The following is a 71,943-nucleotide window of genomic DNA, read 5'->3' on the forward strand; positions in this document are numbered from 1 at the left end:
TTTTTAAAACCTTCTAGATGATTCCACTATGCAACCAGGATTGAAAATCGTAGACAGAGTGAGTACTAGTTAAATTATCTCCTAGGTCCTGTTACCCTAACTACGAATTGACAGCCACCGGTGGCCTCTGGCATCCTCGTTAGAGAGCTTGCCCACCAGACATGGAGCCACCAACTTTCTCTTCTCCGTGCCACACGCACAACATAGGCTCTGCTCTCCACAGAATGGAGGCCAGAGGTTGGTGTTCATTGGGAAAAGTAGTGACTTTTTAAACAGTGAATGTTAGAAATGGTGTCTCTTTGTTGGAATGAGTGATATTTAAAGTATGTAAATGGGGTAACATATTTTAGAAGTATTCACCTTGCTCCCACGAAGAAAGTATAAGAATCTAGTGAAACATCTAGGCCAGGGGTTAGCACTCTTTCTGTAAAGTTCTGGATAATAAATCTTTTAGGTTTTGTGGGGCAACAAGCAAATCGAGTTATAGCTGCACCACAGAGATGTGTAGTGCTCCGAGCAGCAGGGGGAAACCGTGAAAGCACCATGTACCGTCTCAGCCCAACGATTCTGTCCCATGGTTTCTGCGTGATGCTTATTCCCATAATGCAAAACAGCCCTAAGCAATACACAAACAAATGAGCAAAGCTACTTGGGTTTTTATCATTGTCATGTGTCACAAAAGGATATTCGTCTTTTGATTTCTTTTCAACCATTAAAAAATGTAAAAGTTGGGACTTCCCTGGTGGTCCAGCGGATAAGACTCCACGCTCCCAATGCAGGGGACACGGGTTTGATCCCTGGTCAGGGAACTAAGATCCCACATCCCACATGCCACACGGCGCGGGCAAAAAAAAAAAAAAAAAAAAAAAAAGTAAAAGTAAAAGTTAACAACAAAAAAAAGTAAAATCATTCTAAACGTGTGGGTCATACAAAAAGAAGTGCTGGGTCAAACTTGACCGGCAGGCAGTAGTTTGCCAACCCATGTTCTAGACTAAATCCTTAGGGACAACATCCTAGGCTAAATTCCTAACTCCATGTTCTATGTCTAGCTGTGATTGCCTGGTGCCAACTAAAAAGATAACAGAATCCAGCCAATAAAATATAGTCACTGCTGCTTTCAATAAACCTTTCGTGTAGGGTGACAGCCTGTGAATCTAAAACTTTTAGAGGTCAGTTGTTCTCAACTTTTGTGGTACATTGGAATCATCTGAGGAGATAAAAACCTCCCACACCCAAAGCAATTACATCAGAAACTCTGGGGTGGGACCCAGAGATCAGTAGTCTTTAAATCTCCTCAGGTGATTTCAATGGGCAAATAAGGCTGAGAGCACTTTTCTCAAGAGGAACAAAGAACTGGGCTTCATCAAGCTGCAGAACAGGTAATATGGTTATTTCTGTTTGTTAATAAATGTTTGTTTAGTAATACTTTCATGTGTGGGAGAAATTGGTCTGAGCCTTGCTTTCATTGTATTAGGATCACGAGGCTTCTAGAGGAGTAGCTAACATACACGCAAAACTCGTCCACAGCAAAGGAAGCCATCAAAAAATGAAAAGGCGACAACCTACGGAGAAAATATTTGTAAATGATGTGACCGACAAGGGCTTAATCTTCGAAATACACAAACACCTCATACAACTCAACAACAACAAAACAAACAACCCAATCGAAAAATGGGCAGAAGACCTTAATAGACATTTCTCCAAAGACGACATACAGATGGCCAGTAGGCACATGAAAAGATGCTTAACATCACTAATTATTAGAGAAATGCAAATCAAAACTATAATGAGGTACCACCTTACACCAGTCAGAATGGCCATCATTAAAAAGTCTACAAATAACAAATCCTGGAGAGGGTGTGGAGAAAAGCGAACCCTCCTACACTGTTGGTGGGCAAGTAAGTTGGTGCAGCCACTATGGAAAACAGTATGGAAGTTCCTCAGAAAACTAAAAATAGAATTACCATATGATCCAGCAATCCCACTCCTGGGCATATATCCGGACAAAACCATAATTCAAAAAGATACATACACCACTATGTTCATAACAGCACTATTCACAATAGCCAAAACATGGAAACAACCTAAATGTCCAACAACAAATGAATGGATAAAGAAGATGTGGTACATATATGCAATGGAATACTACTCAGCCATAAAAAAGAACAAAATAATGCCGTTTGCAGCAACATGGATGCAACTAGAGATTATCACACTAAGTGAAGTAAGTCAGAAAGAGAAAGACAAACACCATATGATTTCACTTATATGTGGAATCTAAAATATGACACCTACCTACAGAACCTGTCTATAAAACAGAACCTACCTACAAAACAGAAACAGACATAGAGATCAAACTTGTGGTTGCCAAGGGAGAGTGGGGAAGGGAGAGGGATGGACTGGGAATTTGGGGTTGGTAGATGCAAACTATTTACATTTAGAATGGATAAACAACAAGGTCCTACTGTGGAGCACAGGGAACTATATCCAGTCTCTTGGGATAAACCATAATGGAAAAGGATATTTAAAAAAAGAATGTGTATGTGTGTACAACTGAGTCACTTTGCTGTACAGCAGAGATCGGCACAGCATTGTAAACCAACTATACTTCAATTAAAAAAAAATGAAAAGGCAACCTATGGGACGGGAGAAAATATTTGCAAATTATATATCTAATAAGGGGTTAATATCCAAAATTTATACTCATACAACTCAATTAAAGAAAAAAGCAGTGCAATTAAAAAATAAGCAAAAGAGGGCTTCCCTGGTGGCGCAGCGGTTGAGAGTCCGCCTGCCGATGCAGGGGACACGGGTTCATGCCCTGGTCTGGGAAGATCCCACATGCCACGGAGCAGCTAGGCCCGTGAGCCATGGCCGCTGAGCCTGCGCGTCCGGAGGCTGTGCTCCGCAACGGGAGAGACCACAATACTGAGAGGCCCGCATACTACAATAAAGAAAAAAAGCAAAAGAAATAATTAGACATTTTTCCAAGGGAGACATGCCAAGTGTCCAACAGGTACATGAAAAGATGCTCAATATCACTAATCATCAGGGTAAGGCAAATCAAAACCACAATGAGATACCACCTCACACCTGTTAGAATGGCTATTCTCAAAAAGAAAAGAGATAACGTGTTAGTGAGAATGTGGAGATAAGGGAATCCCTGTACACTGCTAATAGGCCTGTAAATTCGTGCAGCTACTATGGAAAAAAGTATGGAGCTTCCTCAAAAAATTTAAAATAGAACTACCACATGATCCAGCAGTTCTACCTCTGGGTATTTATCCAAAGGAACAAAATGACTGTCTTGAAAAGATATCTGCACCCTCATGTTTATTGCAGCATTATTTACAATAGCCAAGACATGGAAACGCAGATGCATGGATAAAGAAAATGTGGTGTATATACACAATGGAATATTATTCAACCATAAAAAGAAAGGAAATTCTGCCATTTGCAACAACATGGATGGACCTCAAGGGCATTATGCTAAGTGAAATGAGTCAGCCAGATAAAGACAAATACTGTATGATCTCACTTATATGTGAATAATTTTTTAAAAACCCAAACTCACAGATAGAGAGAACAGACTGGTGGTTGCCAGAAGTCGGAAGTAGGGGAGGAGGGTGTGAAACAGTTAAAAGTGGTCAAAAGAAACAACCTTCTAGTGATAAGGTCAATAGTCCTGGGAAGACGATGTACAGCATGGTGATTATAGGTAACAATGCTATATTGTGTATTTGAAAGTTGCTGAGAGAGTAGATCTTAAAAGTTCTATAACTATGTGTAGTATGGATGTTAACTAGACTTATTGCAGTGATCATCTCGCATGATGTACAAATATTGAATCATCATGTTTAAATACCTAAAACAAATACCATGTTATATGTCAATTCTATCTCAATTAAAAAAAAATAAGCCTGATACTGCAGATGAGGAAACTGATGCATAGAAAATGTTACACATTTCCAAGAGAGGAGCTGGAAACCTAAGTCTGTCCGATGTGACTACAGGCTCTTACCCACTAGGGTCTGCCACATTCATGTGCTACATCAAGAATGGGGACTCAAGGCTAATATTCCTGCCCACAACACAGCACCTCATTTTCTGAAGTATTGGAAGAGCCCCTAGAAACAAATCTGTTCCAGTATTCTTCATCTACAAGAGCAGAAACACATCCAGAGAAGTAATGTGACTTTCCTAAAACCACCCAGAGAGTCAATGTTCGAAAGGCCATGAAAGGCAATCAAGTGTCTCCAAACAGAACTCAGGAAAGGGCCATTCACGGCCTGGATCTTCCAAGGTACATGAAAAGAAAGAAAAACATAGCAATCAAATTTTTTCCTTGGAACCAAAAATGGGGGCTGGTGGGTAGAGAAGAATTCCTTTTCAAAAATCTATAAATATGATATTCAAGTGTGTCTAAATGCATTAAAGTTACAGTGGTTTTTTATAACCCTCACCATTCTTCCAGGGGTCCCCAACTGATGGCCCACAAGCTGAATCTAGGTGTGCTTTGGTTTCCTCTGCAGAGTTCTGGCAATAAATATCCAGGGCTGAGAAGGAGTGATCCTTTCTTAGTTGACACATGCATGCCCAGTCCACTACAGCCCCGAGCTGTCCCCCGTTTTTGTGTTACTGAACTTTAATTATCTGTGTGTCCTTGGCTAAGTCCCTTCCCCTCCCTGTAAGCCAGAATCTTCACCTGTCGAATTGGGATGGGGGTGTTGATGACATTGTATTTTGTTTATTGCCTGCCCCCTCTCCCTAGAAGGTAAGCTCTAGGAGGGCAGGGATTTTTGTCTGGTTTGTTCAGTGATGTCTCCCATAGCACCCCGAACCCTGCCTGCCATGTAACAGGTGCTAAATAAACATTTAAGGAGAGAATAAATAGTCCTAAACATCCAAAAAAAAAAAAAGAACTCAGGCAAAGGGGATGGAAAACTTTTAAGGCACAGTAACCATTCTATATCATGATGGTGATGGTTACACATTGTATATAATTACCAAAATCAATCAAACTGTTCATTTAGAATTGATACATTTTTATGTATGTAAATGATAACCTAAATAGACAAAGAAGATGAAGCTAATATACATATATAATTAAAATTAATTTCATCCACTTCCTGTTATTTTTTCCTGACCTTAGTAATTGCTGCCATCTGGGGGGTTTCTACATGTCAGGGACGTGCTGAATGCTTTACATTTCTCATCTCATTAATCCTTGGGTATGAGTGTAGTTTGTCTAAACCGCTCAGGTGCATTTCCTTAGTCTTTCTGGGTGACATATTCTGGAACTCCATGTTTATCACTGGCAGTAAAATCTTACTTAGGACTAACTAGGATTTCATTTTTAAGTGGATGAGTAGGCTGTGGTTCCACCTTCTTGCCCACTGCCTATGACTAGAAAGGTTACAGCATGCATTTATTAATTGCACCCAGGAAGCCAGTCATCCTCCCGATGACCTGTGAAATAGGTGTTATTATCATTCCCACTTCCCAGATGCTAAAGTCAGAATAGAGCCCTGATGTGCCACCAGCCAGAGTGACACAGCAGGAAGCAGCAGAGCGAAGATCTGATCCCAAGCAGTGGGAGCCCCTGAGGTTGTTTGCTTAATCCCCACACCGGATGGCCTCCCAACCAGTGACCCCGGGCACGCTGCTGAGCTGGTGTGTGGGGGCCAGGGTGTGACCCTTGCAGAGATGACAAAAGATGATTTTCCGATGCAGCGGGCATCTCCGGACCAGTGTGGCCTCAGACAGTGGTCAGAGCTGTGGTATGTTCCCCGCAACAGGCTGCTGGGGTGAGATGCGACGTGAGAGCCTAGGAATTCGCACCGCCACTGGGCAAAGGCCCATCTGCAGGACCCAAAAGGCCCTGAGCGTTGGGGAAGGGGCTGTTTGGCGTAAGCCTCACATAGCCCTTCTGATATTGAAGAAGTTTTTGAGGTGCGTTCACCTCCTTGGTCCCTGACATTGCTGTAGACTGGAGAGAACCTCCAGGAATTTCACTAGTGCTCCTCTGGCCAACCCAGGCATGTTGTTTCAGTCTCTTTTTCTTTATTTTTCTGTAGAGTTGAAGCCCTGATTGAAATGCAGACCAATCCCTCTGCAAGAGAAGAACGCAAGTTATCACATCTTAACTCCTTATGAAGGTAATTGGGACAAATTAAACATGTATTGACTTTCTCAAGATAACCTGAGATTTCTGCACCCTTTGCAGTTACCAGAAATAATACTACAGTGACTCAGTCTTCTGGTAATTGAAAATGCACAGCTGCAGAAGAAATTGCATGTTAATATGATATTATCAGTGCAGGAGGGCCACCATATACAAGAATGCAGAGACTCAATTAAATACCCATTATTCGGCTTAATAATTCAGAAAGATCAGGAAACATTATCCCTGGTCAAATAGGCTGAATTTAATTGACACCTTCCTGGGTTCACAGAGTATATCAACTCCGGATCAAACTAAAGCAATCTCATTTGACACAATGTAAAAGATTAATACAAGACAAAGAGGACAAATGACTGATCAGTCTGGGAATTACTGTTACTGAACCAGACTTGGGTCTGCTTACCCTACATGCAGTAAAGCCAATCTACTGACACCGGCTTGTGGTGAAGGAAAGTGCAGCATTTATTGCAGAGAACCAAGCAAGGAGTCCAGGCAGCTAGTGCTGCCTGAACCTACCCCCCAACCCACCCCCACCAAGGCTTTCAGAGAAAGGTTTTTAAAGATAGGGTGAGGGAGGGAGGGTTTGAGGTGTGTGATCCGCTCATGGACATTCTTCTGATTGGTTGGTGGTGAGGTAATTGGGAGTCAATGTCATCAACCTTCTGCTTCCAACCAGTCTGGGATCTAGGTGCTTGTGGACAGCATACAGTTAACTTCTTCCTCCTGGTGTTTTTTTCAGTATCTGCAAAACAGCTAAAGGACCTGGCTCAGAATATTATCTATAGCCCTTGAAAAGCAGCTAAATGTCCTTGACTTTGTTTAATGGCTAAAGTATTATTATTTTGTCTTGCTTGACTGTTTTCCTTTCTGCATTTTCTCACTTTTCTGATTAAATTTATTCTTTAACCAAAGTTTTTCTACAGACAAAAGGCAGACGGAGGACATATGGGTGGAGAGGTCTGTTCTGGGAAGGCCCCATAGGGTCCTGCTCTGTTACACTATGACTTATTTTGCTTTGAAGAGAAGATATGTACCTTTTAGTTACCATGTATGCTTTTCTTTTGTGGGATTTGATTAAAACATTCAGTTACTCAATAAATACTTCCTGAGCACTAGCTATGCACCAGGCACTCAGGTACTAGGGGTTCAGCTGCAAAATAAAGAGACAAAAATATGTGTCTTCATAGAGCCTAAACTCTAGTTGGTGGAGACAAGCAATCAATGAGTAAAATATATAGAATGACAGAAAACTTAAAGTGCTGTGAGGAAAAGTAAAGCATGGAAGCAAGATGGGGACTGCCAGGGCAGGGAACAGCAGACTGCAGTTATACATAGGATGGCAAAGAAAGGGTTGGATGAAGGGACAATAAAAATATAGTCATTAGAGCATCATTTGTGATAAAGATAAATGTTGGCAGCAACCTAGATATCTGTCTATAGGAGATTGGTTAAATATTTTATGATGCATCTATATAGTAGAATACTATATAGCAAACAAAAAAAGTCCTACAAGTACAAAATGAACTCCCAAGATATATGAAGTGATAAAAACAAGGTGCAGAATGATGTATAGCAGGGGTCCCCAACCCCCAGGCCACAAACCGGTACTGCTCTGTGGCTTGTTAGGAACCGGGGCGCACAGCAGGAGGTGAGAAGCCGGCGAGTGAGCAAAGCTTCATCTGTATTTACAGCCGGCCCCCTTCGGTCACATTACCACCTGAACTCCGCCTCCTGTCAGCATTATGGTGAGTTGTCTAATTATTTCATTATATATTACAATGTAATAATAAGAGAAATAAAGCACACAATAAATGCAATGTGTTTGAATCATCCCGAAACCATCCCCCCACCTTCCCCCGGTCCGTGGAAAAATTGTCTTCCACAAAACTGATCCCTGGTGCCAAAAAGTTGGGGACCACTGATATATAGAGTATGCTACCATTTACGTCTATCATATACATGATATATATATATATATATATATACACATAATATTTTTATAAATGCATGGAATCAGTGGAAACATACATAAAAAACTGTTAGTAATGGCTGTCTTTGGAGTGGAGAACAGGATGATTCATGGACAGGTGAGGGTGAAATACTTTGTATCCCATCACTATGTATATGTACTACTATATGGTCAGGCCATTCAAGATGGCTGTTCTCTTGCTCTGGGTCCATCGTCTGCTTGACCAAGCACTGCTTCATTCACATGACTACCCAAACCTCTTAATTATAGGGCTTAATTAGTCCCAGGAAACTGATGAGCCCATCTGACATAATTCCCCTATAAATGGTAGCTTTTTTCTCCCCCTGAGTAGCAGAGACTATTGCCGTGACCTGCCTGCTGTCGGCTGTACACAGTGGGGATGTCGCTCCAGGACTTTTTGCTTCAGACACGTAAGATCCCCTGTCCCATAAACTGTTGTTGTCTCTATCACTGTCTCCTGGTTCCTTCTTTGGTCTCAAGGCTGGACAACTACCAGGCTTTCGGGCCTGCAGGGTGCAGCCCAGCAACTGATGAGCCAGCCAGGAGGCCAAGGAAACTCTCGTGAGTGCAGAGATGTCAAGAAATGAGGACAGGGGATGGAAAATTGCAGATGTGATCCTGGGGTGGCCGCCCACTAGCCTGTGAGGCCCTGTGGCAGCTGTCTACCATGACAGATGTCTTTCTCTTCCATTAGAGTGACGATATCCTGTTAACCTCAGAGTCTCCTTGCACTTTAAAAGTAGCAGCCCCGCGCTGGTGGCTCATCTGACTGCACGGGGATGGCTGGTGAATGCAGACAGAACACAAGGACCTGGATTATCTACAAAATGGCAGCGTACCCCCAACCCACCCCCGCTCAACGACTACAGGCACAGGCTTTAGGGATGTTAACTGAGGGACAGGATCGGGAACTGGAGTGGCCAGTTACCCAGAGGGTCTGCTTGGGCCTGTGGCAACGGCGTCATCATAAGAGTGCCCTTGGGCTTCTCGTCCCACCTGAGGAAGGAGGCAGAGCCCTGACAGTGTGAAGGAACAGCAGCGACGTGTGTCTACAATGCCGCACAACAGGCGGAGGACGATACCAAAAGGCCCACCCGAGTCAGGGAGCAACGCGAAACGCCACTCTTCGGGGTCGAGAACAGCTGTGTGTGGGACCTACGGACCCACGGACGTCGATAGTGACCAAGGAACCCACATTACTGGCCGTGAAGTTCAGGAAAGGGCCGATGCAAATGAAACGTGCTGGCGTTTCCACATGCCTTCCAGCCCCACTGCTGCCAGGCTAATGCAGAGTGTGAGTGGGCCGCGTCAGCAGCAGGTGAGACGGGAAAGCCGCTCTCAACGTGTGGACACAGCCCAGGAGCAATGGGCCCAGTGCCCATGCCACGTGAACCCAGAGGCCGCTAGTCCACGTCAGCCGAGTTCAGCTGTTGACCACCGAGGGGTGTTGCCAACTATCGGTCAGGACGATAAGTCGCTTTCGCCCTGGCCACGGTGTCTACCCCCAGGGAACACATTATAAAACCGGCCCTGAGACTGGCAGGTAAGTCCCCGCGGGTTTGGGTTTGCTGCCTCGTGGGGAATAGGATTAGAAAGGGATTTACAGATCTCACCTGTCTCCTGCCCGGCCCCACCTAAGACCACTGAGGTAATGAATCCAGGCCCTGACTGAAGGAAGGCACCATCATATTAACCCCGTGGGCCTCTCCAGGATTCGGCACTGGCTGTAGGGACTGAGGGTGGAGGGGGGGATGGTACTGCCCCCCGGGACAGGAGCCACAGGCAGGGGTGGTACTATCTCAGGCTGCTGTTACTGCTTGTAGTTTGTTTAATGGTCATGATCTTCCCTGCACTGCGCCTGTTATGAACATCTTACATTTTGTCCCTGATCTGAGTGGAGGCAATCTGTTCACGAACTGGGCACAGTGGTGGCCTCACTGCAAAACGAGTCTGAGTGCTGGGTCGACAGCGAGAGGCCATTGTCATTCTCCTCTGGACTTTCATGAAAAACTGACCTTAGGAGCAGCGGGCTCCAAAGTCTGCCCACTTCTCGGACTCTCGATGCTCCGTAGCTGCTATTGCCTGAATCGCATTTGCGGTATTTGGTCGCAGCGCCCTCTCTGTACCTGACCCCAGGGGTATCACGGAAGAGAGGTGGGCCAAGAGTGCAAGGGTGGTGCGGGGTCTGTAGGGGTGGAGGGTATGGTCAGGCCACCCAACATGGCTGTTCTCTTGCTCTCCGTCCATCCCCTGCTCCACCAGGCCCTGCTTCACTCACATGACTCTCCAATCCTCTTAATTACTGGGCTTCATCAGTAACTGCCTGCATGCTTGCCCCCTGCCCCAGCCCCTGGTTTCCCTGGCAACTGATGAGCCCACCTGACATCAAGTCCCCCTCCCCCATAAATGATAGCCTCCTCCGCTGAGTAGCAAAGTCTGCTGTCATGTCCTGCCAGCCGTCTGCTGCACATAGTGGGATGTCACTCCAGGACTTTTTGCTTCAGATATGTAGGATCCCCTGTCCAATAAACCATTGATGTCCCTGTTGCTGTATCCAGCCTCTTTCTTCAGTTTGGAGGCTGGGCAACTACAAGGCTTGCAGACCTGTGGGGTGCAGCCCAATAACTACTTAGTCAGAATAAATAAGACGTAAACTAAGAACATGATGACTGTGCAATTAGAAAATGATGTAAAGACACGTGTTTATAAAACCTGGTGACCTAGATAGCCCTCTAGCCTAGATAGTGAATGAACGGGGTAGTTCATAGAAACATGGATTCACTTCTGATGAGCTGATGACCTTGTTGACAGTGACCCTTTCAAAGCAATTTTATTTTTTTAAATGGAGATCTCGGCCTTTTTTTAAAAAAAATAAATTTATTTATTTATTTTTAGCTGTGTTGGGTCTTGGTTGCTGCATGCGGGGTTTCTCCAGTTGCGGCACGCGGGGGCTGCTCTTGGTTGTGGTGCGTGGGCTTCTCATTGAGGTGGCTTCTCTTGCTGCGGAGCACGGGCTCTAGGCATGCGGGCTCAGTAGTTGTGGCTCGCGGGCTCCAGAACACAGGTTCAGTAGTTGTGGCACGCAGGCTTAGTTGCTCCACAGCATGTGGGATCTTCCTGGATCAGGGATCGAACCCGTGTCCCCTGCATTGGCCAGTGGATTCTTAACCACTGCGCCACCAGGCAGGTCCCCCAAATCTTATTTTGATTAATGGATTGTAGTTATTGTGATTGCAACGCTTAGATTTTTTTCACCTTTCTAATCAAATAGAAGCTGTATTCATTTACTAGGGCTGCCACAATGAAGCAGCACAAATAGAAATGTGTTGTCTTGCAGTTCGGGAGGCTAGAAGTCAAAAACCAAGGAGTCAGCAGGGCCATGCACCCCCTGAAGCCTGTACTTGGACATTCCTTGCCTCTTGCTAACTTCTAGTGGTTTGGGATTCCTAGGCTTGCAGTTGTGTAATCCTCACATGTATTGTTTTCTCCGTTTGTCTTAACTTTCAGTTTCATTTTGATTCTTTTTCCAGTAAGCAAAGCTCAGACTCCACACCCCACCCACTTCTCCTCTCGCGCCAACCATAAGCTGCTGCCTCGTTCACTCTGTGGCAGTCAGACTCTAACAGGACCATGGCCCTGATGCAGGCTCCAGGGGGCCCCAGCCCTGGGCAGACCTGCGCACTGATCCTGATCTTCACCGTGCTCCTGCAGGCCCTCTGTGTGGCCGTGACTTACGTGTACTTCACCAACGAGCTGAAGCAGGTCAGTACGATGCGCACGCTCTCTGAACAGAGGCTCTGGGCAACCCTCCGGTTAACTGCCTTTATTGGCTCCTCTGGGAAGACTTTACAGAGGAAGAGAATCCTCTCTTTCTCTGTCTGGGGACCCCAACTGCTAATGCATATCATTACTGAGGACTTTGCAAAAGCGAATTGAAGGGACTCTGTGCACAAAGTGCAGTTACAGAACTGGCTCCACCAGTTACGAGAAGATGCGGGCAACAAAACTCCTGAGGTAGTTTTGTCTTCAACAGAATGTTATAATATTAACAGCTGCCATTCACTGAGTGCTTTCTGCTTAATGCTTTATAGTTCTTGACTCAAATTCTTGGGAGTGAGAGGAACTGCATCAGGGCAGGACTGTATCTGCTTTTGCTTTCTGTGACACGTCTAGGTGCTAGCACAGAGCTCCCACATAGTAGGTGTTCACTAAACACCTGTTGAATGAATAACCAGCCTTCACCAATGTACTGCCAGGATACAGGGAGTAGGGTAGAGTTGAGGCTTAACCCAAAGCCAGGCTCTAAACCACTTGTAATAATGCTGTTTTGTGTTCCAAATGTGGCTAATTCCAGTGGATTTTGAATGCAAAATGACTGAAAATAAGCCAACCCCAGGTCTTGGCTTTCTGTGTACATATTTTTTTCATTTAATTTTTTTTATTGGCGCATAGTTGATTTACAGTGTTGTGTTCGGTTCCGCTGTATGGCAAAGTGAGTCAGTTACACATAGACATATATCCACTCTTTTTTTCTTTTTTAGGGTTTACAAATCTTTCTTTAATGACTCTTTAAAAATTAGCAAAACTGGTTCTACTCAAATAGAATGATATCCACTCTTAAAATTTTTTTTAATTTTTATTTTCTTTTAAAGATTTTTTTTGATGTGGACCATTTTTAATGTCTTTATTGAACTTGTTACAATATTGCTTCTGTTTTATGTTTTGGTTTTTTGGCCACAAGGCATGTGGGATCTTAGCTCCCTGACCAGGGATTGAACCCTCACCCCCTGCATTGGAAGGCAGAATCTTAACCAGTGGACTGCCAGGGAAGTCCCTATCCACTCTTTTAGATTTCTATTCCCATATAGGTGATTACAGAGTATAGAATAGCATTCCCTGTGCTATTCAGTAGGTTCTTATTAGTTATCTATTTTATATACAGTAGTGTGTATATGTCAATCCCAGTCTCCCAGTTTATCCCTCCCCCCCATTCCCCCCTGGGTTGTTTTCTACATCTGTGACTCAACTTCTGTTTTGTAAGTAGGTTCATTTGTACCATTTCTTTAGACTCTACATATAAGCAATATCATATGATATTTGTCTTTCTCTGTCTGACTTCACTCAGTAAGACAATCTCTAGGTCCATCCATGTCACTGCAAATGGCATTATTTTGTTATTTTTTATGGCTGAGTAATATTCCATTGTATACAGTACCACATCTTCTTTATCTATTCCTCCACCGATGGACATTTAGGTTGCTTGCATGTCCTGACTATTGTAAATAGTGCTGCAATGAACACTGGGATGCATGTATCCTTTCAAATTATTGTTTTCTCCAGATATATGCCCAGGAGTGGGATTGCTGGATCATATGGTAGCTTTATTTTCAATTTTTTAAGGAACATCCGTACTGTTCTCCATAGTGGCTGTATCAATTTTTTCTCACCAACAGTATAGGAGTTTCGGTGTATATTTTGACTAACTGTATATTGTATAGTAGGGAACTTCGAGCTGGAAGGAATTTTGGATACCCCTCATTGTATAAATGAGACTAGAAACTGCCAGAGAAATGACTTATCCGAGCTCAGGCAGAAATTTGGAAGCAGAGCTGGACCCAGCTCAGCTCATAGGGAATGCTTCTCCCATCACAGCAGGGTGTCAGCAGGGTTAACCTATCTCCCCCTTGTGCTGAACAGCACCCTGCTGCATGGTGAAACATCAGATCTGTCAGCTGGGCAGGAAATGCAAGGCTAAGGGTCTTGGACAAATATAAAATAGTGTTTATCTGTTAAGGAAATAAATGCAGTTTGCATATCCTGTGGAGTATAAACTTTGCTCTCAACTGGTTGGGAATTTCCTTTGGAAATGAAGTGAATAAAACAAGAGTCAACAAGTAATTATACAAATGATCACTACCATTAGATGGCCAGTAAAGTCAGCTTTGTTACAGGGCAATTTCAAAGAGCCTGTATTTGTAAGAAAAAAAAAATCAACGTGATTATAATCATGGCTTTTAGTTCTACGTCTGCCCGAGAGACTGGAATGCTGCTGTGTTTCCCAGTTTGGAGCCAGCATGTCCTAAGCTTTGTTAACTTTGCAGTATAAATAGTGAGTCTGTGTCTCCATATACAAGAGGTTCCCTCAATTTGCTAACGTTACAAGTTGGCCTCATTTTAAGACTGAAGCAACTCGTTATTTACTGATCTGAGTTATGCAATTGTCTGTGTACATGATCAAGTTTCTTTGAATTCTATAAAAATGAAAATTTCAAAGTTTAACATCTCCCCACTTGCACCCATTTTTCCTGATTGCATGTTTATATGTGTACACTTCTGTATAGACATGCAGAAGAATTTATTAAGAGTATCAGAAAGAAGAGAATTAAGAGATACTGAGCAAAAACTGTTCCAGAAACTTTCAAAATACTGCCCTATTTAATCCTCATAACAATTCTGTAAAGTAAATACAATTATCCCATTTTATAGATGAACAAACCAAGACTCAGGGAAGTTAGGTAAAATTTTGAACCCAGGCATTAAATAGGGGCTCAGTAAATGGTAACCATTGTAATCAGCATTGAGAAGTCTCTTGGAGTTGTCACCCTCTTCATCAGGAATTTATGCAAGGGAAAATGAATCTGAATCCTTTGGGTGACTGTGTAGAGTTTGGAAAAGCATATTCAACACAAGTATTAATTTTCTAAATCAGATCACAGGTTTCACTCTGGCAAGCAAAAATTTGCAGAAGATAACAGTGGGCAAGGATTATAGGGAGTGTGGGTTGAGCCGGGCTGAGGGATGTTGGATTGGACCCTCACAATTAAGCCTGTAGATCTGCGAGCATGAACAATAAATATGGGCTTAGCCTCTAAAGTCTATGACTCTGAGAAAGTTTTATGACAAGGGGACTACCTATTGCTGTGGCATTATAGACGGGGAAGACAAAGGAGAAGGAGACCCTAATCCACTGATGTCCATAAATGATCCTTTATGCTATTTGTGGTTTGCAGAAACTGATTGTCAGAGGCTAATGTCTGGGCAGCAGAGAGGGTCAGGGCTGCCACCTTGAAGTCTCTGAGCCAGCCAACCAGCAAAGGAGTCCACCCTGCTGACTTCAAGCCCTGCCAAGGACTGGTTGGCCCTGGCCTAGACAGTCCCACTGTTTGTGATGGCAACAGCAGCAGTTGAGTGGAATCCACTTCTCAGAACCAAGGGCAATAGCCATCTCTCTCCTTCTAGAGTTGTCCAGATAAAAACAGCACACTCATCCCCCTGCACCCAACACCCGGATGTGGTTAGCAAGAGAACAGCCCCAGCCTGAGAAGTGCTGTAGGAAATTCAACCTCAAAGTGTGAAAGGATGTGAAAATGAAAGGGGGAGAGAGACATCATATTAATCATCATTAATCATTCTTGGAATAACCATAGCACCACCTTGCCCATGTGTCAGTTACTTGTGTTGGCCTAGGTCTGTAGAAGAAACTGCTAAATATGAAACATGTGGGATGGGATGCAGAGTGGCTGGGGCTTTCTGTTGTTCAGAAGTCAATATGGGTTGGCCAAAAATTTCGTTCAGGGTTTGCTGTGGAAAACCCCGAACGAACTTTTTGGCCAACCCAATAGAAGCATAAAAATATCTAGAAGGAGAAATAAGTTGTGATCTTTAGAGGGTAGAATTATGGGTGCCTCTTTTTAATTTTTCTATATTTTATCAAATTTCTACAGCTAATGTTGTAAAAACATCTATGCTATCCATATGATTTTCATACAGATCTAAAGAGCATGCCATTTTTGTATAGTCTTAAGAGAAAACAACCATATACAAAATTGCCCACACCCAGTCTAATCTCAACCCTGTAAAAAAAGAGATCAGGGCTTCCCTGGTGGCGCAGTGGTTGAAAGTCCGCCTGCAGGGGACACGGGTTCGTGCCCCGGTCTGGGAAGATCCCACATGCCGCGGAGCGGCTGGGCCCGTGAGCCTTGGCCGCTGAGCCTGTGCATACAGAGCCTGTGCTCCGCAACGGGAGAGGCCACAACAGTGAGAGGCCCGCATACCGCAAAAAAAAAAAAAAAAAAAAAGAGAGATCATCCAAAGGTTAACTAGGAGGTGGAATGAGGGTGCATCGGAGGGTTTTATTTGTTGTACTTTTAGAAAAGTATTCTATAATTTTCTATATTTTCCAGGCTGCCTGTGTATCCTCAGCGTCTTTAGGCTTCATTCAATCTGGGTTAACACTGGAGTCTCACTAGCTTGTCAGACTCCCTCCCACGTCTAGTTAGGACCTTAGTTTTCAAGGTTCTCCCTCCCCACCTCCTGAAAGTGTTTCTGGAAAATCTCCAGAGGGTCTCCAGAGGCCAGCAGTTGGTCCTGACCTGGGCTGGCCCCTGCTCTCTTCCACTCTCTCAAACTCCACTTGACTTCACAGGGGCTGGCAGCTACCCTGACCGCCTGATCCCAGCACCTCTCAACTCTGCCCTGTCCTGTCCCCAGCCTCAGCCTCCAGGGCCTCAGCCCTTTCATGCTGAGACAGCTTCCAACTGCTGTGAAGTAAGATGACAAGTTGCTCCCTCCCTTCTGTGTCATGCACATTGTTTGGTCCCAACAGGTTACGAAAATCAGTTAAGCCTGTTTATTCAGTTTCATCAAGTCAACGCCTGGCCAAGGCACACCCAGTCCTGCTGGGCTGGGAAATGGCAAATCCAACTGTTCTTCCTGGAACTACCCTCAGGCCTCGTTGGTGAATCCAGCTCTTCTTCCCTGATCCTCCCCTCAGTTTGCTAGACAGGCTCTTCTATTTCTAAATTGAGTTCCTTCCTTGGAAAGGCTTTTTAAGCTCACATAAATTGCAGATGAAAATTAATGTCTACAGTAGAAGAACATGGAGGTGGGTAGGATCAAAGGAATGGTGTCTAATTTCATCGCCAGTCATAACTCAGGTGGTCCCAGCTGTCACCCCCACTACATCTACTAGGCGAATGTTTTACTCTTGGAATTTTAAAAAGGAAGAAAGAAAAGAAACATTTACCTAAAAGTAAATGAATGCTCTATTCCAGAGTGTGGGGAAGGAATTAATTATCTCAGGTTTGTCACTTTTATGCTTGAGAGACCTGATCAAACGTCCAGGGAGTACATGGCTGACAGTACAGACCTGCATGATTCTGGCTGAAAGCTCTCGTAAATATTTAAGTTATTTTGATTTGGAATGAGATCATCTTTCTATAGGAGGGAGCAGATCATCGTTAAGTTTGATCTTTCCTTCAAGCTTTGAAGTCCCCTAAGTTCAAATAACAGATGAAAATGGCTATTTTCCCATTTATTTCCCCAGAGAAAGGCAATTCAATGGACTTGTAGAGAGAAATAACATCTCCTGAATCCCAGTTGTTAAAAATGAAAACAGGAAAAAAAAAAAATCTGACCTTGCATGAACATCCTGTTTTTCTTCGTAAGATTAATCAGTTGTCATTCTAGAGTGCTCTGGGTGGTTTGGGGTGTGTGTGTGTGGGTGTGGGTGTGTGTGTGGGTGTGTGTGTAACATCAAGCACAGACTTTGTTGGCAAGGATCTAGCCATTGTAAATGTTTACCCTCAATCAGAAGAAGGGAGCAAACCTTCAAATGGTGTTTCGAGTCTCTGCAGGTAAATCCCTAGCTGGTGTGGACATTCAAACGTCTAGTGGTAACGTAGTCTGGCTTCTGCCGTCCAGAGGAGTAGAAATCACAACAATAACTAGAATCTACTAAGACAATCAAAGCTCAGATGAAGAAACAGAACATTACCTGCACCCTAAAGGCTTTGGCTAATTTTTTATTTAGGATCCTGGAATGTAAACAAACTCCACTGCCTACTTTGTACCTGGTGGGTTTCTAGCTGTAGGATGGGAGTCACGCTATGTCAGAGCTGGAAGGAACCTCAAAGATCACCACAGTGAGCCAGCTCAAATGCAGATGAAGAAGAGATGTCGAAGAGTAGAAGCAATTTGTTGAGGGACATACGACTGCTCAAGGGCAGGGGCAGCAAAGGGCATTGTGACCCTGGATGCCTGGCCCACACCTGTTTCCCTTCCACCACATCGAACTGCTTACCTTTATTCAAAGGACAAAGGACTGCATGCTTACTTTTACTTCAGGCAATGAGCTTTTCCAAGGTGCTAAGACTTCTCTGAACCCGTCATCAGCTTCTGTTGTTTTAACTTGTAAATGAACAAAAAGAAAAAGCACTTGTGCATAATATTGTGTTATATTCATCTCAACCCAGATGCAGGACAAGTACTCCAAAAGTGGCATAGCTTGCTTCTTAAAGGACGATGACAGTTCTTGGGATGCCAGTGATGACGAGAGTATGATCAACCCCTGCTGGCATGTGAAGTGGCAACTCCGTCAATTTGTTAGAAAGGTAAGTGAACCACGGGGTCGCTTTACCAGCAGGCATAGAAGGTCAGAGGAGAAGGACTATTTTAGATAAAGTCTAGAGTCCTTATTTTGTAAGGGAGGAAATGGGGGCCCAGAGTGTTTAAGTGATTGTCCCCAAATTCACTGAACTAGGAAAAGATGGGACAGCACCAAACAGTGGGTCCTGATCAACTCGTGGTCTAGAGTTTATTCCTCTCCTCCAGAGACCTCCTTCATCTAGTCTAAACTTTTTATCTCACCTTGTGGAAACTGAGGCACGGACAGAGCAATGTGTTCAAGGTCACACGACGATAAAGGACATGTGTGATTTCTTTTTTTATTCAGAAGACAAAAGAAACCAAACAATGGTGTTTTATATTCTTCCCACATTGTTGTTCTCTGTTATTTTTGTTTTTTCTCTTCTTTTTTTTTTTTTTTTTTTACAAACCCTTGTGTCGCCACATTGTTGTTCTCTGGAATTAAGTCTATTTATTTTTGTGCATATAGAGATGAAGAAAGAGGAAAGGAAGAGGGAAGAAAGAGATACTTTGAGAAATTGAAGGTGATGACATCTCAATTTACAGTTAATAAATGACACATTACGAAATATTATTTTCTGTTTGTGAAAGTTGCTTAAATAGGCTCTCCAGCAGAAACTTTGTTAGCTAACAGTTTATTTCACTAAATATGATTACTTAATTATACTTTCAGTGACAGGACATGTCAAATATAGTTTCTTCTCTCAGGCTGCTTCCTTATTTGTAAGATGGCATTAATAACATTTACCTTCTGCGTATCCGGAAAGGCCAGCTGTGAACACAAACATGAAAACTGTAAACTTCATTGTTTAAAAAAATTACTGGGGACGTTCCCAGGGTAGGAGGAGGATGTGTTTTAAAGAAATGATTGTAAGTCTATTGTCTGGTACTCAGTGTGCCCTTCCATAGAAACAGTGTTGTGTCGGTGGTTAGGTCCTGATTTATAACCCTAAGCAGTCCTCGCAGTAAAGCCCAGCATCACCTGTGATGCTATTCCTATGAGAAATGAAATCAGACTTCCAGCTGGTTGTCCTAGAAACACATCTGCTCCACGGCTGCCCTGGAATCGTGGGCAGGATACCTGCTGCGCACAAGCTGTCCTGGAGCAGCTGGGACTCCACTGCCCCAGGTGAAAAACACCAGGAAAGACCCAGGGTTGGGGAAGTGTCCTGAGGAACCTGAGGAACGGGTCTCCACGGTTCCTAGGACTAGAGGGAGGATGGCGAACCCACTGGTGGCAGAGGAGAGAAACTCAGAACTAGAGTAGAAATCTGGAGACCGAGGAGGGGGCTGGATGCTGGGCCTGGGAGTGGGGAGATGAGAGAAGCCGTGTGGGTGGGTTTTACAGGTCTCTTTCCTGCTCTTCCCCCGTCCCTCCCATTCTCACATCCTGCCACTGACTAGAGAAGAGAGGGCGCACAGCGGTGGATGAGAGTGTAGGAGGGGAAAAGAGTTCCCCATTTTTCCAGGCACTGTGAAGTGAACAGACAATTTCCCATAAACATCCTATGCCCATTAGGTGTATTATCTCCCTTAATCCTCAAACAGCTCTGTGAGGAAGGAATCATTATTATCTTCTTTTTTTAAACAAATAGATGAAGAAATTAAAGTAGTTCATATCAGTTAAGTAACTTGAGTAAAGTTTCCCAGGGCTGCTAATGAACAGGTTTGAATCCAGTCCATCTGATTGTACTACAATCTTTTTTTTTTTTTCTTGGTGGCACTGTGTTAAGGACCACACTGTAGGAATTACCCTTTTCCCTTTCCTCCTCCTCCTATTTCCTTCCTTCCTTCCTTTCTGGCCCAGAGTGAGAGTGAGAGAGCTAACGTGCTGAGGCCACCCCTTGCTTCCCTTCCCACACGCCAGTGTCCGTTGCCCTACAGGCAGCCCCCCATTATCTGGGGTCAGAGCTTTCGACAGAGGAAAAAGAAGAGAGCTTCTGATTTGGAGCAGGAGTGCAGAGGAAGGGAGTTTCTGACGGTTGTATAATTAACAACAGTGACGGGAAAGGTGGGCAATGATGGGCAAAACCCCCAGAGGTGACAGAACTGAGTGGAGAGGTATTTAAAGTCATGGATGAGTCACGTCAGGGTCGGCTCATTTAACAGAAATGCTAGATTTCGTTCTTTATTACTGGTTTTCCCCACTGGTTAGCACAAAGAAAGTGATATGAAGTGTTTAGTAAGATATGGGAATTTGGTAAAATATCTTTATGTTGAGAATGTCTCAGCCACATTCTCAGAAATGAGAGAGTGACATGGTGCTACCAGGTCACCGCTGGACGGGCTGTGCGTGTCTGTGGGCACCATGAGAGAGAGGGAGTGTGCCTTACACCTTGAGTCTTGGGGATATCCGATAATTTAAAGCTCCTGGACTCTGACACAGTGCCTTTATACACGTATGCATGCAGCTACACACACAATGCACTATACACACACATACATGCAGACACACAGACAATGCACTTATACACACGCGTGCATGCAGACACACACACTCAGAAAGTGCGGTGACATGGCTACCGCATCCGTCAGCCAGAAGGAGACCTGGAGAACATTAGGCTGACCTAACTTGGAGAAGGATAACTCCTTGCTCCTGTGCTGCTCCAGGTGTGGCCTTTCAAAGACTTCATCCAGAAACAGAAGTCTCCCAGACAGAGGACCATCCTTCCATCCGCAGTAGGGACAGCTGCCTCCATATTCATCCCAGCTCCCACTCTGCCCCACACACTCTATGCTTAGACAACTTAAAGCTGCCTAGGTTGATATCTTAGGTGGAAATTTTCTGTTAGACATCAGCAAGAAGAGCCACAGACATTCTATAGTCAGTCTAAATGCTTAGGGAAATTAACAAGCTTTATTCAATACTATTTGCAGATCATTTTGAGAACCTATGAGGAAACCATTCCTTCAATTCCAGGTAGTATTCTTTTTGTTGTTATTTTAATTTTCTACTGTCAGCCTTGTGATAGTTGAATAGCTCTCCATCCTCTTTCTCTCTGCTCCCATCCACACATCCCACCTCTGACCACTGCTCAGTGTCTCAAGCTGCTTATTCTATTTCCCTCTTTGCATTGGCAGCTAGAAAGCTCAGAAGCAAATCTGTGACCCACCTATGGTCTGAACTTCATTTCATCTGAATTTTATTCTTCCAATGTGGATTTTCCTTTCACCTCAACTTCTTCGATTATTTATTTTTACCTTCTAGTGTGGGTAGCTTTCTGGAGCATAGCTGGAAAAAAAGGGCTCCAAAGTTACCCATCTTCTCTGCTTCAGACCGCCCCTAGGCTCGAAGCCTTTCTTTATGCAAAAGCCTCTTGCTCCGTCATCTCTTTCCCAGCAATCCTTCTACGCCCCCGAAATCCTCATCCTGTAGTCCTCACACCTTGGCTATCTCCACTGATGGTCACCAGCCTGCTCTTGACCCACAACGCCCTTCATTGTTATTGCCCAGGCCGGCTTCTCTAGTCCTGCCACTGGCTTCTTCCATTCCTGGATTTTCACGTAAACACCTCCTTCTCATCCTCCATCCTCATCACCTACTCATCACCTCTCAGAGAGAAGTTCCCTGACCAACTTTCTAAGTAAGTTCACCCACATCCTATTTTTTCTATCACACTTACCTTGTTCATTTCCTTTGATTGATATATATATAAATCAAAGGAAAATATATAAATATTCTGTTTGTTCTGTCTGATTCCCTACTAGATTAAAGATCCACAAAGACAGAAAACATGCCTCTTTCTCTTACCTCTCTATTCCTAGACTTAACTGTACACCTCAAGCCTAGTAGATTCTCTCTTATCCCCCTGGTCCTTACCTGCACCACCTTTGGTGTGTGTGTTCATGTGCATGTGTGTGTGTGTATTTTGACTGAGATGAAATTCACATAACATACAACTAGCCATTTTGAAGTGCACGATTTGGTGGCCTTTAGTACATTCACATTGTTGTGCCACCATCCCTCTCTACACAGAAAGTTCTTAATACATATTTTTAAAATCAATACATAAGTAAATACAACTGATGAATTAAATTTACTGCTGCTTTGCATTTGGCTCACCATAGCCCCATTTTCCCCTGTTAATAATCATACCAGCCTGCATACGTGTACCAGAGACTTACAGTCCTGGGGTACACCAGCCTGGCAGAGAAGAATCAATTTTTTAATAAATATTTTATTAATGATGTCTTCCTAATTTTCAGCTGTCCTTTTCCATTACAATAAGCTTCCTCATCACTTGACAATACCCACCATCCTTTACTAAATGGGCTTTATTAAATACGATGGCAAGACCTGGTCCCAGGGTCTAAGCATTCTTTCTGGTCATTTCCCTGAAGGCAAAAACAGTATTAGGAATGTTGAACACTACTTCTCTTCTAATGAGGAACACCAGATCCATGGTCTACAGTAGATGCATGTACTATTTTCAGTGTTGGAAGAAAAATACTCTTTTTTATTCATCCCAGTGGGGCATAGAAATCATATACTCCTCAGTATACCAAGATGTATCCATGACACCCAAATATACATATTCACAGACTTCTTTTCCAGGAGCTGTTTGCTATAGCCAGTAGGAAATGTCCTCTCTTCAGAATTTGCTTTTAAAGCTAGGCTTTCCCATATACTTGCAATGATCTCAAATGCAAGATATTTGTAACTGGATTCCATTACTGAATATTTTAAAATAAAGTGTTATGGTCTAGGGGCAGTCAAGGCATTATGAATTATTTATCAATGGTGGTTAAAAGTAAACCTTGAAAGCTGAGCTTTCTGAGAGTAACATGTACTTCCGAACTGTGTTTGGTTTTCAGTATCCTGCACACACCAACCTACCCTGAATAAGTAACAACACCAGATAGATGGAGAGATGCGTTAGCATTCCTTCCTTGCCTATGAAATTTTATCACCTCCTTTCAGTTTCTTCTACTACTAGCCTAGATTAAATCTTCCTGTTCTCAGACCTGATCAATTACAGCTGTCTGCTAACTCGCCAATCTCCAGCCCTCTCACTTTCTACCCATCAAACCTTACTATGAGGTAGTTTAGCCTAAAGCACAACACATATCTTTTTGCTTCCCTGATCAAAACCTTCCAGAGTCTTCCCATGTCTGTAAAAATTCAAATCTCTTAGTCTAACATTCAAATCCTCTATAGTTTAAATCCTCATTCAAGCCTGAAACTGAACTCATCTGATGCCTGTGTCCCAGGAATGCTTTGTGCATCCTGCCTTGGGGACACTATTCTAGATCTCTGGGAATGCCCTTTTCCCATTGCTGTGGGTCCCAAGCCTCCCCAGCCCCACCCATTTCAGAGAATTGTCCTGCCCCTCAAATGCTTTCTTGCATTCCTTTGTTTATAGTTCTTTCTCCATCTTCCTAGAAGAGTGTCAGGTATAGATGTGATGGGCACTTTGGTTTGCTGAAGTACGTGAATGAAAGGGCCTTAGTCCAAACCCCCTCCCCTGACCTCAGCTCTCCAACAAATAGGAATTTTTCCCTCCCCTGAACACCCATCACCCTTCATTTCTATTTCTTATAGGTTAATTTTCACTTTCTAATTTGTGTCTTCCCTAAAAACTGTAAGTCCCTTGAGGGCTCAGTCAGTGTAATTAGTGATTAATCTTTGAAGTCCCTGCGGAGCACTGCCTTGTCCCTGGACGTATTTGCTTGATGAAGATGTATAGTTTATCTCAACAACCACTGTAAACATCCTGGGAAGTTTGAGCTGATTTCTTTAAAGAGTAGTTTGCTGAATTTTTAGTCTTTCAGTCTGCTCCAAAGTACTTCGGATGGTGGTCAATAAATGTTATTTATTTGTTATGATCTAGTGAATCAGTGATTTTTATGCTCATATACTGGTTATCATGACAATTATGTCATTTCATATTCCCTTTGGGAGGTGAGGGAAATGACTGTTGGATACCAGTTTGTAGCATCTCTGGACAATTGTTATCACTGCTACTCCTTTAGAGTAGGTAGTATCTAGCAGGAGGAAAAAATAATTGAGATGATAAAAATTGGTATCACTCTGTTTCTATATATAACTGAAAGTGGAAATTTGCCATTAGTTCATTTTAAATGCCTTAGCAGGAATATTATAAGTCCACAGTTTTGTTGTTATTATTGTAGTTTAGGAAAAGTGTCCGAATCTTCACTTTGTTATATTCTAGTTGAACCTTACCCCTGAGATGCCGATAAATTTTAGCCCGAGTTACTGCTTATCCTTCCCATCTAAAGTACTTTTCAAATTCAACATAGGCTGAAGTGGACTGATTATAATACTAAAATGTAAATTGGTTTTATGAAAACCCATATAGTCAACTTTGGGAGCCCAGTGTGCTTACAATGATAAGATTGATAAGAGCTGTGAACAGCAATGTATCTGAGACATGTTTGACAAGTGCTGATGATTCTTTGTCATTTCTCTTTTAGAAAAGCAACAAAATATTCTTCACCTAGAAAGAGAAAAAGGTCCTCAGAGGGTAGCTGCTCACATAACTGGGACCAATCGGAAAAGCACATTCTCAGTTCTAAGTAAGAGAAACAATGAATATATGGTTTAAAAGAAGGGAATGGAAGAATTTGTTCCAAATAATTTATTCTTTGAACTTGTATCGGAAATGTTTATATGGCTATCTACAAAATGCTCAGTAGTAATCAAGTCTCAGATTGACTCTTTTCAGAAGCAAGATTACAAGATGAATAGCTTAGTTACTGCCCTGGCATAACTGGCTTCTGGAAAATTCTGAAGTGGAAGTGGGAGAACTTTGAGTTTCCCATGCCCCCATCTTTGCTTTTCTTCTTCTTTTTTTTTTAAAGTAATTTTTCTCTCTTTCATCAAATCTTTCTCCACTTCAAAGGTTCTAAATCAGTCATCTACTTTCCCCATGAGTCACCAAGGCCTCCCAGCGGCATTTGTATTAGGTTGAACTATAAAAAGTTGGCCAATATTTGACCACTTTGCATTTACAGAAATGTCAGTTTCATATGGTTTAACCAAATAGGTTAAGCCTAATTATTAGCTGTAGAACAGGTGTCCATATACTGCTGTGGTTAGTGCATGGGTCTTGTAATCTAAATACCCACATTGGAATCCCAGCTACTCCTTACCTAGTTCTTTGTTTTGAGCAAATTACTTAACACAATCAAGCTTCATCTTCTTCATATACAAAGTAGAGATAATCTTTAACTCATAAAAGAGTGAAGATTAATGCAAAATGCTGTTGCACTGTAAGTACTCAATAAGTAGTGCTTTTATTTTTGTAAAAAGTTTTGTCCCAGGTTAAAGAAATTTCAGTCATCAGTTAATGAATGAAATGTTGTTGGGGGTTTTTGTTGGTTGGTTGGTTTTTGTTTCTTTTTTCTGGGCAGTTGCCTTCATGGTATTCCTGAACTCATGTTTTGTAAATCATTGACATGTTCTGCCTATGAGTAAGATCATTATTTCACTATTCCTGTTTACTATTCATCAATTAATATGATAGTTGTTTTCAACTCTTGAAAAACTCAATTTTGCGTCAATCATGGAGATGACCCCAAAGTTTAAAAGAGTATCATATCTTAGTAAGGCCCATCTTCATTCAAAGTCTTTGGGATCTGAAGATCTTTAAATCTGGGCTCTTTTTGCCAAACCTTGTACCCTGTCTTATTGGACAGTCATTTCTAGCCTTCTGCTTGGATGGTGCTTTTGACACTGGGTTAAATTAAGACCAAGGAGGAATCCAAAAAGAGCTAAAAGAATAGCAGGAATTTATGAGCTCTAGACTTGAGGAAATAGATATGTTTCTTTTGGTTTCCTTCTACATCGTTGATCTGAGCTCACCAGCACAGGAAAGGAGGCAGGGGTTCTGGACAGAAATTCTTTGCAGGAGTAAAGATTGCCATCTTAGTGAACCATTCCCGTGCTACTATTCAAAGTAGATGAGGTACAAAAAAGTATGGGACTTCCAACAGATCACAGTGATATGGGAGCCTCCAGATTTCTATATGACTAGAATTTAGAATCCTTGGAAGATCGAAGGAGCAAGAAGTTTTATAATAGATTAAAATTCTTTACAATCCCAACCGAGAATTGGCTAGCCACAGCTATTGGGAAACTTCTTGTTTTGCTACAAGCTAACTTTATTTTTCTCTAAACTTCATCCCAGGCTCCAAGAATCAAAAAGCTTTGGGCCAGAAAATAAATTCCTGGGAGTCGTCAAGAAAAGGACATTCATTCTTGAATAATTTGCACTTGAGGAATGGAGAGCTGGTTATCCACCAAACAGGGTTTTATTACATCTATTCCCAAACATACTTTCGATTTCAGGAAACTGAGGAGGTTTTGGGAACAGTTTCAACAGAAGAGAACAGAAAGAAAAACAAACAAATGGTACAATATATTTACAAATGCACGAGCTATCCTGACCCCATACTGCTGATGAAAAGTGCTAGAAATAGTTGTTGGTCTAAAGATTCAGAATATGGACTCTATTCCATCTATCAAGGTGGAATATTTGAGCTCAAGGAAAATGATCGAATTTTTGTCTCTGTCACTAATGAGCAATTGATTGACATGGACCAAGAAGCCAGTTTTTTCGGGGCCTTTTTAATTGGCTAAATGATCTGCAAAGAAAAAACAGTGCCCCCAGAGAGACCTTTCACTTTTCAGAGTGATACACTGTGAAAAGACTGCAAAAGAGCTGACAAAATAGGGCAGCCTGAGCAGAGCAGCCTCAATCACGAGACTCTACAACACAAGCTTTTTTGGTATCTCTGAAAAGTGACCAACGTACTCCAAGACAGAGAAACTGACAAAAGACCTTCTGAGACTCTACCTGATATCAGCTTGCTAGCAGAAATCTAGAAGGTTCTCAGTTTACAAACATTTGCGTAGCAATTAACGTCTTCCGCCTTAACCGTCTACTCTTGCGAAGATACCAGAAGACTGAAAGTTCACGGTCAGGGTATGCAGTGTGCCAGGGGAGTTGGTGCAGTGTGGGGCCTTGTGGGAGTTGTCCTGTACCCTCGTACTCTTGGAAGTAAAAAAATTCCATTCGAAATCGTATCATTTCACTAAACAAATTAAAGTTATGTTTAGTGAACAAGGAACTATTTTCAGTTGGCCAAAAAGTTCGTTCGGGTTTTATGTAATCATATGTAAAAATCCGAACGAACTTTTTGGCCAACCCGATATTTCTGAATGGCTTGTGCTTTTCATTCCCAGAAGTCAGGCTGACCGAAAGCACTGAAGGTATTTTTGATACAAGACTCTAAAATGAATGATAAGCTAATCAGAAATCGGGAATTTGGCCCCTTGTGAGCAGGAGAACTGGGAAAGTGGGGAAAAAAAAAAAAGAACTGTTTGATAGTGTAACTTAAGGATGGGCAAGAATTAATTATGACTTTATATTTTTATACTAAAATTTAAAAATACATGTTTCTTTTTCAATAAAAATGACGTTAAAATATGTAGTTTTTGTGTATCTCATACTTATGTTTTATAGTAACAAGATTACTAATGATGGGGAAAAGGAATTCTAATCTCTTTTTCATGGTATTGTTTATCTGACATGTGTTACTGAAGAAAGAAAGAAACTACTCACTTTTTATATAATGTGATTAAAATATATCAGTCCTTTCCTTTATAGTTAATGCTTTTGTTATAGGTTGAATTGTGTCCCCACAAAAGGTATGTAGAAGTCCTCCTCCCCAGTACCACAGAATGTGACCTTATTTGGAAAGAAGTTGGTTGCAGATATAATTAGTAAAGATGAGGTCATAGTGGAATAGACTGGGTCCTTAATATTGTATAATGTGACTGGTGTCCTCATTATTTAAAGAAGGAAATTTGGAAACAGGAACAGGGACACACAGGGAAAACTCCATGTGGCAACAGAGGCAGAGATTGGAGTGAGGGAGTTGCAAGCAAGGAGCTCCAAGGATTGACGGCCATCATCAGAAGTTCAGAAGACAAGAAAATATTCTACCCATAGCCTCAGAAATCTACCGACACCTTGATTTTGGACTCCTGGCCTCAAGAACCATGAGAGAATAAATTTCTGTTGTTGAAAGCCACCCAGTCTGTGGCACTTTGGTTCAGCAGCCCGAGGAAGCTAATACAGCTTTGTACACTATGTTCAAGAGATCTATTTTTACCGATGCGCACAGATACCACCATCTATATTTTTTTCTGAAATCTTTAAATTTGGCCTTTCATAGTTTGATAGTGGGATTCAACTGTAATTTAATTCATGTGTGATGAGCTAGGGATGGAATTTTATCTTTTACCATATCAGGGACCAGTTGTCCAGCACTGTTCATTGGCTAGTCCACTCTTTCCCCACTGATTTTAACGTTTAATATCATATACCAACATTCCAGGGGGTCTGTTTCTGTGCTCACTTTCTTTTCCTATTGGCCTGGTTGTCCATCCTTGCACCCATACCATCCATTTTTAAAAACTGTGATAAAATATAAATAACATAAGATTTACCATTTAACCATTTCTGAGTGTACAGTTCAGTGGCATTAAGTACATTCACACTCTTGTGCAACCATCACCCCTATTCATGTCCAGAGCATTTCATTATCCCAAACTAAAACTTTATAACCATTAAACAATAATTCCTCATTTTCCCTTCCTCCCGCCCCTGGTAATCACCATATTACTTTCTTTATGAATTTGACTGTCCTATGTACCTCATGTAAATAGAATTATGCAATATCTGTTCTTTTATGTCTGGCTTATTTGACTTAGCATAATGTCTTCAAGGTTCAATCCATGTTGAAGTATGTATCAGAATTTCATTTCTTTTTTTTAATTTTTTTAATTTAAGTATAGTTAATTTACAATGTTATGTTAATTTCTGCAGTTCATTTCTTTTTAAGTCTGAATAATATTGCATTGTTGGAAAATACATACCACATCCTGTTTATTCATTTATCTGTTGATCATACTCTGGCTTTAGTGGTTGCTATTTGCTTTTCTATAAATCTTGATGTCTTGTATGTATGTTCTCCTTCTTTAGTCCTCTGTTTCAAAATAGCATGGGCATTTTGGTTTTTAACTCACAAACTTTGTGCAACATAAGTATCTTTCATTATGACGTTTTCAGGCAAAGTTTAGAAGGAAAAAAGTTACATCTGGCAGTTTAAATAAATATTCTGGGAAAAGCCTCAAATTACATTCCAAATACAGTTGATACAGTGTCAGAACTACATGTAAACTTTTTTTTAATATAAATTTATTTTGTTTATTTATTTTTGGCTGCGTTGGGTCTTCGTTGCTGTACGCAGGCTTTCTCTAGTTGCGCCAAGCAGGGACTACTCTTCATTGTGGTGCGTGGGATTCTCATTGCAGTGGCTTCTCTTGTTGTGGAGCATGGGCTCTAGGCGCACGGACTTCAGTAGTTGTGGCACGCAGGCTCAGTAGTTGTGGCTCGCGAGCTCTAGAGCACAGGTTCAGTAATTGTGGCGCATGGGCTTAGTTGCTCTGCGGCATGTGGGATCTTCCCGGACCAGGGCTTGAACCTGTGTCCCCTGCATTAGCAGGCGGATTCTTAACCACGGCGCCACCAGGGAAGTCCCTACATGTAAGCTTTTTGAACAGTCTGAATAATGACTATTGCCACCCAGAAGGAAAACAGCCCATTTGAACTAACAGGGAAGGAGATAGGAAGGAATGAAGGAAAGCAGTCAGACTTCTTAGACTTTATAGGACGGGCTCATAGAGCTATTGAGCTATGGATATGTGATATTCTTTAAGACAAGGGAGGAAGGACCCCAAAGACGATTTAGAGCTCATTAAGCCTTCTTCCTTGGTATCAAAAGGTGGGAATCTATCACTTCAGTTTTAACAGACCAATTCTTGCCCATTGCTGTGTGAGTGGTGCCACCCAAAGCCATGGGAGCAATGCTACCAAAGCTATGGAGGCCAGACCCCTGCCCAGCAGAGCCCTTGGGCAAGGCTGCCTCTGCCTAGCTGTCAAAGAATGGAGCTGTCTAGAGCTGTGGGCATCCAGCCTAGGCAGAAGACCACAGAGTGGATGAGGTTACTGCAGAGAGCCCCTGCCAGGGAAATGCCCAATGGAGCCATGAGGGTGTGGCTGCTCCCATGACCCCAAATCAGTAGAGCCACTGGTATGCAATTCCAGACAGGGAGAGCTGCAAGCATGCAAATCAAGGCAGTGAGAATTGCTCCCTGGACGGCCCCCAGCAAAGCTGTGGGGCAGGGATGCCGCAGTGTGCACGAGAGGTCATTCCCATATCCCAGGGGCTCTGGCACGCAGAGTATAAGGTGAAAGATTATTCTCAAGCCTTAAGATTTGATGTTTGCCTCGTTGGGTTTGGACCTGCTTGGGCCCTGCCACCCCCTTCTTTCCTATTTCTCCATTTAGGACTGGGAGAGTTTACCCTATTGCCTGTCCTGCCATTGTATTTTGGAAGCACATAACTTGTTTCATTTCATGGGTTCATAGCTGGAGAGCAATTTACCTCAGAATGAATCGTACCTTGAGTCTCATGCACATCTGATTCAGGGGATATGTATATGAGACTTTAAACTTGGACTTTTGAGTTAATGTTAGAAGACATTAAGACTTTGGGGACTGTAGAGATGGAATGAGCATATTTTGTAAGCAAAATGGACATGAATTGGGGGGGAGCCAGAGACATAATGCTGTGGTCTGAATGTTTATTTCCCTCCAAGATTCATATGTTGAAATCCTAATGCCTTATGTGATGGTATTAGAGCTGGGGCTTTTGGAAAGTGATTAGGTCATGATGGGTCCACCCTCATGAATGAAATTAATGTCCTTATATAAAAAAAAGCCTGAGATAAGTACCTTATCCCTTCTGTCATGTGAGGATACAACGAGAAGTCTGTCACCCAGAAGAGGGTCCCCACATGACCATGCTGGCTCCCTGATCTTAACTTCTAGCCTCCAGAACTGTGAGAAATTAATTTCTTTTGTTTATAAACCACCCAATCTGTGGCACTTTGTTATAAGAGACAAGATGGACTAAGACATTCTCCAGTCAGAAAACAAAAAGTGGTTGAATGAATTAAAAAATAAAATCCAGCAATATGCTCTCTACAAGGGACTCACTTTAGATTTAAAGATATACGTAGGCTGAAAGTGAAGGAATGGAAAAAGATATCCTATGCAAATGGTGACCAAAAACAGCAGGGTTGGCTACACTTATATTAGGCAAAATAGACTTTAAGTCAAAAACTGTCTCTATAGACAAAGAAGGTCATTATATAATGATAGAAGGTCAATTTAACAAGAAGATATAGCAATTATATGTACATATCCAACATCAGAACACCTAAATGTATAAAGCAAATACCAAGAGATCTGAAGGGGGAAATTGACAACAATACAATAATAGTAGAGACTTCAATATCCCACTTACAATAATGGACAGAACACCTAGACAGAAAATCAATAAAGAAACAACTGACTGTTTTTTGACAAAACACTGATGAAGGAAATTGAAGATGATACAAAGAAATGGAAAGTTGTCCCATGTTCTTGGATTGGAGAATTAATATTGATAAAAGGTCCATACTACCCAAAGCAATCTACAGATTTAACGCAATCCCTATCAAAATACCCATGACATTTTTCACAGAACTAGAATAATCCTAAAATGTAAATGTCCATAAAAGACCCCAAATTGCCAAAAAGATCTTGAGAAAAAGAAGAAAGCTGTCAGTATCACACTCCTGACTTTAGACTATACTACCAAGCCACAGTAATCAAAACAGTATGGTACTGGCACAAAAGCAGAAACATAGATCGATGGAACAGAATAGAGAGCCCAGAAAAAAACCCACACATCTATGGGCAATTAATATATAATAAAGGAGGCAAGAATATATAATGGAGAAAAGACAGTCTCTTCAATAAAGGGTGCTGGGAAAATTGGACATCTACATATAAAAGAACAAAATTAGAGTATTTCCTCATACCATATACAAAAATAAACTCAAAATGGATTAAAGACCTAAATGTAAGACCTGAAACCATAAGACTCCTAGAAGAGAGTGTAGGCAGAACACTCTTTGACATAAATCACAGCAATATTTTTTTTGTTATGTCTCCTAAGGCAAAGAAACAAAGGCAAAAATAAACAAATGGAACCTAATTCAATTTAAAAGCTTTTGCACAGCAAAGGAAACCATGATGAAACGAAAAGACAGCCTATTGAATGGGAGAAAATATTTGCAAATGATATGACCAAAAAGGGGTTAATATCCAAAATTATATAAACAACTCATACAACTCAATATTTTAAAAAAACCAAACAACCTGGTTAAAAATGGGCAGAAGACCTGAATAGATGTTTTTCCAAAGAAGATATACAGATGGCCAACAGGTACATGAAAAAACGTTCAACATTGCTAATCATCAGAGATATGCAAATCAAAACCACAATGAGATAGCACCTCACACCTGTCAATGCTTCTATTCAGCATAGTACAGGAAGTCCTATCCAGAGCAATTAAACAAGAAAAAGAAACATTAAAAAGCAACCAAACTAGAAAGGAAGAAGTAAAATTTTCTCTGTTTGCAGATGACATGGTCATATATGTAGAAAATCCTAAATACTCAACAACAACAACAAAACTTTTAGAACTAATAAATGAGTTCAGCAAATTTGCAGAATACAAAATCAACATAAAAAAGTAAGTCACATTTCTATACAAAAACAACAAACTATCCAAAGAGGAAATTAAGAAAACAATTACATTCCCAATAGTAAGAAAAAGAATAAAATACTTAGGAATTAACTTAACCAAAGAGATGAAATATTTAATATTGTTAAAATGTCACTTTTATGCTAAGTGATCTACAGATTCAGTGTAACCTCTATCAAAATCCTACTATCATTTTTTACAGAAATAGAAAAATATTTTTTAAATTTTATGCAGAACCATAAAAGACGCTGAATAGCCAAAGCAATCTTGAGCAAGAAGAACCATGCTGGAGGCATCACACTTCTTGATTTCAAAATATATTACAATAACCAAGAACACTGTGGTACTGGCATAAGGATAGACAGGTGGACCAATAGAATAAAACTGAGAGTCCAGGGCTTCCCTGGTGGCACAGTGGTTGACAGTCCGCCTGCCGATGCAGGGGAAACGGGTTCGTGCCCCGGTCCGGGAAGATCCCACATGCCACGGAGCAGCTAGGCCCGTGAGCCATGGCCACTGAGCCTGCGCGTCCGGAGCCTGTGCTCTGCAACGGGAGAGACCACAACTGTGAGAGACAAGCGTACTGCAAAAAAACCAAAACAAAACAAAATAACAAAAAGATAACTGAGAGTCCAGTAATAAATGCATACATCTTTGTCCAGTTGATTTTTGACAAGGGTGTCAATGCCCTTCAAGGAGGGAAAGAATAGCCTCTTTAATAAATGGTACTAGTACAACTGAATATCCATATGCAAAAGGATGAACTTGGACTTCTACCTTAACCCATATAAAAAATTAACTCAAAAATGATTATAGACCTAAATATAAGATCAAAAACTATAAAATTCTAGAAAACATAGAGGTAATTCTTCTCTTGTATTTGTATTTGGCAATGGATTTCAGATATGACACCAAAAGTAAGAGCAACAGAAGAAACAAATAGACAAACTGGACTTCATCAAATTAAAAACTTTTGTACATAAAAAGAACATTATCAAGAAAGTGAAAAGCCAACCTATAGAATGTGAGAAAATATTTGCAATTCACATATCTGATGGGGGCTTAACAGCAGGACCACATAAAGAACTCTTACAACTTAACAACAAAAAAACAAACAACACAATTAAAAATTGGACAAAGATCAAAACCACAATGAGACATCAATTTATACCCATTAAGATGGCTACTATTGAAAAACAACAGCAACAGATAATAACAAGTGTTGGTGAAGATATGAATAAATTGGCACCATACATTGCTGTTGGGAATTTAAAATGGTGCAGCTGCTGTGAAAAAATTGGTGGTTTCTCAGAAAGTTAAACATAAAATTACCATATTACCAAGCAATTCCACTCCTGAGTGTATTTCCAGGAGAAATGAAAATAGATACTTAAATGAATACTTGGACGTGAATGTTCATAGAAGCACTATTTACAATAGATCAAAGGAAGAAAAAATCCAAATACACATTTTTATTTAGATGAATGAATAAACAAAATGTGATACATACATACAATGAAATATTACTCAGCTAGATATATATTGTTTAAGGTGCATATGTATGAATCCATAAAGAAAATTACCAGTATGAAAAAGACATAATTTCAGAGTGAAGGGAGGGGATGGAAGTGCGGAGGATCTCAAAGGAGCATCAGAGGTAACAATAATGCTTTGTTTCTTATTCTGGACATGGATTCAATGTGTTGGTTCTCTTTAGCATAATTTTTCATACCTGTTGCATATATTACTAATATTTTATAATTTAAGTATACTTTATCTGAATGGTATTGGTAATCATGCCAAACCAGAGATCTGGGGAGAGAATACACTACTCTTTGATCTACGAATGTGTTTTTTTTTTTTTTTTTTTTTTACATCTTTATTGGAGTATAATTGCTTTACAATGGTGTGTTAGTTTCTGCTTTATAACAAAGTGAATCAGTTACACATATACATATGTTCCCATATCTCTTCCCTCTTCCGTCTCCCTCCCTCCCACCCTCCCCATCCCACCCCTCCAGGCGGTCACAAAGCACCAAGCTGATCTCCCTGTGCTATGGGGCTGCTTCCCACTAGCTATCTACCTTACGTACGGTAGTGTATATATGTCCATGCCTCTCTCTCGCTTTGTCACAGCTTACACCTCCCCCTCCCCATATCCTCAAGTCCATTCTCTAGTAGGTCTGTGTCTTTATTCCTGTCTTACCCCTAGGGTCTTCATGACATTTTTTTTCCTTAAATTCCATATATATATGTTAGCATACGGTATTTGTCTTTCTCTTTCTGACTTACTTCATTCTGTATGACAGACTCTAGGTCTATCCACCTCATTACAAATAGCTCAATTTCATTTCTTTTTCTGGCTGAGTAATATTCCATTGTATATATGTGCCACATCTTCTATATCCATTCATCCGATGATGGACACTTAGGTTGTTTCCATCTCTGGGCTATTGTAAATAGAGCTGCAATGAACATTTTGGTACATGACTTTTTGAATTATGGTTTTCTCAGGATATATGCCAAGTAGTGGGATTGCTGGGTCATATGGTAGTTCTATTTGTAGTTTTTTAAGGAACCTCCATACTGTTCTCCACAGTGGCTATATCAATATACATTCCCACCAACAGTGCAAGAGGGTTCCCTTTTCTCCACACCCTCTTCAGCATTTATTGTTGCTAGATTTTTTGATGATGGCCATTCTGACTGGTGTGAGATGATATCTCATTGTAGTTTTGACTTGCATTTCTCTAATGATTAATGAAGTTGAGCATTCTTTCATGTGTTTGTTGGCAGTCTGTATATCTTCTTTGGAGAAATGTCTATTTAGGTCTTCTGCCCATTTTTGGATTGGGTTGTTTGTTTTTTTGTTATTAAGCTGCATGAGCTGCTTATAAATTTTGGAGATTAATCCTTTGTCAGTTGCTTCATTGGCAAATATTTTCTCCCATTCTGAGGGTTGTCTTTTGGTCTTGTTTATGGTTTCCTTTGCTGTGCAAAAGCTTTGAAGTTTCATTATGTCCCATTTGTTTATTTTTGGTTTTACTTCCATTTCTCTGGCAGGTGGGTCAGAAAGGATCGTGCTGTGATTTATGTCATAGAGTGTTCTGCCTATGTTTTCCTCTAAGAGTTTGATACTTTCTGGCCTTACATTTAGGTCTTTAATCCATTTTGAGCTTATTTTTGTGTATGGTGTTAGGGAGTGATCTAATCTCATACTTTTACATGTACCTGTCCAGTTTTCCCAGCACTACTTATTGAAGAGGCTGTCCTTTCTCCACTGTACATTCCTGCCTCCTTTATCAAAGATAAGGTGACCATATGTGCGTGGGCTTATCTCTGGGCTTTCTATACTGTTCCATTGATCTATCTTTCTACTTTTGTGCCAGTATCATAATGTCTTGATTACTGTAGCTTTGTAGTATAGTCAGAAGTCAGAGAGCCTGATTCCTCCAGCTCCGTTTTTCGTTCTCAAGATTGCTTTGGCTATCCGGAGTCTTTTGTGTTTCCATACAAATTGTGAAATTTTTGTTCTACTTCTGTGAAAAATACCAGTAGTAGTTTGATAGGGATTCCATTGAATCTGTAGATTGCTTTGCACAGTAGAGTCATTTTCACAATGTTGATTCTTCCAATCCAAGAACATGGTATATCTCTCCATCTATTTCTATCATCTTTAATTTCTTTCATCAGGGTCTTATAATTTTCTGCATACAGGTCTTTTGTCTCCTTAGGTAGGTTTATTCCTAGATATTTTATTGTTTTTGTGGCAATGGTAAATGGGAGTGTTTTCTTGATTTCACTTTCAGATTTTTCATCATTAGTGTATAGGAATGCCAGAGATTTCTGTGCATTAATTTTGTATCCTGCTACTTTACCAAATTCATTGATTAGCTCTAGTAGTTTTCTGGTAGCATCTTTAGGATTCTCTATGTATAGTATCATGTCATCTGCAAACAGTGACAGCTTTACTTCTTCTTTTCCAATTTGGATTCCTTTTATTTCCTTTTCTTCTCTGATTGCTATGGCTAAAACTTCCAAAACTATGTTGAATAAGAGTGGTGAGAGTGGGCAACCTTGTCTTGTTCCGATCTTAGTGGAAATGCTTTCAGTTTTTCATCATTGAGGACGATGTTGGCTGTGGGTTTGTCATATATGGCCTTTATTATGTTGAGGAAAGTTCCCTCTATGCCTACTTTCTGCAGGGTTTTTATCATAAATGGGTGTTAAATTTTGTCAAAAGCTTTCTCTGCATCTATTGAGATGATCATATGGTTTTTCTCCTTCAATTTGTTAATATGGTTTATCACATTGATTGTTTTGCGTACATTGAAGAATCCTTGCATTCCTGGAATAAACCCCACTAGATCATGGTGTATGATCCTTTTAATGTGCTGTTGGACTCTGTTTGCTAGTATTTTGTTGAGGAGTTTTGCATCTATGTTCATCAGTGATATTGGCCTGTAGTTTTCTTTCTTTGTGACATCCTTGTCTGGTTTTGGTATCAAGGTGATGGTGGCCTCGTAAAATGAGTTTGGGAGTGTTCCTCTCTGTACTATATTTTGAAAGAGTTTGAGAAGGATAGGTGTTAGCTCTTCTCTAAATGTTTGATAGAATTCTCCTGTGAAGCCATCTGGTCCTGGGCTTTTGTTCGTTGGAAGATTTTTTTTTTTTTTTTTAAACATCTTTATTGGAGTATAATTGCTTTACAATGGTATGTTAGTTTCAGCTTCACAACAAAATGAATCAGTTATATATATACATATATTCCCATATCTCTTCCCGCTTGCGTCTCCCTCCCTCCCACCCTCCCTATCCCACCCCTCCAGGCGGTCACAAAGCACCGAGCTGATCTCCCTGTGCTATGCGGCTGCTTCCCACTAGCTATCTACCTTACGTTTGGTAGTGTATATATGTCCATGCCTCTTTATCGCTTTGTCACCGTTTACACTTCCCCCTCCCCATAGCCTCAAGTCCATTCTCTAGTAAGTCTGTGTCTTTATTCCTGTTTCACCCCTAGGTTTTTCATGACATTTTTTTTTTTTAAATTCCATATATATGTGTTAGCATACGGTATTTGTCTCTCTCTTTCTGACTTACTTCACTCTGTATGACAGACTCTAGGTCTATCCACCTCATTACAAATAGCTCAATTTCGTCTCTTTTTATGGCTGAGTAATATTCCATTGTATATATGTGCCACATCTTCTTTATCCATTCATCCGATGATGGACACTTAGGTTGTTTCCATCTCTGGGCTATTGTAAATAGAGCTGCAATGAACATTTTGGTACATGACTCTTTTTGAATTATGGTTTTCTCAGGATATATGCCCAGTAGTGGGATTGCTGGGTCATATGGTAGTTCTATTTGTAGCTTTTTAAGGAACCTCCATACTGTTCTCCACAGTGGCTGTATCAATTTACATTCCCACCAACAGTGTAAGAGGGTTCCCTTTTCTCCACACCCTCTCCAGCATTTATTGTTTCTAGATTTTTTGATGATAGCCATTCTGACTGGTGTGAGATGATATCTCATTGTAGTTTTGATTTGCATTTCTCTCATGATTAGTGATGTTGAGCATTCTCTCATGTGTTTGTTGGCACTCTGTATATCTTCTTTGGAGAAATGTCTATTTAGGTCTTCTGCCCATTTTTGGATTGGGTTGTTTGTTTTTTTGTTATTAAGCTGCATGAGCTGCTTATAAATTTTGGAGATCAATCCTTTGTCAGTTGCTTCATTTGCAAATATTTTCTCCCATTCTGAGGGTTGTCTTTTGGTCTTCTTTATGGTTTCCTTTGCTGCGCAAAAGCTTTTAAGTTTCATTAGGTCCCATTTGTTTACTCTTGTTTTTATTTCCATTACTCTAGGAGGTGGGTCAGAAAGAATCTTGCTGTGATTTATGTCATAGAGTGTTCTGCCTATGTTTTCCTCTAAGAGTTTGATAGTTTCTGGCCTTACATTTAGGTCTTTAATCCATTTTGAGCTTATTTTTGTGTATGGTGTTAGGGAGTGATCTAACTTCATACTTTTACATGTAGCTGTCCAGTTTTCCCAGCACCACTTATTGAATAGGCTGTCCTTTCCCCATGGTACATTTCTGCCTCCTTTGTCAAAGATAAGGTGACCATATGTGCGTGGGTTTATCTCTGGGCTTTCTATCCTGTTCCATTGATCTATCTTTCTGTTTTTGTGCCAGTACCATACCGTTTTGATAACTGTAGCTTTGTAGTATAGTCTGAAGTCTGGGAGCCTGATTCCTCCAGTTCCTTCTTTCGTTCTCAAGATTGCTTTGGCTATTCGGGGTCTTTTGTGTTTCCATACAAATTGCAAAATTTTTTGTTCTAGTTCTGTGAAAAATGCCAGTGGTAGTTTGATAGGGATTGCATTGAATCTATAGATTGCTTTCGGTAGTAGAGTCATTTTCACAATGTTGATTCTTCCAATCCAAGAACATGGTATATGTCTCCATCTATTTGTATCATCTTTAATTTCTTTCATCAGTGTCTTATAATTTTCTGCATACAGATCTTTTGTCTCCTTAGGTAGGTTTATGCCTAGATATTTTATTCTTTTTGTTGCAATGGTAAATGGGAGTGTTTTCTTGATTTCACTTTCAGATTTTTCATCATTAGTATATAGGAATGCCAGAGATTTCTGTGCATTAATTTTGTATCCTGCCACTATACCAAATTCATTGATTAGCTCTAGTAGTTTTCTGGTAGCATCTTTAGGGTTCTCTATGTATAGGATCATGTCATCTGCAAACAGTGACAGCTTTACTTCTTCTTTTCCGATTTGGATTCCTTTTATTTCCTTTTCTTCTCTGATTGCTGTGGCTAAAACTTCCAAAACTATGTTGAATAAGAGTGGTGAGAGTGGGCAACCTTGTCTTGTTCCTGATCTTAGTGGAAATGCTTTCAGTTTTTCGCCATTGAGGATGATGTTTGCTGTGGGCTTGTCATATATGGCCTTTATTATGTTGAGGAAAGTTCCCTCTATGCCTACTTTCTGCAGGGTTTTTATCATAAATGGGTGTTGAATTTTGTCAAAAGCTTTCTCTGCATCTATTGAGATGATCATATGGTTTTTCTCCTTCAGTTTGTTAATATGGTTTATCACATTGATAGATTTGCGTATATTGAAGAATCCTTGCATTCCTGGAATAAACCCCACTTGATCATGGTGTATGATCCTTTTAATGTGCTGTTGGATTCTATTTGCTAGTATTTTGTTGAGGATTTTTGCATCTATGTTCATCAGTGATATTGGCCTGTAGTTTTCTTTCTTTGTGACATCCTTGTCTGGTTTTGGTATCAAGGTGATGGTGGCCTCGTAGAAGGAGTTTGGGAGTGTTCCTCCCTCTGCTATATTTTGGAAGAGTTTGAGAAGGATAGGTGTTAGCTCTTCTCTAAATGTTTGATAGAATTCGCCTGTGAAGCCATCTGGTCCTGGGCTTTTCTTTGTTGGAAGATTTTTAATCACAGTTTCAATTTCAGTGCTTGTGATTGGTCTGTTCATATTTTCTATTTCTTCCTGATTCAGTCTTGGCAGGTTGTGCATTTGTAAGAATTTGTCCATTTCTTCCAGGTTGTCCATATTATTGGCATAGAGTTGCTTGTAGTAATCTCTCATGATCTCTTGTATTTCTGCAGTGTCATTTGTTACTTCTCCTTTTTCATTTCTAATTCTATTGATTTGAGTCTTCTCCCTTTTTTTCTTGAAGAGTCTGTCTAATGGTTTATCAATTTTGTTTATCTTCTCAAAGAACCAGCTTTTAGTTTTATTGATCTTTGCTATCGTTTCCTTCATTTCTTTTTCATTTATTTCTAATCTGATTTTTATGATTTCTTTCCTTCTGCTACTTTGGGGTTCTTTTGTTCTTCTTTCTCTAATTGCTTTAGGTGCAAGGTTAGGTTGTTTATTGAGATGTTTCCTGTTTCTTAAGGTAGGATTGTATTGCTATAAACTTCCCTCTTAGAAATGCTTTTGCTGCATCCCATAGATTTTGGGTCGTCGTGTCTCCATTGTCATTTGTGTCCAGGTATTTTTTATTTCCTCTTTGATTTCTTCAGTGATCACTTCGTTATTAAGTAGTGTATTGTTTAGACTCCATGTGTTTGTATTTTTTTACAGATCTTTTCCTGTAATTGATATCTAGTCTCATAGCATTGTGATCGGAAAAGATACTTGATACAATTTCAATTTTCTTAAATTTACCAAGGCTTGACTTGTGACCCAAGATATGATCTATCCTGGAGAATGTTCCATGAGCACTTGAGAAAAATGTGTATTTTGTTGTTTTTGGATGGAATGTCCTATAAATATCAATGAAGTCCATCTTGTTTAATGTATCATTTAAAGCTTGTGTTTCCTTATTTATTCTCATTTTGGATGATCTGTCCATCGGTGAAAGTGGGGTGTTAAAGTCCCCTGCTATGAATGTGTTACTGTCCATTTCCCCTTTTATGGCTGTTAGTATTTGCCTTATGTATTGAGGTGCTCCTATGTTGGGTGCATAAATATTTACAATTGTTATATCTTCTTCTTGGATCGATCCCTTGATCATTATGTAGTGTCCTTCTTTGTCTCTTCTAATAGTCTTTATTTTAAAGTCTATTTTGTCTGATATGAGAATTGCTACTCCAGCTTTCTTTTGATTTCCATTTGCATGAAATATCTTTTTCCATCCCCTTACTTTCAGTCTGTATGTGTCTCTAGGTCTGAAGTGGGTCTCTTGTAGACAGCATTTATATAGGTCTTGTTTTTGTATCCATTCAGCCAATCTGTGTCTTTGGTGGGAGGATTTAATCCATTTACATTTAAGGTAATTATCGATATGTATGTTCCTATTACCATTTTCTTAATTGTTTTGTGTTTGTTATTGTAGGTCTTTTCCTTCTCTTGTGTTTCTTGCCTAGAGAAGTTCCTTTAGCATTTGTTGTAAAGCTGGTTTGGTGGTGCTGAACGCTCTCAGCTTTTGCTTGTCTGTAAAGCTTTTAATTTCTCCATCAAATCTGAATGAGATCCTTGCTGGGTAGAGTAATCTTGGTTGCAGGTTTTTCTCCTTCATCACTTTAAATATGTCCTGCCAGTCCCTTCTGGCTTGCAGAGTTTCTGCTGAAAGATCAGCTGTTAACCTTATGGGGATTCCCTTGTGTGTTATTTGTTGTTTTTCCCCTGCTGCTTTTAATATGTTTTCTTTGTATTTAATTTTTGACAGTTTGATTAATATGTGTCTTGCCATATTTCTCCTTGGATTTATCCTGTATGGGACTCTCTGTGCTTCCTGGACTTGTTTAACTATTTCCTTTACCATATTAGGGAAGTTTTCAACTATAATCTCTTCAAATATTTTCTCAATCCCTTTCTTTTTCTCTTCTTCTTCTGGAACCCCTATATTTCAAATGTTGGTGCATTTAATGTTGTCCCAGAGGTCTCTGAGACTGTCCTCAGTTCTTTTCATTCTTTTTTCTTTATTCTGCTCTGCAGTAGTTATTTCCACTATTTTATCTTCCAGGTCACTTATCCGTTCTTCTGCCTCAGTTATTCTGCTATTGATCCCATCTAGAGTATTTTTGATTTCATTTATTGTGTTGTTCATTGTTGCTTGTTTCATCTTTAGTTCTTCTAGGTCCTTGTTAAATGTTTCTTGCATTTTGTCTATTCTATTTCCAAGGTTTTGGATAATCTTTACTATCATTATTCTGAATTCATTTTCAGGTAGACTGCCTATTTCCTCTTCATTTGTTAGGTCTGGTGGGTTTTTATCTTGCTCCTTCATCTGCTGTGTGTTTTTCTGTCTTCTCATTTTGCTTATCATACTGTGTTTGGGGTCTCCTTTTTGCAGCCTGCAGGTTTATAGTTGCCGTTGTGTTTGGTGTCTCTCCGCAGTGGCTAAGGTTGGTTCAGTGGGTTGTGTAGGCTTCCTGGTGGAGGGGACTAGTACCTGTGTTCTGGTGGATGAGGCTGGATCTTGTCTTTCTGGTGGGCAGGTCCACGTCTGGTGTTGTGTTTTGGGGTGTCTGTGGACTTATTATGATTTTAGGCAGCCTCTCTGCTAATGGGTGGGGTTGTGTTCCTGTCTTGCTAGTTGTTTGGCATAGGATGTCCAGCACTGTAGCCTGCTGGTCGTTGAGTGAAGCTGGGTGCTGGTGTTGAGATGGAGATCTCTGGGAGATTTTCACTGTTTTATGTTATGTGGAGCTGGGAGGTCCTTTGTGGACCAGTATCCTGAAGTTGGCTCTCCCACCTCAGAGGCACAGCACTGACTCCTGGCTGCAGCACCAAGAGCCTTTCATCCACACAGCTCAGAATAAAAGGGAGAATAAGTAGAAAGAAAGAATTAGTAGAAGTAGAAAGAAAGAAAGAAAAGAAAGAAAGAAAGAAAGGAAGAAAGGAAGAAAGAAAGAAAGAAAGAAGGAAAGAAAGAAAGAAAGAAAGAAAGAAAGAAAGAGGGGAGGGAGAGAGGGAGGAAGGAGGGAAGGAAGGAAAAAAGAAAGAAAGAAAGAAGATAAAGTAAAATAAAATAAACTAAGATAAAATATAATAAAGTTATTAAAATAAAAAAATAATTATTAAGAAAAGAAAAAAACAGACGGATAGAGCCCTTGGACATATGGTGGATGCAAAGCTATACAGACAAAATCTCACACAGAAGCATACACATACACACTCACAAAAAGAGAGAAAGGGGTAAAAATCATAAATCTTGCTCTCAAAGTGCACCTCCTCAGTTTGGGGTGATTCGTTGTCTATTCATGTATTCCACAGATGCAGGGTACATCGAGTTGATTGTGGAGCTTTAATCCGCTGCTCCTGAGGCTGCTGGGAGAGATTTCCCTTTTTCTTCTTTGTTCTCACAGCTCCCAGGGGCTCAGCTTTGGATTTGGCCCGGCCTCTGCCTGTAGGTCGCCGGAGGGCGTCTGTTCTTCTCTTAGACAGGACAGGGCTAAAAGAGCCGCTGATTCGGCGTCTCTGGCCCACCCAGGCCGGGGGGAGGGAGGGGCACGGAGTGCGCGGCGGGCCTGCGGTGGCAGAAGCCGGCGTGACGTTGCACCAGCCCGAGGCGCGCCGTGCGTTCTCCCGGGGGAGTTGTCCCTGGATCCCGGGACCCTGGCAGTGGCGAGCTGCACAGGCTCCCCGGAAGGTGGGTGTGGATAGTGACCTGTGCTCGCTCACAGGCTTCTTGGTGGCGGCAGCAGCAGCCTTAGCGTCTCATGCCCGTCTCTGGGGTCTGCGCTTTTAGCCACGGCTCGCGCCCGTCTCTGGAGCTCCTTTAAGCAGCGCTCTTAATCCCCTCTCCTCGTGCACCAGGAAACAAAGAGGGATGAAAAAGTCTCTTGCTTCTTCGGCAGGTCCAGACTTTTCCCCGTGCTCTTTCCCGGCTAGCCGTGGTGCACTAACCTGCTGCAGGCTGTTTTCACGCCGCCAACCCCAGTCCTCTCCCTGCGCTCCGCCCGAAGCCCGAGCCTCAGCTCCCAGCCCCGCCCGCCCCGGCGGGTGAGCAGACAAGCCTCTCGAGCTGGTGAGTGCTGGTCGGCACCGATCCTCTGTGCGGGAATCTCTCTTCTTTGCCCTCCGCACCCCTGTTGCTGTGCTCTCCTCCGCGCCTTCGAAGCTCCCCCCTCCGCCACCCGCAGTTTCTGCCCGCGAAGGGGCTTCCTACTGTGTGGAAAGCTTTCCTCCTTCACGGCTCCCTCCCACTGGTGCAGGTCCCGTCCCTATTGTTTTGTCTCTGTTTATTCTTTTTTCTTTTGCCCTACCCAGGTATGTGGGGGTGGGGGGTTTCTTGCCTTTTGGGAGGTCTGAGGTCTTCTGCCAGCGCTCAGTATGTGTTCTGTAGGACTTGTTCCACGTGTAGATGTATTTCTGGTGTATCTATGGGGAGGAAGGTGATCTCCACGTCTTACTCTTCCGCCATCTTCCCGGAAGCCTCCCAATGTGTTTTTAAAATACACACTTTGTTGGGCCTTTTGAATTGCAAAAACAAAAAAAAAACATGTTGGTTGTGATGAGTGAAATGTAGAAATGTATGAAGGAGAGTTTAAAAATCTTCCCTCTCTCCTCCCACCATGAAGATTCCAATGATAAAATGATGTGTCCTTTTACATCTTTCTGCTGACACAAGCATATATAGTCAATATTCCAGCTTTATTTTTTCTTTTATTTTATAAATGGGAATATATATAATTATATATATGTGCACACGTGTGTGTATGTGTATAAAACTCAGCTACTCATTGATTTAACAGTATTTGGACCCCTTTCTATGTAAAAACATTCAGGTCTAGTTGATTCTTCTTAAATACTGCATAATACCTCATTGAATGACTAGATCCTAATTTAGTCCGCCATCAGTTTGTTCCCAGTTGTTTCTCACTACACCTAATGGTACAATGAACTTCTTTGTCCTTGGTCCTTATATTCGGGGTCCTAAATTGGGATTACTAGGCCGATTTAACATTTTAGATGTTAAAAATAACTGTCTGATTACTTTCTTAATCTTTTGCTGCAGTTCGCAGTCTGGGCAGCAGGAACGAGAATGCTCTGTTCCCCACGTCATCATTAGAAGGGGATATTTACTACTTCTCCTCTTGTTTGCCGACCTGGTGAGTGAAAACTATCTAATTTGTGTGTAAAGCACCAACGCTCTTTATTATGGTCAGCGAAGCTGAGTTCAAGGTTTATCAGTACTTCCTGGGGAGCATTTAGAAATGCTGATGCCTGGGCTTCACCACAGACCTACTGAATCAACATCTTTGGAGAGTAGCCCAGGAATCTTTTCGTATTTGTGTTTTAATTTCCCCAAGTGACTCTGGTATAGCTGGGCACATATCCATCGACAGGCAATTGGAAATCATGAATAGAACCTCTATCTAGAACTGAGAAACCTAAACTTCAAAAGCTGCAATTTATTAGTTAAGTGTTTAAGAAAACAATGTACCCAGGTAATCATTACGGTTAGAAATTCAAAAATTCAATTTACATGCAACATTTTAATTCCATGAATTGTTTAAAACAAGGGATACCTACATGTACCTTTCTTTGCTTTAGAGATTAAAGCCCAAGATAGGAGGCAGCTATGAAGTGGATATTTTAGAATGACAATTTCCTGGCCAGCTGTGAATCCCTTCTTAAAGAGCATGAATACTGAATGTCTGATCTTTTTGAAAATGAAATAAAATTAGGGGTGTTCTGGCCCATCATTGCTGAACTCTGTCTCATGGAACTTCCTCACTTGAAGAATAGAGAAAAAAACCCTGCTACTTCAGTTTTTATTAGAATGTATCTGGGCAGAGCAAGGCAAGGGATTGTTAAAGACAGTGACTCTGAAGGAGAGGCCAGCACAGTTGTTTGAGAGGTGCCTTGAGAGACTTGAGTAGCAAAGGCGGAGTCATTCTCTCCTCTCTCCTTGAGACCAGAAAGGGGCTGCCTTATTACCACAAACCAGGAGCAGCCACCAGGTGGCGAGGTTCTCTTATTTTCCTCAAAGCCTAAAGTGTTTAAGGGTGGGAGAGAATAAATGACTTCAAATTCTCAACTTGGATAAAACCAAAAGTGAAGGGGGCAAGGATGCAAATGGCAGACTCTCAGTGTCTCAGATAAGAGCACCCACCTTGCAGGGGGAGTTGTGAGGAAATGCTTAATACATGTGAAGTGCTGAGACCCTGCCTAGCTGGTTTTAAGGACTCAGTAAGCTCCTTTTAAAATATGAAAAGTGAAAGAAAACCTCTAGTATTATAACCTCATCTTAATTGTCTTTATGCTGAGTTCCGTTTCAGTTCCTGTTTTTTCTTAAAATCCTCTACAAAGTCATATCTATGTCAAAATTAAAAATGACCTAGTTAGAATAGATATGTAACTAGAAAACAGGGTTCAAGTACTTCCTCTTTTGAGTGAAAATCAATCAGTGTACAAAACCCCCAAATTTACAAAATGGATAAATTCAAGAGATTGCAAAAGAGTCTTTATTTTAAAAAGAGACTCATCACAAACTTCCTTAAAAGATAAGTTTCCTTTCTACCTTAAGAATTTGATTCAATTTACTAAATTTAATTTGCTCCTGACTGCTCTGTGAACTGAACATATCCTCAGAATCAATTGTGAAGTTGGTCATTTGCCTTCTGCATCCTTTGCTTCCCCTTCTGTAGATTTTCTCCTTTCCTATACGCTTCCCATGCTTCTGTCTCCCGATTCCCTCAGGAGAGGTGCAGACAGTAGGTGAAGATTGGGAGGAAATACAGTATAAAAGCCCTGGAGGAAATACAATACAAAAGCCCTGGAGGAAATACAGTACAAAAGCAAAAGCTGTTTACACTTGGGCAGCCTTCTCACTGGGGGCAGCTTTCACTCTAGGGAGATAATAATGTGGAAGAGGATGAGGAACCATTTATTGAACATTTTCTCTATTCTGGGTACTCTTGTTTGCATGTTCACTTATTTCCCACAGAAACCTTGTGATGGAAGGATGGGGATAATTATCCATTTACATATGAAGAAACTGAGGGCACAGAACTAGTACGTGAAAGAGCCAAGTCTTGACCTTAGGTTGGTCTGATTCCGTAGCTCAAGTGTTGAACTGCCACTGGGCTGGAATATGTTAGAACAGAAGCAGGGGGTTAGGTGAAGATGAGCGTCTCAATGTAATTCTGGGAAACAAACGAAAAGCAGTGTTAGCAAAGCTCCACCAACTCGACGATGAGCATAACCTACTTCTGTGACACTTGCCTCCAATCAAAAACAAAGTCCTTTCATATTATCTCTTAGAAAATAGGTTTTTTAGTTCAACGTGCTAGCATATACATTGGCATCAGATAGATCTGATTTTCCATATTCTTTATACTAATGAGATAATTATTTTTACTATTCTTTGTGACAATGAAATATGAAGTCATAATCACCACATTCTAAGGACTCTAAAACGTGTCCAAACAAAAAAGAATAAAAGCAAGTATTTGACATCTACAGCATGAGAGAAGAGGCTTTGTAACAAACTGAAAACATTTCCTGCTGGTAAAGATGGGACAATAAGAACAAAACTACTTTACCAAAAACTGGTTCTCATATTTTGACTTGACAGTTAAGGAATGCTGAATTAAGTAACAACAAATCACCTGAAAATGTGAGTGAAGCAATGACAGAAAATTATCTCATAATAAATTTTCTAAATTTATTAAGAGACGTCATTATTTTAATATAATCTCTGGTGCAAATTTTAAAGTGATTGATTTAACAGCCTGTACTCTAAAGTATACACAAATGTGGATTTGTCCTGGAAGTATAAAACACTCTGGCTTATTTATTAGGCTGGCCTAATATTTTATTTATTTATTTATTTATTTATTTGTGGCTGGGTTGGGTCTTCGTTGCAGTGCGTGGGCTTCTCATTGCGGTGGCTTCTCCTGTTGTGGAGCACGGGCTCTAGGCACTTGGGCTTCAGTTGTGGTGTGCAGGCTCGATAGTTGTGGCACATGGGCTTTGTTGTTCCGCGGCATGTGCGATCTTCCCAGAGCAGGGCTTAAACACATGTCGCCTGCTTTGGCAGGTGGATTCCTAACCACTGCGCCACCAGGGAAGTCCCTAGCCTAATATTTTAAAATAAGTCTGCAGCCATACAGCCTTCATAGATTCCCTAAAATCACTTGCCAGTGCATCTCTCAGAGAGAGATCAGTGCAGAAGTAACATCATGCTCTTCCTTCTTAAACTGTTTAGGCAAGTGGAGGAAACCAGATGAAATCTGCCCAAAGCAACTTTTTAATGAGTGTTCCAGTTGGTGTGTTTTCAGTAGCTTTTAAGAGATCAACTCAGTTGGCACCAATAGCATAAAAATCCTGAGGTAGGGTGATTCCAGGCGTGGTTAAGTCAGTGGCTCATTGCCATCACTGAGGAGCCAGGTCTCTTCATTCTTCTGCTGTGCTTTGCTCATAATGTTGACTTTTGACCACGGGCTTGCAGGATGACTGCAGCAAGTTTAAGTAAGTACTTCACAACATTAAAGGCTCCCTTGTATCCCTTTTTAAGAGTAAGAAAAACTCTTCCACACTCACTGTTCAGAATTATAGACATGCCCATTCCTAAATCATCCCCTGGCAAGGAAAATGGGATTTCCATGATTGGCTGAGATAAATTAAGATTATCCTCCCTAGGGGTGGGGAAAGGTCCAGCCTTTTCTAAAGTATGCAGTCTCCCGACAACTGAGCAATGTCAAAGTTTTGATCTCAGGGAGGATGAGTGTGTGGAACTGCTGCAAAGTAAGTGTTCGACAGTGTCCGCCATGTTGAGTCAGGAAGACCCTGGAAGGAATGGCTCCCAAAGCAGGTCTGGGACCTTCCAGGTATTTGCCTTGTGGAAGGAGAATACATACTGAAGAATAACTAGATAATATTATCCCTTTTTTTCTGATTTGACATGGCAGTCTCAACCCCTGATGACTTTCAGGGAAAGAGAAAATGTTGTGATTATGCCTTTTAAAAGAGACAAGAAATTCCCTACATGGAGGAGTCAGTGGTTCAGTATTACATTTGTAACTAAAAGAAATTTGGGGGGAAGGGGGAACAAAACTGAATCTTTTAGTTCAATTTACAGAAACCCATCTGTGACAGACATACGCAATAGGAAACTTCATCTTTCATCACAGGAAGTCCAGAGGTAGGGAAGGCTCCAGGGTCGGTTGATCTGGCTCGTTCCACCTCTTGGCCCTGCCTTCCTCAGTGTTGGCTTCATCCTCAGGTTGGTGGTTGGAGTGATTCTAGGTGTCACAGCTAGTCAAGATAAAGTCCAAAAGGGGCAGAATGACAGCTGCCCATGAGGAATGGGAAGACTTTCCCCAGATGCCCCTCAGCATACTTCCTCTCCTGTTTCACTGGCCAGAGTTAGGTCACATGTCCATTCCTGAGTCCATCACTGCTTGGAGAGCTGACTAAATAAACATCTAGGCTGTGAGGATTCCAACTGCAAGTTGGTTTTCACTGTAGTTGGAATAATCAATATTCCTTACCTCTATAGCTCTAATTAATCTAATTAATCTACATCAGCAGTCAGCAAACTAATCGGCCCACCACATATTTAAAGTTTTAAAGTTTTATTGGAGCACAGCCCCATCCCTTGTTTTCCATGTATTGTTGATGGCTGCTTTTATGCCACAATGACATTTCAGTTGTGACAGAGACCATATGACTTACAAAGCCTAAAATATTTTCTATGTGATTCTTTACAGAAGTTTGCCTACCCTGATCTAAAGTTAACTGCAGTACTTTCTTTTATTTGCTTTATCCTACCTTCTGAAAGTGGCAACTTTTAATTTTATTATTCTAGGAAGGAGTGTGTGATGGTTAATTTTATGTCACCTTGACTGGCTATGGAGTGCCCAGATTAAATACTATTTCTGCGGGTGTCTGTGAGGGTGTTTGCACATGAGATTAGCATTTGTATTTGTGGTATCAGTAAAGAAGACTGCCCTCCCCAGTGTTGGTCGCATTATCCAGTCCATTGAGGGAGGGTGTGAATAGAACAAAAGGCAGAGGAAGGAGGAATTTACCCCCTTTTCCTGCCTCACTGTTGAGCTGGGACATCTCATCTCATCCTTTCCTTCCACTCAAACTGAGGTTTATACCACTGACTCCCCTGGTTCCCTGGTCTTCAGACTCAAACTGAATTATACCACTGACTTTCCTGGGTCTCCAGCTTGCAGATGGCAGACTGTGGGACTTCTCAGCCTCCATAATAACATAAGCCACTTCCTCATAATAAGTCTCTCTCTCTGTCTCTCTCTCTGTCTCTGTCTCTCTCTGTCTCTCTCTGTCTCTCTCTCTCTCACTCTCTCACTCTCTCTCTCATTTATATATACTGTATCTATCATCTATCCCTATTGGTTCTGTTTCTCTGGAGAACCCTATTACAGAGTGAAACCTATGTTCATCTTATCCATAGTTGTATGATTACATATATTTTATCGATTTCCTTTGTGAGTTTTTAAATTGAAGACACCTAGTCTACATAAGATACCTACATAAAGTCAAGTCAATGACTCAACAGGTTTATGCTGTTTATACAGGATCCAGTCAGTGGCGTGTTGGACCCGGTTTGTACTGACTTGTAAGAGCTATTTGCTAGCATGGCTTTCAAACTCTGCCTTCAGCGACCTTGGTGGTGTGAAATTGACCATGGTGGGGAGTAGGTACACCACAGAAATTGGCAGACACTTAAATTGAGATTGTTCGCTGTTCTTTTTTTTTTTTTTTCCTGAAGATCTGGTTGTTAAATATTTACCAGCACACCATGGCTCCAGCCATTATACACACCTCTCTCTGCTCTATAACTGCATAACAGAGAATGCCAATGGTGATCGGGGCTTTACCAATACATTCAGCTTCAAATGATTTGTAATCTGAAGTAGTCAGTTAAATCCCTCTTGCAATGAGATAATGTAACCTGTGTTTTAAGTGTTACATAGCTTTTGATTTGTATAGGTTTTTTTCTAAGTAAATATTTCTCTTAGATAAAACATACAGATGAAATAAATGAAAGCAAAATATCTTCCCCTTAAACTATCTAAAATTACAAGCATATTTATATTTTATAATTTATGTAAACCACTTGTGTGTGAATAAAGCGGAATATAGCTATCAGTGTACAAGGATCAAGTGTTCTGAATTCTCACTTTGTTCTGGAGTGAGTGTAGTGTTCACTGGGATCCGAAGGGAAGCCCTAGGTTTGGAGAGACTTGCCTTAATAAAAAGTGCACTCATTCATTTAAACAAGCATTTATTAAGCATCTATTAAATCCCAGGCAACAATGACTTGCAAAAGACCTGGGCCCTGCTCACATAAGCCTTACAATCTAATGAGGAAGATAAATGTTAAACAAATAATCACATAAATGAGTACAAAATTAACAGCGGAACAGTAGGAAAGAAATGTAAATTTTTGTAAGCATGGGGAACTTGACCCATCTGGGTTGCAGAGAGTAAGAGGGAAAGAGTTCCAAGTTGAAATCTATATTCCAGGGAAATCTACTGGGTTGGCCAAAAAGTTCATTTGGGTTTTTGGAAAAACCTGAATGAGCTTTTTGGCCAACCTAATATTTTCCAAGAGATCCTGAAAAAACTTGCCAGCCATTGTGGGCTCAAGAACGATGGGGGACCATTTGAAGGGTTTTAAGCACAGGAGTGTCAGGATTAAATATGTATTTTCAAAAGATCTGTGGCTGCAGAGGCACAAGGATCTTGGCATGGGGAGAATGAGCAGAGGGAGAGCAGTCCTTTGGCTATTGCAGCAGTTCTGGTGGGGTTTAGGGAGGCTCAGACCAGGGCATTCATGGAGGATGTGGTGAGAAGTGGCTGAAACACATCTGAACTCACTGAGCTCCCCACAAAACACTTCAGCTGCCTTCAAGGAGTTTATAATGTAGTTGAAGAGGAAACTCATGGGTATAAAGTCACAGCAACAGTGTATAATTAGGAAGTAAACTGAGGAGATCAACTGAGGGACATAGGAGTTGAGAGCAAGAAATGGGCCAGGAGTCCAATGGTTAGGATTTGGAGAGAGAGAGAGGCCAGAGGAAAGAGGTGGCAAGAGGCAGGGCAGTGAGGGGAGGAGCAGAGATGGCACAATGGGATGAAGAACAAATCTTGCTGGATATGCAGGGTAAGGCCAAATTATGAGAACTTGAGAAGGTCAGAATTTGAAAGACTTGATGTGAGATGAGAATGAGCCACTAAAAGTATTTTACATAAGAAGGAAACCAAACGAAAGTAAGCTTTAAAGAAGTTTAGTTTTACCAAATTCTTGTGGTTAATTAGGCGGAGAAGAACTTGCTGCCTGCATGGTTGTTGAGTAGGGGATTGGACTTAGCTGTTGACAATTAAGAAAGGAGGTGAGGCCTAGAGGAAAACATGGGCAGAACACTCTTTGATGTAAATCGCAGAAATATTTTTTTGGATCTGTCTCCTATAGTAAAGAAAATAAAAGCAAATATAAACAAATGATACCTAATTAAACTTAAAGCTTTTGCGCAGCAAAGGAAACCATCGGCAAAATGAAAAGACAACCTACCAAATGGGAGAAAATATTTGCAAATGACATGACCAAAAAGGGATTAATATCCAACATATATAAACAGCTCATGCAACTCAACATCAAAAAAAACAAGCAACCCAGTTGAAAAATGGGCAGAATAACTGAATAAGCATTTTTCCAAAGAGGAAATGCAGATGGCCAACAGGCACATGAAAAGATGCTCAACATCGCTAATCATCAGGGAAATGCAAATCAAAACCACAATGAGGTATCACCTCACACCTGTCAGAATGGCTATCATGAAAAAGAATACAAGAAACAAATGTTGGAGAGGATGTGGAGAAAAGGGAACCCTCTTGCACTGTTGGTGGGAATATAAATTGGTGCAGCCACTGTGGAAAACAGGATGGAAGTTTCCCAAAAAACTAAAATTAGAACTATCATGTGACTCAGCAATTCCACTCCTAGGTATCTAACTGAAATAAAACAAAAATACTAACTCAAAAAGATACAGGCATCCCAACGTTTATAGCAGCATTACTTACAACTGCCAAGATATGGAAGAAATGTAATTGTCCATCAATAGATGAACGGATAAAGATGTGGTATATATATATATATATACACACACAATGGAATACTACTCAGCCATAAAAAAGAATGAAATTTTCCCATTTGCTGCAACATGGATGGACTAGGGGAGCATTATGCTAAGTGAAATAAATCAGAGAAAGATAAATACTGTATGATATCACTTATTTGTAGAATCTAAAAAATACAGCAAACTAGTGAATATAAGAAAAAAGAAGCAGACTCAAAGATAAAGAGAACAAACTAGTGGTCACCAGTGGGGTGGGGGGGCAGTATAGGGGTGGGGGAGTGGGAGGTTCAAACTATTGGGTGTAAAAAAGGCTCAAGGATGTATTGTACCACCCTGGGGAATATAGCCAATATTTTGTAATAACTGTAAAGGGAAAGTAAACTTTAAAAATTGTATTAAAATTAAAAACTAAAGAATGGAGGTGAGGGACAGATATTAGGAACATTCACTGGATAGGAGATGATGAATTTGCTTTAGACATAAAATGAGCTTGAAATGGTGATGAGCTCTCCAGTAATAAATGTCCAGTAGGCAATACAGACTGGGTGGTTTTATTTGCATTCTTCTGCACTGCTTACAATCCCAGCTTGTCTTTCCACATTAGCGTTCTCAAAAGGAATGTTCCATGATTTGTACAAAGGAAAAGTTCTCCTTTCTAAAGCACTTGGCAAGACTTTACAAAATGAAATATTTTTATACATTATCTTAATTGCATATTAAATAATATCTTGCTATAACAAAATTGAATTGCCCAGACGGTCATAGATTGTTTGTTTGTTTTGCGGTACGCGGCCCGCTCACTGTTGTGGCCTCTCCCGTTGCGGAGCACAGGCTCCGGACACGCAGGCTCAGCGGCCATGGCTCATGGGCCCAGCCGCTCCGCGGCATGTGGGATCTTCCCAGACCAGGGCACAAACCCGTGTCCCCTGCATCAGCAAGCAGACTCTCAACCACTGCGCCACCAGGGAAGCCCGGTCATAGATTTTTCTGTATTCTTTACCAGTTTTAATAAGTAATTATGGATTTTTAGGAAATTAGAACCAGAGGTAGACTCTTATTTTAGTGAGCTTCGTGAGATAAATAATTTATAGTGTTTAACTTCCATTAAATTTTTTAAAATATTTATTTATTTATTTTTGGCTGCATTGGGTCTCCGTTGTGGTACGCAGGCTTCTCCTTGCAGTGGCTTCTCTTGTTGCAGAGCTCGGGCTCTAGGCATGCGGGCTTCAGTAGTTGTGGCTCACGGGCTTCTTTGCTCCACGGCATGTGGGATCTTACTGGACCAGGCCTCAAACCCATGTCCCCTGCATTGGCAGGTGGATTCTTAAGAACTGTGCCACCAGGGAAGTCCCTCCATTAAAATTAATATACACTGCAATCTATAGCAAAACAGGTTCAGGATATACTTTATAAAGAAACTCATATACTCATGTCTCATTTACAAATCTTCTCTAGTTTATTAATAACCCACATTTTGTCAGAGATTAAAGTCTTCTTTATCCCTCCATCCTCCTACCCCTCAACACTTCTAAGGTAAACTACCACCTAAATACCAATAGAGTATTTTTTAGAAAATTTAGAATTTCAAAGGTCCAAACACACTACAAATAACAAACAACAACAAAAAAATGTCTTTGCTTCAGAGATTAGCTTCAGAGCGGACAACAACTGTTGAAGGCATCTGCTAAGTGGGATTTTTAATTTAATAGAATTTGTTGTAACTCTATCAGTAAAGCACAATTGCTGTGCACCATCTGTCGAAGCTTTGAAACTGCCTTGCATGTTACAATCATATCCATTAAAATGGAATACTACTTTTTACTAACTTGTCTTCTTCCTATTTATTTTCCAATGCTTTCAGAATCATTAGAAGATGAATTGACAAGAAAACAAACAATCTCAAGAGTCAAAAGGACAACTCAACAGCAAAAAAAATCCCACCAAAAAAACTGATTTTTAAATGGGCAAAGGACTTGAATAGACATTTCTCCAAAGAATATATACAAATGGCCAATAACTATGTGAAAAGGTACCCAGCGTCACTAATCATTAGGGACATGCAAATCAAAACCACAATGATATACCACTTCACACCCATTACGATGACTATTACAAAACAGAAGAACAAACAACAGGAGAAAAAACAGAGGATAGGTGTTGGCAAGGATGTAAAGAAATTGGAACCCTGTGCACTGCTGGTGGGAATGTAAATGGTGCAGCTGCTGTGGAAAACCATATGGCAGTTCCTCAAAAAATTAAATATAGAATTACCATATGACCCAGCAATTCCAATTCTGGGTATATACATAAAAGAATTGAAAGCAGGGATACAAACAGATGTTTGTATACCAATGTTCATAGCAGCATTATTCACAATAGCCAAAAGGTGGAAGTAACTGAAGTGTCTATTGACAGATGAACAGATAAGCAAGGTGTGGTCTATATACATACAATGAAATATTACTCAGCCTTAAAAAGGAAGAAACTTCTGGCACATGCTACAACATAGATGAACCTTGAGGACATTATGCTAAATGAAATAAACCAGTCATAAAAGAACAAATACTGACATGGGGTACTTACAGGAGTCAAATTCATAGAGACAGAAAATAGATGGTGGTTGCCAGGGCTGGGAAGAGGACATTCTTCTTTTATTAAACTGTAATTTTATTTTTATGTTATTCTGTAATATACCTGTAGGCATATAAAATGCAGCATTATTTATAACAGTAAAAGATTATTAAAACATACAAACAAATAAAAACAGTAAAACATTGGTTGAATAAAACTAAGTTACATCTCCAAAAGTATGTAACTTTCTCAAGATGGAGTACTACAGAAACATTTAAGAAAAGGATATTGATATAAGAGAATTCCAGGATACAGTGTTACATTAAAAAATCAAGATAGTAAACAGTGTATATAGTATATTACCCTTTATGTAGGCTACACACACACACACACATACACACACACACACGTATTTACGGAAACACACACAGGATAGAGAAACCAGAGGCTAAATTTTTTTTTAATAATGCATTTGAGGAGTATAAAAAAGGTGTAAGGTTTTCCTGAATATTCTTTGGTTTCTTATTTTAAATTTAGGACTCCGCCTGCCAGTGCAGGGGACGCGGGTTCGTGCTCCGGTCCGGGGGGATCCCACATGCCGCAGAGCGGCTGGGCCCGTGAGCCATGGCCACTGGACCTGTGCATCCGGAGCCTGTGCTCCGCAGCGGGAGACGCCACGGCAGTGAGAGGCCCGCATACCACAAAAAAAAAAAAAAAAAAAAACTTTAGGACTATACTTTATTTTAAAGTTTTAACTGTCAAATCACATGAATGATTTATATATTCAAAAATAAATTTAAATTTTAAAATAATTCCTAAAATTTAAGGTACCTGAAACAAATCTAACCATATATCAAATTAATAACATAACTGCACATAAAAAAGCATTATTTCAATTAATTTTAGAACACGTAGTTGTACACAGTGGGGTATATTTTAAGGACAAAGAGAATGGCAAGAAAATCTCAAGCTTTATTTGTCAGGTTTACTATTAATGGTAATGCCATTATTAGTTTGAAATTACTTAATGCATATTACAACATAAATAATTATCTTTATGTTGTTAGAAGCCAGGATGTCCAGTAGGAATGTAAAATCAAGTACAGGGACTTCCCTGGTGGCACAGTGTTTAAAAATCCACATCAATGCAGGGGACACGGGGTTGAGCCCTGGTTCGGGAATATCCCACATGCCATGGAGCAACTAAGCCCGTGCACCACAACTACTGAGCCTGCGCTCTAGAGCCCACAAGCCACAACTATTGAGCCCACGTGCCACAACTACTGAAACCCGCGTGCGTAGAGCCTGTGCTCCGCAACAAGAGAAGTCGCCGCGGTGAGAACCCATGCACTGCAATGAAGAGTAGCCCCCGCTCGCTGCAACTGGAGAAAGCCCGGGCAAAGCAATGAAGACCCAATGCAACCATAAATAAATAAATAAAATAAATTTCTAAAAAAAAAAAAAGAAAAAAGTTTTATAAAAGAAAAAAATAATAAATCAAGTACATTAACTATATAATTGGAAGTTGAATTGAAATACCTCTATAAACTTATGACTTCTAATTTTTTGTATGGGAATAATTTCAAACAAAGAAAAGTTGCAAGAATAGTACAAAGGAAATCGTTCTACCTCTTTCCTAGATTCATTTATTATTAATATTTTGCCTCATTTGCTTTGTCATTGGCTCTGTTTATCTACACACACATAATTATTTTTCTGAAACAGATGCATAAATCATGGTTAAGTGTGTATTTTTAAGAATAATAATATTTTCTTTCACACAGTTATCAACTGCAGTAAACTTAACATTGATTCAATACTTCTATCTAATCTACCATCCATATTCTAAGTTGGTCACTTAACCCAATATTGTCCTTTATAGAAGTCTTTTTCCTCCAGTTTAGGATCCAGTCTAGGATTAGGAGTTACAGTTAGCTGTTACATCTCTTTGGTTTCCTTTAGTCTGGAACTTTTTCCCAGTTTTTGTCTTGTATAACGTCGACATTTGGGGGAAGAATTTTAAAAATAGAATATTCTTCCTTTTGAGTCTGTCTGATGTTTGCTGCAATTAGATTGAGGTTGTGCATTCCTAGCTGGAATACCATGTAAGTGACTTTGTGTCCTTCCCAGAGTATCACACTGGTGATGTTAATTTTGATCATTTGCTAAGGGTGTGTCTGATTTATCTACTGTATCATCATCATTATCTCATGATTTTTTCAAAAATCATATACCCTAGCTCTGTCCACTGACAGGGTCTAGTCCATAATACTACAGGGGCAATAAACACCCCTACTTCCCAAATTTACGTTTCTAAATGCCATTCCCCACTATAAGGTACCAGGGATTATCGGAGAAATGGCTGCTCCCAGGTATAGAGTAGGGAACTTCCAAGGTGAGCAAGGGGTATCTTACACTGCCACAAATTCTGGCAAGGAAGTTCTCAAAATCTAAGCAAGTCTGGGTCTTCCCTGGTGGTGCAGTGGTTAAGACTCCACGCTCCCAGTGCAGGGGGCCTGGGTTTGATCCCTGGCCAAGTAACTAGATCCCACATGCATGCTGCAACTAAGAGTTCACATGCCACAACTAAAGAGCCGGCAAGCCACAACAAAGAAGCCCTCCTGCAGCAACTAAGGAGCCCATGTGCTGCAACTAAGACCCGGCACAACCAAAAAATAAAAATAAAAAAATCTAAGTAAGTCATGTCAAAAGACTCTGGAGCCAGCTTGGAGGGGATCTCATTGGACAAAGCTAGGATAATTTAAGCATCAAAAAGAAAAAATAACCATAATTTTGGTTGGTACTCATTGAATATATAAAAATCCATGAATCCATAATAACACTTCTCATACCATTCATAGGACAAGGCATGCTGGGCTTTTAGGCTCCAATGTGTTTTTTTGTTTGTTTGTTTGTTTGTTTTTTGCGGTACACGGGCCCATCACTGTTGTGGCCTCTCCCGTTGCGGAGCACAGGCTCCGGACGCGCAGGGTCAGCGGCCATGGCTCACGGGCCCAGATGCTCCGCGGCACGTGAGATCTTCCCGGACCGGGGCACAAACCCGTGTCCCCTGCATCGGTAGGCGGACTCTCAACCACTGCGCCACCAGGGAAGCCCTCCAATGTGGTTATGTGCCCATCTGAACAGTTTAGTATGTTCTGCTTCACCTTTTGGAACTCAACTTTGAAGATCCAGCTCAGGTGGCAGAACCTCTATGCAATTCATTGTTTCTCCATATTTCAACAGAGCTTATTGTACACGCCTCTTTAAATGCACATATCAAAATGTAATGGAGGGCTTCCCTGGTGGCGCAGTGGTTGAGAGTCCGCCTGCCGATGCAGGGGACACGGGTTTGTGCCCCGGTCCGGGAAGATCTCACGTGCCGCGGAGCGGCTGGGCCCGTGAGCCATGGCCGTTGAGCCTGCGCGTCCGGAGCCTGTGCTCCGCAACGGGAGAGACCACCGCAAAAAAAAAAAAAAAAAAAAAAGGTACTGGAATTGCAATACAGGACCTTTCTGACTTTTATTTATTTTGTTATTCCCAGTGCCTAACACATACTAATAGACAGTTTTATATATTTTTATATTATGGGTTGTAAATGAATGAATCAATTTCAATACTATCCCCTGTTTTTTCTTCATGACACAATACAGATTTGTCTTTATTTTGGAAAATAATTGAATGCAGTTAAATATCTGGCTATTTTAGCCAACATGCCAAATTTGTATCATGATAGAGTTTTTAGAAGATTTTCCCCACGTATCAGCTTTAGCTTGTTGCTAAATCTTATTGCTTTAGCACCCAGTAGGCTAGAAATATGTCCCATAATATTTTCCTGATTCTTATTCTTAAACAATAGCTTCCTACGGTATTTTTATTTATCCCAGTCTGTTTTCTCCCCCTAGAGACTTGTCTGCACACATAAATCTATTGATAATGAAGGATGGGAAGTGTTAAAGTCAAATAATTGATTAAAAAAAAACTTGTTAGCGACTGGTGGCTTGACTTAGTTGTAATCTTTTTTTTAAAAAGTAGTTGAAACAGATTTTTGGTACACTTTCTGTCACACAGCCCTGGTAACCTATGTAGCGTGTTTTCCAGTAAGTTGCCTGTATTAAACTTCCTCATTCAGTCTCCCACTATGTGTGGAATCTTTCATGCACGTGTGCATATATTCATCCTTCGGTTTTTGTGGACTTCTGAGCATTAACAATTTAGTTGGCAGAGTTGACATAAACCGTCTGGCAAAGGCATGTGCAAACCTACTAAAATACTTCAGGAAAGCCCTCTCTCATACACAGTGAATTTAGGCCACAGGTAAGTAAGCGTGAATAGGTGCGGCCAGCGCAGCCGCTTAGTACGGGTCTGTGTTTGGGAGGAATCTCCCCGGCTCCCTCGTGGAGCAGGACTGTGGTGCTGAGGCAAGAACTGAAAAAGGTGAGGGCGGGCAGCCTCAGCTAGGGAGAGCTGTGGGGCGAGGTAGAAAGGGCCGGTCGCTGGCCGCGGTGCTGAACACGCTCCCGGGCTGCCCCCCGGGTGGCCCGCGGGAAGAGGCCCGGCGTGTTGGTGAGTGAGTTAGCGAGTAACCGCCAGTCTCGCGCCTGCGGTTGTCGATTCTTGGCTCCGGGCAGGGGACGCACAGGCCGTGTCCAGGAGTCACCTTGCGAGCGTAGAGGCAGCCTCCGACCCATTCCTCAATAGCAACCCTAGTAACAGCAACGCCGCCTATATTTATTTCTGGAGCTCCAACTCTGTCCCCAGCATTTGGCATCCATTCCCAGTGGTCATCACAACATCCTCGAAATTTAAAACAAAAAGGTTGATGCCTTGCCCAAGTGAACACAGCTACCCAAAGGCTGATCTCTCGTCCATGCCTCAGAAAATGTTTACTGTGCGCCCTCGACGTGCCAGCCTTACAGCCTCTGCCGCTCCCCGTTTGACAGCTACCCCCCACGCCCTGCCACGCTAACACGCCCCTTAGCCCTTCCTCTTCCCCCGAGGTTTGCAGCAGGCAAAAGTAATCTCCTACACAGCATATCCCCTACCACCGCCGAGTTGGGGAACAGTACAAAGGGCTGGAAATCCGAACACAATTTATTCACACATCTTGCCCCTTCGCTCTCAGTAGTCCACCGGGTGGGATAGCCAAGTCTAGCTCTTGAGCCCCCAACTCGCTGTGTGACCTTGGACAAGTGGCCACACCTCTCTGAACCTGCTTCTCCTCGCTAACACGGCGATAGGTTCTAGGACTGAGTGAGGCTCTTCCCAGGTGCGCACTGGTCTCCTTTCAGGTCGGAACACTCCCTACCTCCCTTTTCCAAGCCCGGTTGTGCACGCTTACTTCTCCCCACCAGGTCCGTAGCCAACTCTATCCCTTGTTGAGGAAGAACTCACGTCCCGGGAACTGAAGGTGTTCTCCCCACCGTGCCCGGCCCCAACCCCGGGTGTAATCTGCCCTTCTGGGCCACCCTAGCCAGGCAGCACCCAAGGCTAGGGAGAGGCCCCTCGCGCTCCAGCTTCGCAGTGCCGGGTCTCCTCTGTGCCCACGCGCCGGGACGCTTTGGGAAGTGCGAGATGCATCTGGAGACAGAACGCAAAGGCGAAGCAGGGCTGGCGGAGCTTCCTCGGTGACTGGTACTTGTGTGGAGGCCGGCCAAAGGCTGGGTTGGGAGAGAAGGACTTTGGGGGAGAGGACGGGGAAAAGGGGAGGTGCCAGAAAGAGCGGTGGGTCACTCGGTCCATCTCTCCACCAGTGTGTGTGTGTGTGTGCGTGCGTGTGTGTGTGTGTGTGTGTCTTCCCGCCTCCCTCTCTTCCCCTCCTCCCCGCCCCAGACTCTCAGTCTCACCTTTTCCCTCAGCTGCTGCCTCTCCCCTCTCTTTCCTCTCCAAGCATCCTCCCTGAGAGCCTGCGCCCGTTCCTCCCTCGCACTCTCTTGCTCCTGTTCCTCCCTCGCACTCTCTTGCGCCTAAGGAGACCTTTTCCGGGACCAGCGCCCGATCCAGCCTCTCAGTGCAGCCGCATCCCAAAGCCAGTTTAAGCAGGGCCGGCAGCATGTGGAACGCGACGCCGAGCGAGGAGCCGGGGCCCAACCTCACGCTGCCGGACCTGGGCTGGGACGCTGCGCCTGACAACGACTCGCTGGTCGACGAGCTGCTGCCGCTCTTCCCCGCGCCGCTGCTGGCGGGCGTCACAGCCACCTGCGTGGCGCTCTTCGTGGTGGGCATCGCGGGCAACCTGCTCACCATGCTGGTGGTGTCGCGCTTCCGCGAGCTGCGTACCACCACCAACCTCTACCTGTCCAGCATGGCCTTCTCCGACCTACTCATCTTCCTCTGCATGCCCCTCGACCTCGTCCGCCTCTGGCATTACCGGCCCTGGAACTTGGGTGACCTGCTCTGCAAACTCTTCCAGTTCGTCAGCGAGAGCTGCACCTACGCCACGGTGCTCACCATCACCGCGCTGAGCGTCGAACGCTACTTCGCCATCTGCTTCCCGCTGCGGGCCAAGGTGGTGGTCACCAAGGGCCGGGTGAAGCTGGTCATCCTGGTCATCTGGGCCGTGGCCTTCTGCAGCGCCGGGCCCATCTTCGTGCTGGTCGGGGTGGAGCATGAGAACGGCACCGACCCTCGGGACACCAACGAGTGCCGCGCCACGGAGTTCGCGGTGCGCTCGGGACTGCTCACCGTCATGGTGTGGGTGTCCAGCGTCTTCTTCTTCCTCCCTGTTTTCTGCCTCACTGTGCTCTACAGCCTCATCGGCAGGAAGCTGTGGAGGAGGAGACGCGGCGAGGCAGCGGTGGGCGCCTCGCTCAGGGACCAGAACCACAAACAAACCGTGAAGATGCTGGGTGGGTTTCGGTGCGCCTTTGAGCTCTCTCTCCCGGGCCCCCTCCTCTTCCCCTGCCCTTCCCCTTCTTCCTGAGTCTGCCTTTCTCCCCAGTTTCTCTAGGTCTCTGTTTCCCTGTAAGTTTCTCAATTATTCTCTCCTTTTTCCGTCTTGAGCTCTGTCTTTGGTCTCTAGTTTCACTGTCTTGTCTCTCTCTCTATTTTTGTTTGTTTTTGTTTTACATTTTTGCTCTATCTCTCTATATATCTATGTTTCGCTCTCTCCCTTCCTTTCTCCCTCCTTCCTCCCACCCCTTGACTATCTCTTTGTTCTCTTTCTATCTCTTTGTGTCTCTTTCTCCTGGTCTCACCTTTCTCTCTTTCATGGAAAAATGTCCCACCTTTGTATTTCTCTAAAATGTGTTTTATTTTGGCCCAGAAACTTTGCTTCAGAATGAGATCTTTCATTAAAGAGTATATTGTGGTGTTAAAATGTGTTAAAGGTGATGTTAAGCTTCCTGCCTCAATTTGTAGATATCTAAGTTGCATTAAGAAAAGCAGGTGTTAAGGGTGAAAAAGAGCAGGCATTGATTCTAAGTATTCATTGGTAAATGTAACCAAAGATGTGATCATCGTGGATAATTCTATCAGAGAAGATTCACTTTTCTTTCAACATTGTGATTTGCTTTCTGACTTGCATTTTTTTCCCAGATAATTGCATCAATTCTGTTTACCCTGATGCTGTTTATACAGCTTTGTAAGGAAATCAGTGACAAGTCAGGGTCTCTGTTTTCATGTTTACTTTTCTCTCCAAGTAGGACAGGCTAGATAAGCTAGGATAGGCAGGCTTCCAAATTGAGAAAAGGAGAATTTGTGGGAGCTGACAGAACTTACTATCCCTCCCCAAATGGTCCTTCAGAGAACATCTGGGTGCAGTGTCACACTGGAGTACGCTGAATCGTTATTGCATAAATTCAGCTTCTTTAAGTATATGTGTTTGGTACAAGTGAAGTAATACAAACTGTGTTCACATCCAAGCAAAATATTAATTCTCCTTGCTTTTATCAAAACCAGAATCTGCACATTTTATTATCTGGACATTGTAGTCAACAGTTTGTACTTATTTGCACATATAGTACTTCTTAGAAGTTATTCTAGGATAATTTTGATTTGTAATTTTACAATTCTTGAAATCCTGTATATTAAAGTGATAGAGTTTATTCAAAGAAGGTCAAGTTTTTTAAATTTTTTAGACCACTGATTCTCACAATATGACTAATAGATTGTAAACCTGCTAGTGCCCCCCAGGGGACTCTAATATTCATGTTGCTCCTGGGGCAGTCAGTTGCTACTATACAAATTAGTTTTGAGAATACGTTTAATAATTTCCTCTGATTTTATTTTTAAGCTGTTAATTATCCTCACTGGTGACTCTCTTTTGCCTTGACAGTTGGAAGGGAATCACTAAAGTGGTACAAGTCCTAAATTATTATTTTCTGTTATTTTTCCTCTGATTTCTGAATTTTAAAAACTTAATCTAAAAATGCAGAGGTTTTGAAGAAAGCAACCTTACATGGGCAAAATTAAGGCCTGGATGGATGATAATTAATGTTAGTTGGTTTTATGGCATTTTCTACCTTACTTATGTCTATTTTAGGTGGAAAAGCTCGTTCATCTCAGTGATTCTCAATCCTGACTGCATATTCAGTCTTCTGTAAAACTTTAAAAAGAAAAAAGAAAACAGGTGTCTTAGTCTCCTTCCTAGAGATTTTAATTTAGTGAGTCTGTATTATATCCAAGGAATCTGTACCCCAGGAAACTCTGATACATAACTATGGTTGAGTAAAACCACATTGTCTCATATAGGTTTGATCTAACACATATAAAATGGTGGACTATTGTGACTAGATTGTCTAGTTACTTGAGTCAATATGTCAACTCAAGCACAAAATCACTAAAATTGTTAACTAGAAACGACTGGGAAGCTCAGCAGTAAAAATGGTTGAATTGTTGATCCGGACAGACTCAATCTTGGTTAAAATATAGGAAAGAGCAGAAAATGATATTTCTCTGAAGTCAGTGGTCCTACCACACATAATCAAAACAAAACCATGTCTTCAAAATCGATTGTGATTTGCTATATTTCTTGAACTTTGCTATATTTCTTGACGTTCTCTTTCTCATTGTCCTTTCAGCTGTAGTGGTTTTTGCTTTCATCCTCTGCTGGCTGCCCTTCCATGTAGGGCGATATTTATTTTCCAAATCCTTCGAGCCTGGCTCCTTGGAGATTGCTCAGATCAGCCAATACTGCAACCTCGTCTCCTTCGTCCTCTTCTACCTCAGCGCCGCCATCAACCCCATTCTGTACAACATCATGTCCAAGAAGTACCGGGTGGCAGTGTTCAAACTTCTGGGATTTGAACCCTTCTCCCAGAGGAAGCTCTCCACTCTGAAGGATGAAAGTTCTAGGGCCTGGACAGAATCTAGTATTAATACATGACCAAGCACATTGCTCAGCAAAGTCATTGCTTATTATTCTAAACTGGAAGCCATAGCACAGCAGAACTTGGGAGGAAGTTGAAGGTTAATTTTGGAATTAGGGACACATAGGTCTGGAAACAATGGGGGGGGGAAGAAAAGACAGAATTTGTAATGTGTGAGCAGTTTGATTTGATTGCACACTCATCAGTGCTCTCATACACGATTTCTGCATATTCACTGCCTATGATTTTTGCATTCTGCTGTTGGTGCTAGCAAGGGCTCTGCAATTCAGAGAAGGGAGGTGGTGTAGAGAGGGCAATTAGGTCACTTCTTACTAGACAAATTCTAACTCTGATTTCTTTTTCATAATGGTAAAATTTTTTTGATTAAAAGAATGACATTAAAATAAAAAATTTAAAACATGACTTTCAAAAACTAGCAATTTTCATAGAGCACCAGATCAGTGCTGTCCAGGAGAAATATAGTACAAGGTACTTAAGTAATTAATATAAAAATTATTAATGAGAATTTTACATTCTTTTTTTATACAAAGTCTTTGAAATCTGGTTTGTCTCAGATTTTCAGCTCATCTTAATTTGGACATGGAGCGTTCATCAGTAATACTTGATTTATTGCGAGTTCATAAATTTTGCAGAAGAAAAAGTAGATTCATTAACCTAAGCTGTCCAAACACACTTAAAAGTTTTCTAATAAATAAAACAACTGTGAGTTCTTAACTTCAAAATTAATTGAAATTAAAAATTCACTTCTTCAAGTTGTACTAGTCGCATTTCAAGTGTTCAGTAGCCAACTGTAGCTAGTGGTTACCATACTGGACAATGCAGCTCTAGAGTATATGTAAAATTATTGTTAATCTTACAAAAAATATTTAAAAATAAATACTCATTCCCTGAAATCTTTTTATAGTGACATTAGCATAGCAGAGTGTTAGAGTGATAAATTCTAAAAATTACACCCAAATGCCCTATAATTTCTGCTTGGAAGAAAATGGATATTAACTATAATATGTATGCATTTTTAATTAGGTTGGATTACATGTGTTAATAATATTCAGGAAATGAGGCTATAAAAATTATAGAAAATCACAAATTACCTTATTTGGCTTATCAAAAATACTTAAGCCAATCATAAGTCTTTGATTTGCAAATAAAGAAATAATTTATAACTTATCCTGAAAGGTTTACAGAAACTTAGTGAACATAGTAATTGTTCAAATGGTGAAAAATTCAGAATCCCTTCAATGCTACTGTTTGTTGACATTCAAAACTTTAAAAAATCTTACAGCCATTTTTTCAAAATGCCTATGCCATGTCCCATCTCCAAATTAGTCATGCTGTTTACACCCCACTGCTTATCTGATAGATATGTTTACTTGGATTTCCAGTCTGCCTTGTAATCATAATTATGAATGATTAGACACCTTCAACTAAATATTGTACATTTTGGTTATAAATCTAAAACTTTCATTTATATTCACATTACTCCTTTATAGTCAACTCTTCACATATTAAATATAATCAAAAATGATTTTTTTGTACTTCCCTGTAATAGTAAGTCATATAAGCAATTCCTTCATGAAATTATTAGTCCACCTATGGAATCGATTGAACTAATTAGGGAAATTATTGCCATGATTGATTTTCCCCTGCCAAAAGTAAAGATTATTATGCAGAAATAATTGATTGACTCTTCATTTTTAAAAAATGAAAACATAATCATAATTAGAATAATTTCTCCAGAGAAATACTTCTAAAATGCTTCCTGACAATAAAACTGTAGTATCAATTTAGTCTAAATGCAGAACTTCAGCAAACTGATTATTCAGTTAATTCTTGGGGGTGCATAAATATTTTTTAAAAAATACTGATTCATTTAAGCCCATTGAATACTAATTAGGTCATTCAGCCTTATTGTCCTAAATGGGGGGGCCCAGTAAATCTCAAAGAGGTAATTCAATTTCCTGAAACCTTAGAGTTTTTGTCTACAAATACATCCTACTTGAGAGGAAACAAGCAAAAAAAGGCTTGACTTCTATCACATAGTTGATTGCTTTGGAGAAAAACAAACCTAACTTTTAATTATTTAATGCCCTCACCCACCAATTTCTTGTGGGTTCATGTCTACGGTCTCAGTATAACTCACTCAAAGGGAATAGTTTCCATAGCACGGACCACCATTGTCCTTCACTGGATCTCAGAGAATAGGTTTAGAGAAAGTGATCTTTAACTGCACTCTTATACGATTGCCTTTTTATTGTTTGTAACTTCTTCGTTTCATCCTGCTCCATAAATTGTATAAAGCTCAGGGAAAAGAAGAACTTATATGAAGAAAAATATTCCTAAAAGTCTATCGTGTCACATTTAGTATGTGCCTGTTATGTTCTAAGCTCTAGAGATTCATAAGCCAAGGATTTTATCCTTAATGAGTTCATGACCACTTGCATGTTATGTCATAGTATATGCACTGTAGTATATGTATATGTCATAGTACTAATATCTTTAAATTATAAAGTAAACATCTCCAGCTGACACTGTGTGGTGCATCTCCCTGTATTGTTGTGTATTTGACTCAAAATAAATTCAAAATGGGCTGTTCTTACACAAACCAAATTTGTAGATGTAGCTAATATGTCTGCCAGTGCATTCTTCATCAATGTAAGAAAAGTAAAGAAATTAGTTTCAGTTATAATCTGTGTTTCCATTTTTCTGGTTACCTGGAAGTGAGGTTTCTATCACCACATCTCACACTGTGTCACAGAATCAAGGGTTGGATTATTTTCATTATAGGAAGAGACTGTTGTATGAGAAAGAACTTTCGAATAATTGCTTTTAGGAAAACATCCATTGCCGTGAATTATTTAAAATTATAAGTTTTGTGGCAAGGAGAATAAGAAACACTTCTAATGTCTGGACAGACTTTGGAACCCATTTCTTTATAATCAACTTTTTATTGCAATGAAGGTTGCTGTGATGGGATTTGACTTGAATTTCCAGCTTTTTTGCTCTAATGCTTTTATTAAGAACCTGAAATCATTACAATTTACAATCGCTAGTTCGACGTTGACAATTTTCGCTATAATTTATTTTGCTGTTTTTCATTTATTGATGTACTTGAATTTAACATTTAAAAAAAAACTGTGAGACTTTTTGCAAGACTGGTGCCTGAAAATACTCCCATCTTTTAAAAAAGTGTGTACATCTTTAAAATGTGACATACATGTATACATATATCAAAATTTCTTGTCACCGTGTCTAAGTGAATAGAATAAAGCATTCTGCTTTCAGAAACACTGTATTTAGTGTAAATAATTCCATTAAAAGATAAAGACACTGTCATTCATGATACATTATCTAATGATCCTCCTATGATTTCTTTACAATTTAAATTACAACACTATCCAGGATATATACGATTGGAACTTAACTAGATGATTAGTGACCGATGTTAATTTGATAAATTGATAACACAAATATTTTTTATCCAGAGAGTAAACTCCATGTCAAAACCAACAGAAAGCAATGTGCTGGTGGCAAACGCTAACTGCTCTAAGTTCATGTCACTTATTTATTCAGGTTAAGTGAATTCAGTCATGTTAATTCTTGACAATAATCTGTTTGAAGGAGGTGATGTGGAAGGTTTGGATGAGGCTTGTTTTGTGTTTTTCCTTCTGAATGCAAACTCTTGCAGGGTGTTGGAGGTTAGCCATTTTGGTTGAGAGAATGATCATCCTTTTAAAAAAAAAAAAAAAGCTGCCATGCCTATGTGCCCCCCGATTGCCTGGATATTTGCTGGAATTCCGATTAATAACTTATGCTGTGACACATATCCTCAAAGGACTACCGACTACCCTCAGAACTGGCAAACCATTAAGGCCTGCGAAAAGCATGCCTCATGTAAACACTCAGAAAATTCTACCAAAATGTTTACAGATATTCTTTGCAGGAGAGCTATTCTGCCTCCCAGCCCCAGAGAAAGTGTTTGGGAAGAATAGTTTGAAAGACTTTCTGTGATTTAAACATCTCAAATCTAAACATTTCTCTGGCTCAAGTAACAAAAACATTTATACTTTTCACTTGTAGCTCTGTAGATTCAGGATACTAAGGAGCCCTTGCTCGTATAGCTGTATTCAAACAGCATAATCTCCTGGTTCACTGATACCTGCTGTATTCTAGGTCTATGCAGAATTTACAACTTGGTCAGTTTATGTTGTTTCAATATGTTCTAAATGTCATTAATCATACTTCGTTTTTGTGATTCTTTTTATTTAAGGTTTTTGTGAATGTTAAAGAGTTTACTATAGCTCTCCATGTACCTGTCTTATGAAATTAGGCATTGGTTGTCCTTCCTTCGGGTGTCCTTAACCAAACAATTGCTTAATAAATATCTTTTGAAAGACTACAGCTAATTTCTTCGACTTACAGGGATAAATCTTAGGTGTCTGGGTTATTTTACCTCTACTCTCCTAGATTCAGTCCTATTTTGTCCTTTTACTTTCTGAAATATGTATTTCGCAACTCTGAGGAGGTGTTTGTTGTAGTGAGTTTTATTTCCCCAGGGGCTCCAACATTTAATAATGAGGTAAGAAAATCCTGTAAGTATGAAGTAGACTTGGGGACCTTGTGATGCACTGTGATCCCCATGCTCCCCCAGCTCTCTGTCACTTACAACCTGTTACCCCAGATCCAAGGGTATTGTAGCCTCCATGGTGTTACACTAATGTGTGACCCAGAGATTCCTGTTCATCTTGCACTCAGCAGCCACTCACTGAATGTTGGCTGGACAAATGAAAGTTTAAAGACCAGATTATGTGTCACCTGGACATTAGCTTCCAGACATATGGATTCCAGGTGCCAATAAAATTTAAGACTAAAAATTAGAAGACCAATAAAAGTGGTCAACTTTTATTTGCCAATTAAAAGACTTTAAAATACCCTACTACCCATTATTACCATCATTTCCATTTTAAAAGAACATTAAACTAAAAAGTTAAAAGGACATAATCTCAGAATAAGGAAACATCACAGTGTGAAAATTCAATATGTTCAGCATCCCGCAAAATTATATATGTATGCTGTTAATATGAGTTAATTACAATTTGGAAGCAGTATCTAAAAATGTAGAAGTAGTACTTGGCAATAATTAGTAACATGCTAAAGTAATCCAAAGAAGCAAATCGTGGGATTTGTTTTTATTGATCTGCTAAGGCTTTTCCCACTATCTTCTAATCTCCTCTGTCTACTTCTCCTTCAATTCAGTGCCATTCAGTGCCTGTCACATTTTTTCAGGCCCTCCCTGTGGCAGACCCTGGGCCTGACTCTAAGGTGGAAGAGGAGAGACCAGCAGGCCTGCCCAGGACTTGGTAGGTCTCACATTCTGGGGTCAATCTACAAATGCTGGATGCTTGTTGCTTCCCCACTCATAACTCATCATCAGTTTCTGATTTCATAGCCAGCTTTTTCAAGGGGCCATCAAATTAATTAGAAAGCGATACACATCTCCTGAAGAATAGTTTGATACTATGTATCAAATGCATACAAACTTTGCATACCATTTGATCCAGTAATTTCATATCAAGACATAATTAAGGAGGACCACAAAGATTTGTATGTAATAGTGTTCACTGCATCTTATTTATAATTGTGAAAAGCTGAAAAACCTAACTGTCGGAGAATAGGGAATCTGTAAAGTAAATTCCAGAAATGATAACAGTTAGTTTGCATATAGGCAGCACTGCAGTAAGGTCTTTCAATTCCTTTTCTCATATAATCATGCCAACATACCTAGGAGGAGGGTCTGTTGTTCTCCCTATGGGGTAGAGGGGTAACTGACACCAGAGTTTTGTCACGTGGTCAGGAAACGGCAGAGCTAGAATTAGATCCCAGACCACATTAGGCGCTAGTGCTCTCATTTCCACTATTCTAGAGCATTACGCACTATTGTGGGAGAATTTTAATAGTGTGGGAAAATGTTTACCCAATATTAGTAAGCGAAAAAGCATATTGTCCCATCTTGAAAAAAAATGCACGTTCACAGAGCATGAAAACTGAAAAGATACAGCATACTAAAGCCCTAACAGTATTTCTCTGGTTCATGGAACTATTTTATTCCTATTTTTCTGTGGTTTCCAATATTTCTA

At 40.9% G+C, this 71,943-nt stretch overlaps 2 protein-coding genes and 2 long non-coding RNA genes across 8 annotated transcripts; all 4 read left to right on the top strand.

Annotated features, from left to right (window-relative positions):
• Nucleotides 1-5,244: 5,244 nt before the first annotated feature.
• Nucleotides 5,245-7,862, top strand: LOC113622983 (uncharacterized). Its single transcript, XR_003433727.1, has 3 exons — nt 5,245-5,780; nt 6,078-6,158; nt 7,811-7,862. It is a non-coding gene; the product is annotated as an uncharacterized LOC113622983 (long non-coding RNA).
• A 1,579-nt stretch (nt 7,863-9,441) lies between these two features.
• Nucleotides 9,442-28,055, top strand: TNFSF10 (TNF superfamily member 10). Of its 4 annotated transcripts, XM_027111727.1 has the most exons (6): nt 9,442-9,717; nt 11,705-11,936; nt 18,428-18,565; nt 21,477-21,519; nt 25,035-25,136; nt 26,750-28,055. In XM_027111727.1, exons 2-6 carry the CDS (start codon nt 11,805-11,807, stop codon nt 27,199-27,201), a joined length of 867 nt encoding a protein of 288 aa, XP_026967528.1. In that variant the 5' UTR covers nt 9,442-9,717; nt 11,705-11,804; the 3' UTR covers nt 27,202-28,055. The 4 variants fall into 4 exon arrangements, with proteins under 4 accessions (XP_026967528.1, XP_026967531.1, XP_026967533.1 ...); XM_027111730.1 differs by lacking the exon at nt 11,705-11,936 and having other exon boundaries at nt 9,443-9,717; XM_027111732.1 differs by lacking the exons at nt 9,442-9,717; nt 11,705-11,936 and adding an exon at nt 11,991-12,188.
• A 16,710-nt stretch (nt 28,056-44,765) lies between these two features.
• Nucleotides 44,766-55,874, top strand: LOC113623002 (uncharacterized). 2 transcript variants are annotated; one of them, XR_003433737.1, is made up of 3 exons: nt 44,766-44,815; nt 45,806-45,899; nt 55,771-55,874. It is a non-coding gene; the product is annotated as an uncharacterized LOC113623002 (long non-coding RNA). The 2 variants fall into 2 exon arrangements; XR_003433735.1 differs by lacking the exon at nt 55,771-55,874 and adding an exon at nt 48,182-48,606.
• Nucleotides 55,875-59,954: 4,080 nt separating this feature from the next.
• On the top strand, nt 59,955-66,440 carry GHSR (growth hormone secretagogue receptor). The gene is made up of 2 exons (XM_027111748.1): nt 59,955-63,328; nt 65,501-66,440. Exons 1-2 carry the CDS (start codon nt 62,533-62,535, stop codon nt 65,803-65,805), a joined length of 1,101 nt encoding a protein of 366 aa, XP_026967549.1. The 5' UTR covers nt 59,955-62,532; the 3' UTR covers nt 65,806-66,440.
• Nucleotides 66,441-71,943: the final 5,503 nt, after the last annotated feature.

Source organism: Aethalodelphis obliquidens, unplaced genomic scaffold (assembly GCF_003676395.1).
Source record: "Aethalodelphis obliquidens isolate GAN/ISIS:26980383/991018 unplaced genomic scaffold, ASM367639v1 scaffold1, whole genome shotgun sequence".
NCBI lineage: Eukaryota > Metazoa > Chordata > Mammalia > Artiodactyla > Delphinidae > Aethalodelphis > Aethalodelphis obliquidens.

Coding starts and splice junctions, on each gene's coding strand:
- GHSR (XM_027111748.1), top strand. CDS start 62,533: ATGTGGAACGCGACGCCGAGCGAGGAGCCGGGGCCCAACCTCACGCTG. Junction 63,329..65,500: donor ACAAACCGTGAAGATGCTGG/GTGGGTTTCGGT, acceptor TTGTCCTTTCAG/CTGTAGTGGTTTTTGCTTTC.
- TNFSF10 (XM_027111721.1), top strand. CDS start 18,129: ATGTCGAAGAGTAGAAGCAATTTGTTGAGGGACATACGACTGCTCAAG. Junction 18,566..21,476: donor TCCGTCAATTTGTTAGAAAG/GTAAGTGAACCA, acceptor TACTATTTGCAG/ATCATTTTGAGAACCTATGA. Junction 21,520..25,034: donor AACCATTCCTTCAATTCCAG/GTAGTATTCTTT, acceptor TTTCTCTTTTAG/AAAAGCAACAAAATATTCTT.